Consider the following 60,948-nt stretch of genomic DNA (forward strand, 5'->3'; position numbering starts at 1 on the left):
GAATGGAGGCAGGTTGACATGATGTTTACATATGTGTCACCTGTCAGAATCGTATCTAGAAGTATAAGGGGTCCCATTTAATTCCAACTGCACACGTCCCACACCATTACAGAGCCTCCACCAGGTCGAATTGCGTGAACATAGGCTTGCAGTGCTGCAGTCTTTAGCTTGATGCAAAGATTCTGACTGCTTTTTTTATGTAGCACTGCCACATACTTGCAGCCTTCAGAATATCCCCATAACAGTAGGCCATGATTGATGTGGCTATTAAATATTGCATAATGCACTGTTATAAGGTATGGGTCAGCTAATACACCTTCTGTTCTCCTCAGAAGGTATATTACTGTACACACAAACTAAGTTGACACTCGGCGCGGTGGCTGAAGCGAGTGACAGTGGAGGCATCTCCCATTTACAGTCATTCCCATAAGCCACGGCGCCGAGTGTCAACTTACTTTCTGCAGACAGTACATCAGAGAGCTGGGAGCACACATACACTGTTTGTTCATTCATTATTAATTTGCTGTCAATCAGGAATCCCAGCAGTTTGATAGCCTCCATATTATCGGGGTATGCCACATTTGTAAGGCTGCATGTAAGATTTTGTTGTGTTATTTCTTCATTTGTTTTCATTTTATTGTTGAAGAACCATTGTTTGATGTTTTGTAAGATCACATTTGTTGTTTGCAGAGCTTGTGCAGCAGTTTTTGTTTTCGCAGATATTAACAGTGCACTGGCAAAAAATAAGTTAAAATCTATGTGAATGATCATTGCTCCGGTATGTCTGTACAAACAAAACACAGAAGGAAACATATACTGGAGACTGCCCAACCGAATGAACTGCTGGACAAGGAAATATGCATGTGTGGTTGGACATTTAAAAAAGTCAAATTCGTAATGTCCTGTTGGTGCCGAATTCACTGAAGCCATGATACATGCACGGATTGGAGAAGGATAGAACTGTCTCTGTTATTTTCCTTGAGTTATTTAGTGAGATTACAGAATGCATAAATCTGGCAAATGAGTCAAGGATTATACACTTCAGAAAAGTTGCAGTAACATTTTCAGGGATCAGACCACCGCTATTGTCGCAGGTTCGAATCCTGCCTCGAGCACGGGTGTGTGTGATGTCCTTAGGTTAAATAGGTTTAAGTAGTTCTAGGGGACTGATGACCTCAGAAGTTAAGTCCCATAGTGCTCAGAGCCTTTTGAACCATTTTTTTAAACTAGTAAAGAGTATAGGAAGGTGTTTTGTACTGAGTGACTAAATCGGTCAAACAACACTTCGAAAATGTGCCTCTGTTTAATGGTTTCGTTCAAATTTAAATAAGAAACTCTCGTATTACAACGAGCCAATAATAGCAACCAAAGCATTAAGCCGTAAAAATCATATGCAAAACTTACGATAAAGATAGTGACATTTATAATAAGTATCCTTTACTTCCAAAGCAATTCGTATTTTCTCCTTGAGTTTCATTCTTCTACACATTTTTCTAACGCACACTGTGGACATTTTTATAAGCGGAGGTAAGTTTCTGGAAATTTCTTGTTTAGTTATTAGTGTAAGATCTACGATCTCTATTGGATTGGATTGGCTTTGTCAATAATGATTTTTAATTCTGTCATCAAATGCCCCCACTTTCGAAGTCAGTACTTTAATCTAAAAAGCCATGGATTCATGTCAGCAAATAACAAAACATTTTAAATTAATCAAATAAACTGGCTTGTTCTAGTGCGTAGTTCAGTTGCTTTGTTGTCTTTGGTTGTCGGTATTATTAAAATCCACTGCTCCGGTATGTCTTCATTTATTAAAATACAATCTCTGAAAAGCAGTTTGTTTGGAGGCGTACGAAAACCGGTGCTGTGTTCATCTAGGTTTGTTATTTTGAGTATGCGTATGGTGTCCATTGTCATGTAATCGTATCGTGTTAAGAAGTTATTTGTGTGTTCGAAGTTTGGTTGCGCGATTACTTGCTAGTTGCAAGCAGTTATTTTTATCGGTGTACTGCTACAAATTATTCGATTGTTGTAAAAGACGTCTCCAGGGCTATTACGAGTCATAACGTCTCAAAATTGATGAAAATACGTCCTCAAATAATCTCCCTTCATTGTCTCATACCATTATTATATATACTGTCTGATGTTTTGGATTCCGGGGGAGAAAAACCGGTAAATTAAATTTGTAATCATTTATTTGATGGTTGCAGGTGCATTAGTAACATCCAGTACCAGTATGTAATTTCACTGATAAAATAAAACCATTACCGTCACACCCCTCCAGTTCTGTAGGACTACGGTTTTGTTGAATACACATTTTTAATATTGAACTGTATTAATCATCCCTTTTATGTGTAATCATGCTTATTTCTAGACCTCGGTATATTTATTTTATTACGCATTTTATCGCAGTCATGTTTTACGTGAAGTTTCATTGCTCACATCGAAATAATTGTGACGCATTGGCATTATTTCACCTAAACCAAGTACGTAAAGATCTGTATTTACGAAAACCGGTACATGAAATGTGTAGCTATTGTAATTGGAATTGTGAATAAGTTTTGTTTTAATTGTAGCGTAAATCATTGGTAAGGTTGAAATATGGCATCCCGGCTAAGACACAAGTTGAAAATATGATCACTATTTTTTATTTACTTAAATTTGCCATATTTCGTGACAGTGCCTTTTCCGTTAGACATTTGCAAGGCGAAATTAGTCTTGGCTTCAGTTGTCTAAGTATGATTCTACAATGCATCATTGTCGGCTGCAGAAAAGACGTGGTTCAACGTGTTTCTCTCATTTTGGTGTTTCAAATACAGTTTCTTCAAATGTAGTTTCTTCTTTTTAGTTAATACAAAAATAATAGTAACATAATTCAAAATTATTTATGACGGCGACCTTCACATTGTTCTTCCGTCAACATACACCAAGAGTTAGCTGCCGACTAACTATAGTCAAAGACGACTCCAATGTCAAAGATATTTTACACAATTCACAAGTTTCCACTTGTAATCAGTCTCTTTGCTATTCTTCGATACATTTTCTAATAGTAATCAATATGCTTTTACTCTCAAAAACAGAAGTAAATTAACATACAATAAGACAAATTATAATAAATTCTGACAAAAATATAAGAAAACATTTACAATTCGGTATCAACAAATACGGTAAAAAAATAACATCTCCCAGATCCATTAAACTGCTCCCCAGGGCTTTTGTTGTTATGGACATATACAACAAAATCCCGACAACACTCAGTGATGGATCTGTATTACACAATTAGGACATTAATGATGCAGTCTGATAGCCTCTTCCAAATTTGGACTCTTTGAATCTGTGGACTTATTACTGGCTGTTGTTGCAATGATACTTCCCCATCAATCCCATACACAAAATTTTCAAGTAAAGAAATTATTTAACATGACAAATATACATGGTATAAAACATACATGAGAAATATTCTAACATACAGCATGCAGATTGAAAATAATAGAAAGGTAAAACTCATTTCCTAGAATAAGTTTTAATTTTTTTTTAAATATTAATGTTAATTTCATTATGCTTACATATTGTACAGTAAAAATGATATTGGACATATATAGTGTAATGTGTTTTTCTCTATATTTCCCTTTTATATATATATATTTTTTTAACATCTGATTTTTTTTTAATTTTTATATTTTTTTTATTAGTCATGGATTTTTTTGTTTTTTGTATATTTTTTTTGCTTATGATTTTCTTTTTAAATTTTTTTACTTAGGTTTTTTTTATTTTGTATTTTTTTATGATTTTCTTCTTTTAGTACAGCTAAAGATACATCAGTATTATCTAAATTTTTTGCAATTATTTATGTACACTTTCCTCTCTACTACAATATTACTACAAGTTACATTCTTGTGAAGAGTACTTTTGCTCCCCACAACATCAGTATAAACAACAATAAACTGCTCATATATCATGAGGCTTTATCTAAAATTGGTTTTGAAACTTATACCTTTGCATGCATGTCCTCACATGCATGCCTTCACCCACAGGGAAGACTTAACTTCCAAAAATTAGAAAAATTCAGAAATTCTCACTATGGAGACTTTTTTTTGTAAAAAAGTAAAAATAAATCTTTCTCTCATTCTTTGTTAGAACAGTGTTTTTCATCAGTTTCAATTAATATGTGACTTCAAATTATTAATTTATACATGCAAATATACACACTTCGTTGTACAGGCAGTTTTGTTCTAACAAGCGTATTGCAGTGGAGAACTTTTGTTTTAGATGATAATAGGTTATTTAAATTTTGAAATTATGATTTCTGTTTATACAGTTTTTAAGAGACAACATTCCTGAGACCAAATAATTTCTTTGACTTAGGATACACCAAAAGATAAGCATTAGGGTGTGGATTTTCTATGACTTCAACAGGCCCAATACAGATATCAACGAATTTTTTAATTTCTGAAGTTAACATTTTTGATTTTTCATGAGATTTGACCAGAACAAGATCCCCAATTTTAAAAGTGGTTAATCTTACCCTATTGTTATATCTTTTATTCCTCTTTTCCCCTTGTTTCCTCATAGTTCCCCTGACAATATCTTCTCTCTCTTGCATAGTTAAAGGTGGACATTTAGGAAATTCAATAAGTTCTGATATAAGATTTGGAGGTCTAATATTAAACATAATCTCATATGGTGAAAATCCTGTGGAACTATGTTGTAGGCTATTCATAATATCTTCAAAATTTCGAATGTGCTCAAACCAGGTTGGATGCTTATGGCTACAATAGTTTCTACAAAGTCTCCCAATTTCCCTCATATATCTTTCTGCAGGATTGGTGGACGGAGAATAAACAGATATAAGTATATGCTTCAATTTTTATCTTTCAATAAACTTTTTCCAAATTTTAGAGGTGAACTGTGAACCATTATCTGATAATATAGCTTTTGGTTTACCCACCTGTTCGAAATAATCTCTTTCAATTTTTATTATAATTTCATGGCTAGTAGCTTTTTTCACTGGATATAGTTTAATTAATTTTGAAAATACATCTACCATAACAAATATGTAACAGTAACCACCTTTACTCTTTGGTAACATTCCATATACGTCCACTGCAATAAGATCTAAAGGTTTTTCCGGAATAATGTTTTGCATCTCTCCACCACATCTTTGATTGCTCACTTTAACTCTCTGCCATTTGTCACAGGTTGCCAATTCTTTTCTTACCTTCTTTCCAATATTGTAAAAATAAACATTTTCTTGTATCTTTTGAATTGACTTCTGTATCCCACAATGACCGAAACTTTCATGTATGTAAATGATCAGCTTATCAGCATCTGCCTCTGACCAACACAGTTTCCAATTATCAGAATCTACATCTGTTCTCCGAAACAAAATCCCCTTATGCAATTTGTAAAATTTATCAAGTTTCTCATACCCCTTCTTGCCTAAACATTCTTTGATTAATTTCCAACTCTGATCTAAATTTTGATTTTTTCTAATTTTGTTACACATAGCTCTAATTGTTTTTTCATTTTCCACCCCTTTCAAGTATCTAATTTTAAATTGCTTTTCCTCCTCTTGTTCAAAAATCTCCTTTTCTCCCCCAATTGGTAAACTTGAAAGTGAATCAGCTACTACATTCTCAGAACCTTTTATGTGTTTGATTTCAAAGTCAAACTGTTGCAGTAAAATTGCCCATCTGGTCAATCTACTGTGGTATAATTTGCACTCTTGTAAGTAACTCAAAGCTTTGTGATCCGAAAATACTATGGTTTTATGTCCAACAAGGTAAATTCTAAATTTTGTAAAAGCCCAATGAATTGCCAAAAGTTCCTTCTCTGTGACTGTATAATTTTTCTCATGCTTGAGCAACATTCTGCTTGAAAATGCTATGGTACAATGTATCTTAACTCCATTCTTTACTCTTTCTTGAAATAACTCTGCTCCAAGCCCATAATTACTGCTATCCGTGTTCAAACAAAATGGAAAACTAAAATCAGGTCTGTGTAATAAGTGTTGCTTTCTCAACTCTTGGTTAATTTTATCAAACTCTTCCTGACAACTTTTATCCCAAACCCAAACAGTGTTTTTCTTAAGTAATTGGCTTAAACATGGTGCATTCAGACTCTGATCACTTATATGTTTTCGGTAATAACCGCATAACCCAAAGAACGACTTTAATTGTTTTTTAGTCTTACGAATAGGAATTTCTGAAATTGCTTTAATTTTTTCTGGATCTGCCAAAATTCCCTTGTCTGTGACAACATGACCCAAAAATTTCAATTCAGAAACTGCAAATTTACATTTCTCTAATTTCAATGTCATCCCCCCTTTTCTAAGTTTTTCACAAACTGACTTCAAAATCAAAAAATGTTCCTCCCAATTTTGCCCTGTAACCAAAATGTCATCTACATAAATTATCAGTTTAGACGCAAGTTCTTGCCCCAGTACATGATCCAAAGCTCTTATAAATTCAGAAACAGAAGAATTTAACCCAAATGGCACAACACAATATTGGTAACGGTAACTCTTACCATTGTACAAGAAAGCAGTATATTTTCTAGGATTAACCGAAAGTGGTACCTGATGAAAACCCGAAGTTAGATCCAAACTTGACATATATTTTAAATCCGTAAATTTATAGAGTAACTCATCAATATTTTCAGGATGGTCTATCTGTCTGAACAAAATTTTGTTTAAGTGTGTAGAGTCCAAAACCAATGTTACTCCACCATCTTTTTTCGAAACTACTACTAGAGGATTATTATATGCACTGATACTCCTTTCTATTATGTTACATCCTTCCATCTTTTTCAGCTCTTTCTCAACACCAGGTCTTTTTGATATTGCAATACTGTATGGTTTTATGAAAAATGGTTCATGAGGTTTTACCTGAAGCTCACACTGACAACCCTTTACCCTTCCAGGTATGTCACTGAAAACATCACTGTATTCCCACAGCAGATTTTCTAACTGTTGTTTTCGCTCCCCAGATAAATTTTGTGTTTCTGAAATTTTCAAATTTACTAAATTCCCAAATTCAACTTCATTGGTATCAAATCTATGAGTTTCAATATTCTCCAATCTTTTTTCTTTTAGTAAATTGATACTGTCAAAATTTCCATTACTCTGATCACCAAGTGTGTTCGCAAAATTTGTCTGAATGTACTCCCTTTCACTAGTTTCTACAAAAGTTTTTTTCCAACCCAATCAAATGCTGTATTTGCTTCTACTATCCAATTCATACCCAAAAGAAAATCCTCATTAAATTCCTGAATTACGAAACATCCATGTGTGAACAACTTGCCTCCAATTAAAAATGTCACTAAAGCCTGGCTTTTTACCAATTTACTGCTCTTCCCAGTAGCACCTTTTATCTTTACCCCAACAACTGGCATTTCAACATAATCTTTCCCCACTTTCAATTTCTTGCTTAACCTTTCAGATATTCCCGAGATCTCACTTCCTGTATCAATTAAACATTTACCAATCCATGACCCAATTTGAACTTTTATATAGGGACTGCAAAATTGATCACTTTTCTCAGAACCTGTATCCTCATGTAATAAATCACTTTCAATTTCCCCAAACCTATACTTATCAGAATCATATGGCATATCATTACATGTATTATTTGTCACAGTTATAAAATTTGCACAAGACACAAAATTGTCATGAGTACTCTCTATTATCTCAAATAGCCAAGAATTTTCATCCAAATCACATTGTATACTATTGAAGTACTTATCCTTCAGCTTTTCAAAAATAAAATATCTCATCTTTTTCCACCACTCAGGACATACAGTTTCACATACATTAATAAGCATCTTTCTAAAGTTCTTGTCAAAAGAAATAGTTTCACTGTTGAGCCATATATTCATAAGAAATGTGTGTGTATCATTAGTATCTGTAAAAGTTTCACTTAGGTTAAAGTTATACATGTGTCATTGTCATTTGTGTAGTCAGATTCTTTATCAACAACATCAAAATTCACACTTTCACATACATCCAGCTTGTGAGCTTTATTCATCCTGGTAACATCCCTGGGAATTTCTATAATATTCTCACTATTTAATCCATTTTCAACCATGTATATACCCAATTCCCTATTTAAACTAATGAAATACCTTTCCTCAACATCATCATCAATACCATTACCATCATTATCAACTTTATCAACAACATCATTATCATTACACATATTCAGGTCATACACATTCAAATTATTCCCCAAAATATTATTTCCCCTTTCTAAAGTTACCAGATCCCTTTCACCAACATTTTCATTCTCACAGCATGCATTCTCTCTTTCATTCACACACATCTCTGAACTACTACAAATTACATCATCTGACAAAGTGTTGTTCTTTTCTGCCCGAGTGTAAAACTCTGTTAAATTAAATGAATCACAATTACTTTTATCTACTGTATGTTCTTGTGTACTGAAAATTTTATCTTTATCAATATTATTTTCCTCTTGAAATTTTTTCAATAAGTAACAACTAATAACCTCATGTGATAGCTTAGGTTTGGAACTGTCATGTTTGGGTTTATGATAGTCACATCCATTGGTCCTTTCATCATGCTCACCTTCTGCCTCAACCTTGCGGACCTTCAAGGGGGCGTCTACTCGTTTTTTATTTCCGGTTCCTGTATGAACTGGTGATTGTGGTTCTGCCAATGTCTCTGATCAACATTTCTGGTTGGTTGGTTTCGGGGAAGGGGACCAGCCAGCGAGGTCAACGGTCTCATCGGATTAGGGAAGGATGGGGAAGGAATTCGGCCGTGCCCTTTCAGAGGAACCATTCCGGCATTTGCCTGGAGTGATTTAGGGAAATCACGGAAAACCTAAATCAGGATGGCCGGACGCGGGATTGAACCGTCGTCCTCCCGAATGCGAGTCCAGTGTCTAACCACTGCGCCACCTCGCTCGGTTCAACATTTCTGATCCCATTCCTATGCCAAACATTACCTGATTGTTGGTAGTTCCTATTGTACGGACCTCTATCAAAATTTCTGTGATTTTGATCCCTAAAGTGTTCTCTATTTTGTTGATTATTAATGTGAAAATGTTGTTCTTGTTTTGGATAAAATTTATGGTCCTTCTTTTCAAAATTGTTATATCCCCCTGAATTTTGACTGACGCCATGATAATTGTTTTGTTCCCTTTTTTGAAAGTTGTCATTTCCCCAATTTTGACCTTTACCTTTCTGAGTAAACCCATCAGGACAATGAACTAAACTCAACTGCATTGCTGATGGCAATCTTCTCTTTAAGGTATCAATTTTGATCAAGTCATCCAAAGGTTTTGTTAAATGAATAAGTTTTTGAAGTTCACTTTTGCAAAATTGTTTCATGCTCCCATCTGATTCTCTATAGTTTCGCCCATTCAAAAATTCACTTTTGATTCTAGTTTGTTTAAGATCATCCCAAAATTTTTCCAGAGTTACAATCTGGTTTGCCCAAGTCAAAGCTTCCCCTTCTAAGAATTTTTTCACAAATTTAATTTTTATTTCATCTGGTGAGTGAGGTAAAAAACAATCCTTACAATACAGCATAAAATCAACAGGATGTAAGGGTCCATCTACCGAAAAGTGCTTCAGTGGAATATTAGATACAAGATTACATGTGTTGACATTGTAATTTTTGCTTTGAAATTCAATGTTAAAACTTTCAATTTTTTCGCTAAGTTCTTTGACAGATTTTTTTGTTTTCTAAATCATTGCATTCTACTTTTTCTTCTAGAGTAACCAAACGATTGTCAAACTTTTTGTATTCTCATCCAAATTTTTTATATCCCCTTTTATCTCATTAAAATACATTAAATTTCGTTCCCTATCTACCAGTAAGTCATTTTTTACAGTATTAATTTCACCGCTCAATTTAGCATCAATTTCATTTACTTTTGCTTCCACAGATTCAATTTTTTCCTCAACACTGCCAACTCTGTTCGAAAGCTCACCCACTTGGGTATTGACTGCTTGGACTTGCAACAAAATGTTATCAATTTTTTCATCCCGGTAAGTCTTATTGTCGTCAACTGATTGTTTAATTTCTCTCGTGAAATTTACAAGAAAACTTTTTAAATCAAATTGATCGGTTCTTTCTCTTTGATTTGACCTGTCCTGATGTTCGAAGTCTATTAAATTACTACTTTCTACTTTAGGCACAATACTCTCGAAAAACTCGTAAGTCATTGTGAAGAACAAAAATTTATACACAACAATATAAAACAAGATAAAAATATTGTATTAACAAAATACGAGGTTTTCGTGACTTATCTGGAACACTCTTCTACTGTTGCAAAACCACGTTTTCCATCCATGTGATTGTTGACCAAAATTCTTGAAGTATTTTCTTCTGTCGAAAATTATATTTTTTGCCGAAACATTTCTTCTCCAAAACTTTTACTTCCCGATGAACACAAACACTGTAACACACATTCTGAAGAAACAGGTATTAACACACAAATCTGTTCTTCCTCGTAGCACTGTTGAAAATCTCGTGAACACAATATCCCGGCTACAGTCCCCAGTTGAAATATGGCATCCCGGCTAAGACACAAGTTGAAAATATGATCACTATTTTTTATTTACTTAAATTTGCCATATTTCGTGATTGTACCTTTTCCGTTAGACGTTTGCAAGGCGATATTAGTCTAGGCTTCAGTTGTCTAAGTATGATTCCACAATGCATCGTTGTCGGCTGCAGAAAAGACGTGGTTCAACGTGTTTCTCTCATTTTGGTGTTTCAAATACAGTTTCTTCAAATGTAGTTTCTTCTTTTTAGTTAATACAAAAATAATAGTAATATAATTCAAAATTATTTATGACGGCGACCTTCACATTGTTCTTCCGTCAACACACACCAAAACAATAGTCAAAGACGACTCCAACGTCAAAGATATTTTACACAATTCACAAGTTTCCACTCGTAATCAGTCTCTTTGCTATTCTTCGATACATCATAACAGTAGCGACACTTCTCCTCGATTTTGTTGCCTACAGCGCCAGCAGCGCCCCAAGAGGCTGCTGCGTTACACTGTGAATTCGCCGCGATCGTGAAAGAGAATAGTGGTTGTTTATTTCGATTTATACAATGGCTTTTACTGGCGGGAGCGTTTGTAGCGCAATAAATTGCACTAACAACAGGAAGAAGACACCACAGCTGTCTTTTTTTAGGTTTCCTAAGGATCCTGAGAGGTATATACCATCATGTTACTAAACTGTATCGTCAGGATTCACTTGCAAACTATATGTGTATAAATGATGAATGTTTCGTTTTAGGAGCAGAAAATGGCTTGTTAATAGCAGGCGAGAAGGCCTCATTAAGAAAGAACCAGTGTACCTGTATAATAATATTAGGTTTTGTTCGCCACATTTCGAACAAAACCAGTTCATGAACGCAGACAACAACAGACTCGTGTGGAATGCAGTACCCACACTGTTTGACATTCCAAATAAGCCACCTCAGCTGACGATGAAGAGGAAACTGCCACAAAGATTCGACAGTCAATCTAAAGCAGTAAAACAGTCCTATGACACAGAAGCAGCCGGTTCAACTCTGCATGTATCAGTGCCAGATTCGTGTGAATCGTCAACACAATTTGCTTTGACGATGAAGTGGTTAGATTAAGTGCAGCTGTTCGTGTCTTACAAAAGCGTGTGAAGTGTCAGAATGTGCAAATCGCTAGACTTTGAGCGAAACTATTACGGGACAAGGAAAGTGCCTACAGACAGCGACAGAAACTGTATCAGAAGGAGCAAGTGAACAAGGACAAACGAATGTTAAAGACTGTAGGACCCCGATATTTAAAAAAAGTGCCCTTGACTTGTTGGTAAGCCAGATTACCATGCCATTGAGAGAAAAACGTGCTGCAAGATGGAAAGACGAAAATAATCTGTTTCCTCTAAATTTATTATATTACAGCACTCAGGCATACAGGTTTTTGTCAGAATGTTTTATGCTTCCATCAGTGCGTACATTACAAAGGTATGTGGAAGGCATACAAATAAAATGTGGGATAAGTGACTATATATTCCATCTTTTAAAGCAAAAGGTGCAACATTTTTCTTATATTGATAAACTTGTGAATATGTCATTGGATGAAATGTCTCTAATGGCAAATTTGACATATGAGGCACAGTTAAAATTGCGAACAGTGTGTTGGTGATAATGATTAGTGGCATTTTTTTCATGTTTCAAACAACCATTGCTGTACTGTTTTTGTAAAGGAACAGTGGGAGCTATGCATTTGACTGCTATATTTTATGAAGTACTCAAGACACTTAAGGAAATTGGCTTGGTTGTAAAGACCTGTGTGACTGATCAGGGTTCAAATTTTGTGGGCTGTAGAAAGAGACTGGGAATTACACAAGACAATCCAAGTTTGGTATATGAGGAGCAGAAGATCTATTTCTTCTATGATACCCCACGTTTGTTTAAGAGCATCAGAAACAACCTATTTAGGTATGGCATAATTCATACATCAAATGATGGTTTGGTTGGTACTGCTTCTTGGAAGGACATTTCTCAGCTCTATTCAAATGACTTGCACAGGAAATACAAGTTAGCTCCGAAGCTGACTAAAAAAGCTGTCAAACTGCCAGCTTTTTCAAAAATGAAAGTGGGTGCTGCAGTTCGTGTGTTAAGCCACACAGTGGCAGCTGGTATTGACACACTTGTATTTTGTGGTAGTATGCCATTATCTGCAACTGGCACTTCAGACTTTTGTCAGAAAGTTAATGACATTTTTGATTTCTTTAATACATACAGTGTGAAAGGGCCTGTGCATCTAAGAAACTGTATTAGGAGTGATTCAGAGCATCTGGATGTTCTACATGTGATGAAGCCATGGATTCACTCTTGGAAATTTGTAGGCTCTGATGGAAAAGATTACTCCCTGAGGATAAAATGTGTAAAGGGGCTTCTAAGCAATATATGTGCTTTGGAAATGCTTGCTTTCGAGGTACTGACTGGAACAAAACTGTACTTATTCTCACGTAAAATTAACCAAGACACATTGGAAAACTTTTTTTCAACTATGAGGCAGAGAGGTGGTTTTTGCAGCAACCCATTTCCAAGGCAGTTTTGTGCTGCATTTAACAGCTGTACACTAAGCAAACTGATAAATTCCTCTAATGTGGCAAGCAGTAATTGTGAAGGAATTGACTGGGGTCAGGCAATACTGGACATGAAATCTGCTCAAACATTAAAGGTCTCTCAGTTGTTATGCAGTAGTGATACACGTTCTGCAACAAAGCTACCAAATGTGGAAGTTCCAGCAGACCTTGAAGAACAAAACAGTATGAGATATGTGTTTGGTTACATGTTGAAGAAACTTTTTTCTTTACATAATTGTGTCAAGTGCAGGAATCTACTTGTAGACAACAGCCAGGACTTAGATGCAAATGACAAATTTTATTGCCATTTCAAAAGTTACGAAGACAATTTTGAAGCTTGGTTATTTGCAGTGAAAATATTTGTTTATTTTTCAGGGATTGTGAAAATCAGATGGCATCAGTTTTTGATGAACATTCTCACAAGAAAAACTGTGGTGAATTATATGTAAACTTGTTGCTGGCTGTCCCAAGTTTTCCCCCTGGATGTTGTGAAGAAACTAAGCTGCTGTTAATCAAGATATTTGTTAAAGTGAGACTTGTTTACCGGCTCAAATATTGGAATCAAGACTTAGTTTCTAACAACAAGAAAGCAAATAAGAAACTGAAGTAGTTGGCTCATTTGGGCTGCTGATTTCTTTGGTATGTATTTCGTTCACTTCTGTTGTTAGTCACCTAATTTTCCTTGCTTCTTTCGTGTGATGACATTATTTTGTCAGCACCTTGTGCACTGACTGATTGATTGAAAATTATTCAAATATTTGGTTTTTCTTGAAATGTAGTGTAATCAGCTCATTATAATGTTTTTAGCATATTTCTCCCGCTATTTTGCAGTTGCTTGTGTCACTTAGAATAATATAAAGATGAAGGTCGTACTTGTGGCAACGGGCGAAAATGACAAACGCAGTAGGCCTACAGTACGATAAACGAGCTGTCGGTCGTTTTTGCATGTAGAGGTACATGTATGTGCTTCCTACATGTGAATCTGTGTGTTTATAATCTTTTGATATCAATGTGGTAAGCTGCAATTCTGTCCAATGTCAAAAGTGTTTCTTCACGAATGTGTTGTAGCTTGCCACTCTATTCATGATTTTTGTCCTTACTTGCGCTTTTTTTAGAATCATTTTTAGTAACATATATGCCTTCTGGTACCACACAAACCCTTGGAGCCAAGAAAATAACTCAAATAATTCGGAAATGAAGAAGGAAATGGATGCAAACAAACATTATGCTTACGACGCGTCTGACGTTCACCTTACCTGCCACTTGGAGCGCTAGTGTCGCTCCATCTGTCAAACGGCAACAATTTTTACAGCAGTGAGTGTCGCGACTGTTATATTAGACTGTGGATACATTTTCTAATAGTAATCAATATGCTTTTACTCTCAAAAACAGAAGTAAATTAACATATAATAAGACAAATTATAATAAATTCTGACAAAAATATAAGAAAACATTTACAATTCGGTATCGACAAATACGGTAAGAAAATAACATCTCCCAGATCCATTACAAGGTCTTGGTAGCATAACTATGACTGTGTAGCTAATATCTAAACCCCAGAAAGCACCAAGCTGGTATTCCGAAGGGGGTGTGGAATCTGAGAAACAACCAGTATTCAAGAATATTGCTATCAAAAATATGTTTTTGGGAGTTAATTTGACAAACTTAACCACGATAGCCTCATGATACTTATTCAGGAAACTGGACTAAGCAATAAATGCTTGTGTGTGAAAAAATAAACGTGTTTGGAGTCCAGTGAACAACATGAGCCATAGGTAGCCTATATGAAATGTGATGTGATATGGCATCTAGGATATTTCGTTTGTTTCAGTGAAATATTTTGAGTGTGTGTTTTGATCATAATATGTTTATTTTTTGTGGCTGGTAGCTTAGACTGTATTGTTTGCTAGGTGTACTTTAAGTCTAGGCCTACTGGAGATTGTGTTCGACTGGGGGAATGCTTGTGACATACAAGATGTATATATGTGTTCATTTACATTGACAGGCTGATCTGTAGACTGGTGTAAACATATATCTAGGATAGGTTGGGTTGGTAGGTCATTCCATAGATACATTTAAGTACCTATGTGTGGCTCCATTTTCGAATTGGGGTCTGGTATTTTCAAGTTTTTAATATATTTGAAGGACTAATAGAAAGAACATCCTGGGCCCAAAACTACCTTTTCTCACAGAGATCCTGTTAGTCCCTAGCATTTTATTTCGCTAACATTTACGTGTTATTAGTTAGGTGAGCAGTTGATCAGTTCTGTGTCTTATATCTCCACCACGTTAAGGGTGTTGTCGTTCATAAGCTTGGTATCACATTTTTAACTAATCCTGTTTTTGGCATTTCAAAGATTGATTTGGACACAACAGTTCATAACCAGTTCTTTGTCTTGCCTTTCTCCAACCAGTCAGTTATAGAGAGGTCTGTGGTTTAACATGAACCCTAAAAACAGTGCAGTTTTTATATTAACAGATTGTTGCCAGAGGTTAAAGAGTGATAAATGACAGAAGAAAGGGGTTGTGACATTTTGAAAACTTAAAGTAAGTGCAATTTTAGGGTATGCCTTCTTGGTCACTGTCCACGTTCTCAGACTAACATGTAAAAATCATTTTATGTACTGTGATATCATGTCTTAGAGTTCAAGTTTGTTGTCTAGATAACAATAGGGGGAACAATCTTACACGTGAGGTGACATCAGTGCAAGAATCCAAATATTAAACAATGAAGTTATTAAGGAATTGTTTTATAAAGAAACAGTATGGCTGGTCACTACTGATAGTCAAGTAAGCAAGATCCCAGGAGGCCCTACTGCTGATTAACACTTTTAAAAGTGAAACACTAATCTTATTTTTCAGAACTATTCATTCTTGTCTTCACATCCTGTCTGTCTGCGTGAGGTAGGAACTAAGTTAAGGGGCCATTGGAAGTGTTCTATTCCACCTGTCTCCTTTGACCCATGACATAATGGTGGTGTGTGTGTGTTTTTGAATTGGTTTGTGTTTGTTGAGTTTAACATGTGATATTGGGTTCATTATCACTATGGTAACATGGGTTTATTTGAGTCTGGGTAGCCAGTGCTGCAATGTGGGTTTGGAAATCTTCATTTTTCAGTGATGGTTTTTTATGTGTGTGGCATTTTGTTAGGTTTGATTAGTTTTGTGTGTGTGTGTGTGTGTGTGTGTGTGTGTGTGTGTGTGTGTGTGTGTGTGTGTGTGTGTGTGTGTGTGTGTGTACTGGTAGCGGCGGTCAACCTAGGTGATTTTGTTGCATGCTTTTGTTGGTAATAAACTTTTATTTTGGTTTTAATCTGTAGTAATTCTGATGTTCTGTCTGTTTTACATTTATCGTACTTTGGTTGGTTTTAATTGATCTGGTGTATATACAGGTTTTTGCGTTTTCGAGTTGTTGAAGGTTTTGGTTTTTGTGGTGTTTTTTGAGTTATGTTGGTGTGTGAAGTTTACATTGTTTTCATTATTATTATTATTATTATTATTATTATTATTATTATTGCTGGTAGGTATTGAGAGCTGCATTTGAGCTACATAGGTCAAGGGAAATGTCTGATTCCACTCTTCAGGTTGTAGCTATTGGTTCCTTGGTATCTGGGCTTCCTTTCAGCTGTATTGGTTCCTTGCTATCTGGGCTTCCTTTCAGCTGTAGAGGTCGAGGGAAACATCTGATTCTGCTTTTCGTGGCACTTAGGCAGTCTAGGGAGTACATGCGCTGATCATGAGAAAAGTACCTATTTTTGAAGGAAACACGTATTTCTGAAGATATAAGCATATATATGCGCTGAATGCCAAAAATTTTTTTATTTCAAAACTTGAGTGTTACAGTCATATCTGACGCGCTCTTCACCAAAAAAGTACTTATTTTTCATTTGGATGCAAAGAAAAAAATCTGTTAACTGTCTCAAAAAATTTTTTTGTATCAAAAATGACATATTGCATATGTATGCACGGAATTTAATTTTTTTTTTTTTCTCCTCTCTCTCTCTCTCTCTCTCTCTCTCTCTCTCTCTCTCTCTCTCTCTCTCTCTCTCTTCTAGAAAGGTGGAATTAATAACAAAATTGTGGAATGGGTTTTCCCCAAAACGTTGACACCAGAGAAATTCCGCCAGGTAGTTATTCAGCATAGCACAGTGAGTTCTGAAAGGCCTTATAGGATTTTTTTCTTTAGCTTTTTGCCAGACTGACTCCATGTGATTTGTGGTTGCGTTTGTAAAGGGATCGAGAAAATAGAAACAGTGAAAGTAATCTTACTTCAATGATAAAATGAAACTACATAACAACCGCGGGAAATAGGGGGTCTAGCGCAAGGACAACCTAATTTTAACAATACAAAACATCACATCACATCACCCCTAAAAAAAGTCTCACCCTACGACATAATGCTACAGCCACAAAGCCAGCAGGAATCGTACAGTTCACTCGACCTATATAGCTCAAACCAAGCCCACAATACCAAAAAACGAACATCTGCAATAACGAAAATGGCACTTACGCAGTTTGGGGGGGTACATGCACTGATCATGAGAAAAATACCTATTTTTGAAGCAAACACATATTCTTAAGATATAAGCATATATATGCACAGAATACCAAAAAAGTACTTATTTTCATATGGTGGTGGGGGGGGGGGGGGGGGGGGAGGGAAAGATTAATTAACTGTCTGCTTTCACCAGCTTATTCATGTTGCTATGCCAATATGCTGCAGACATTTTAATATATTTCTTCACAGAGTTCTTTAGCCATAGGTAATGCTGACAGTTTCATACATCCTTACCATGATAGCTATTGTTGGCTTTGCATATTGTTGCATATGGTATTTGTCCCTGTTGCTCACAGTTATGCATCTTGATCAGTGCGCCCAACAACCTATATTTTCCTGTTGAGGCTGTCCGTTTTGAAGTATCGTATATTACTGCGTGTGCCAAAATGGCGAGAAATTTTCCAGATTTGAGCAATTTGGTAATGGAAGATTTATACCATGTTATGGAGAACACCCGAAGCTCAATACAATGGGCTAGGCAACAAGGTCTTATGAAGAACGATATGGTGTGTGAAAATAGGTATTGTGTTGGATACAACGAGATGAAGCTGGAGAAAACTACAGGGAAAGATGGCGAAATTTGGAGCTGCTCCATTGGCAGGGACTGTAGAAAGAAATGTTCAGTCAGGAAAATATCATTTTTTGCTGGCAGTCATTTAGACATTTCTAAAATTGTGCAACTGTCTTACATGTGGGTTTTCGAACTCAGTAGGCAAAAGTTTTTAATAAGGGAGCTCAAAATTGGCAGTGAGCACACTGTGTTCGATTGGTGCCAATTTTGTAGAAATATCTGCCATGAATATTTCTTAATTGAGCCAATAGTTTTGGGCGGCCCTGGCCATACTGTTGAAATAGACGAGAGCTGCTTCGTCAGCACCATCGAAGTCATAGGTGCGAGAGCAATGGGTCTTTGGTGGTTATGACGTTGAGACAAAGCAAAGCTTTATGGTTGCTGTGCCACAACGTGATGCTACCCATTTGCTGCCAATTTTGCAACAGTATGTTTTGCTACTGGAAACACAGCAGTTTCTGATTTGTGGCAACTTACAACACCATAGGTAACTTGGGCTACTTGTCGTTGCAGTGTGTGGCTGATTTCGATGAGTGATTTATGTCCAGCATTTTGATGATGTGATAGGTGAAAGCAGACAGTTGGTATTGATAAAAATCAAAATTTCTGTTATGTAAGCTAGGACTAGTGGGCCAGGGAAAAAAGTAACCAGTCGCTCGGTCATTTCAGAAAAAAATTGATATTTGCTGGATGAATTCCCGAATGTTTAATGGGTTTAAAGACATTTTTTAAAAAAATTTATTCTCAACATTTAGAAACAGTGGCTATTTTTTGCTTTTACAGGCATCTGTTTTTATATAAATTATTCAGTACTGAGTTGCCCCAGAAATTTCAAATAAGAATCATTAACTGGACTATAAATTAAAAACCATGATAACCATGCTGAATGTATTCCTTAATATAGGCCCTACTTTTAATGGCTCAAACTTGTTGATTGCAAGCTAAAAAAGCTCATTCTTTAAACTATTTAATTGAATAGATAAAAATTCTACTCGTCAAGCAGCGGCAGAACACATACATAAAAGACAGCTGTAATTAGCAATCTTTTGGAGCCAGTGGCTCCTTCTTCAGGCAGAAGGGTGGAAGGGGAAGTAATCGAGTGAAGGAGAAAGACTGGAGAGGTCTAGGAAAAGGGGTAGATATTGGTTAAGTCACCCAGAACCGCGGGTCAGAGGAGACTTACCGTACGGGATGAGAAGGAAAGACATTACTTACGGTAAGTCTCCTCTGACCCGCTGTTCTGGGTGACTTTCCCGATATCTACCAATTTTCCTAGACGTCTCCAGTTCTCTTCCTTCACCCCTCTTCCGTCTTTTATGTGCGAGTTCTGCTGCCACTTGGTGAGTAGATTTTTTATCTACCCTAATTGTATTTTTCCAAAGTAAGAGTAATTTCTCAGCCTTAATATTTATTGTGCTATTTCACTATACAGTATAACTACTTCTTATAGTGAGAAGCTTACACAAAATGTACACTATTTTAAAAAATTGATTTTTTGAATTTTTTCATTCTTTGACCTACAATATCTTTGTAAGGAGAGCAGATAAAAGTCTGAAAATTACACACTTAATGGATCTTCATGATATCAAACTTAAATTGGAAGTAACAAACAGAAAATATTGTGGGGAAGTGTAATCAAAGACTGCAATTTATTGGCAGTACGAAGGAGATTGCCTACACTACGCTTGTCCGTCCTCTTTTAGAATTCTGCTGCGCGGTGTGGGATCCTTGCCACATAGGACTGACAGAGTACATTGAAAAAGTTCAAAGAAGGGCAGCACATTTTGTATTATTGTGAAATATGAGAGAGAGTGTCACAGAAATGATAATGGATTTGGGCTGGACATAATTAAAAGAAAGGCATTTTTTGTTGCAACAGAATCTTCTCATAAAATTCCAATCACCAACTTTCTCCTCTGAATGTGAAAATATTTTGTTGACACTGACCTACATAGGAAGAAACGATCACCACGATAGAATAAGGGAAATCAGAGCTCGAACGGAAAGATATAGGTGTTCCTTCTTTCTGCGCTCTATACGAGATTGGAATAATAGAGAACTGCGAAGGTGGTTCGATGAACCCTCTGCTAGGCACTTAAATGTGATTTGCAGAGTATCCATGTAGATGTAGACAAGCCTGTACAAATCTGTGTGTTGTCATCCCCCTTCCACCAACATCTGTTCACTCACACTTAGTTAATAATGAGCCCTTGAAGTGTGCAGTTGAACAATCGAGTCTCAAAATAATGAGAATAGTTTTTCTAAGTGTTGGTTACTAACCTTGAAAACTCAATAGTGTGTCATTTAATTGCCAAAGTCAGGATAAATTTCTGAAGGACAAAAGCAAACCTTGGCAGTTGATGAATGTATAGTTCTTGCTGACTTTTCTGAAAACTATTCCTTTGTTGTTCAAGTGAAATACAAGGGCACCACTGGGTAAACAAACAGGCCACAGTTTGTCCATTTATGTTCTGTTATAAAGATCCAGATAAACTAGAGTCATAGTTTTTGTGTTGCAAATGATTACTTTGAGCACAAAGCTACAGCAGTGCATGCTTTTCACCTGCAGTTAACAAACTACGTAAAACAGCACGACAGTTCCATAAACAAACTGATGAACTTCTCTGATGGTGCTGCAAGCCAATATAAAAGCAAACAAATATTAATATCTCCTTTCTCCGAGAAAAAAAGACCGTTGGCTTGGTGCAGAATAGCACTTTTTTGCATCATGCCCTGGGAAGAGTGAGTGTGATGGCATAAAGGGTACAACAAAGTGAGCTGTCACAAAAGCTAGTCTGCAACGGACCTATGAGAACCAAATCTGGACACGTCAAGAAATGTTCACATTCTGTATAAAGAATAGGTAAAAGGGATTACGTATGTTTCATTAAATGTGAGGAAATACGAGAACTCTATGCCAATGTCTTGGAGGAAAGATTCAAAACTTGTCAGAAGGTTAAAGGCACCTGATCTTTTCATTGTTTTATACCTTAGTCATACAACTTGCTCAACTGTATCACTGTGGAAAACTTGTACCACTGACACTTCAAAGTAAGGACATAGTGGCTTGTGTCTATGACGAACAGTGGTGGATTGCCAAAGTTGGTAACATTGCTCGTCAAAACCAAGATGTGGATGTTACATTTTACCAGCACCAAGAACCCCGTTTAAAAAATTTGAAAAGGATGAATTCGAGAGGCCCGTTAAAAATCATTAAAGGAGTTGTCTTCTCCCCTGGAATTTATGACTGTGACTAGGCGAACATTTAACCCTGTGCCCAACATGAGTGAAGAAATATCTCTGTTGTTCAATAAACAACATAGTAAAAACAAATAAGTTGAGAACGGGATAATGTAATGAATTGTCTCATTTTTTAAAGAGTTATCCTAGATATTTTTAAATTATGTAATTTATACACTGTTTCCATCAGCCCAGATATTGCAAACAGTAAGAAACATATTTTTGACTCGTATTTGAAATTTTTTTGTCCATGGAATCTCAAGGTTGAAATTTATACAGAAGTTTGATATCATAAAGGTCTATTAAATGTGTAATTTTCAGATTTATATCTGGTCCATTAACAAAGATTTGCAGACCAAAGAATGAAAAAATTCAAAACATTTGTTTTTAAAGTGTTTTTAAGTATAAGCTTGTCATAATTGTTTCTCTAAAAAAAAAAAAAAAAAAAAAAAAAAAAAGGTATCTATACTGAGTAGTGTAATACCACAAAATGTATTAAGGCTAAGAAACTACTCTTTGGAAAGATAGTATTAAAAATGGTTTTTTTAAATTTACAACCAACAACTTTGAGACATTAAAAGTGTATTCCCTAATACATTCAGCAGGGTGATCATGGTTTTAATTTATGGTCCAGTGTCTGCTGAAATAAATACCTCTTATATGAAAGGTCTGGCGCAATCCATTACCGAATAATTTAAAAAACCACAGACGCTTATAAAAGTGTAAGAATGCTTGCAGCCTGAAACAAAAATGGCTGCTCTTTCTAAACGATAACCAATAAATGTTTTTAAAAAATATTTTTGAGTCCACCAAACATGAAGGAATTCACCCAGCGAATTCTTTCTACGCGAATGCAATTGTCTCTCTTTGTAATTTTATTGCTTTCTCAAGTATGTTTCCCTTTGGATACAATTAATTGATAGTTTTATGGTTTGGATGGTGTACGATCTTCCACAGAATGCTTGTATTTACTTAATAGGCACACGTTTCAAAATCCAAATATTAGATCATTATTTCTCTGAAGGAAACATTTTTTCCAGTATAAATCCTAGAGGCAGAATTGTATTGTTTACATTGTGACTGCAGCACTACTCTTCTCTCACCTGTTGTATATAAATATTTCTGGAATAATTTTATCACCTGTTTAACAGGACACTAATGACAGCAGCGGAGAAGCTTGCCGCTGTTCCTGATGTGGATATCGACCCAGAAGGAACATTTAAGTATGTTCTAATAGGTGTCTTTGGTCCAGAGGGTCCTGATGGCAAAGAACCGAGCAAATTAGTGGTCAGTAACTGGTAAACTAATATTTGGTCAACTTTGTGATACATTATTATTTGAGAGACAGTCGTTAGCATCATTTTTCAATTTTCTCAGTTGAATTTTTTCTTTTGATGTCGGTGACTTCCAATGGGGAATTGTAGCCTAAGGTTGGTTGTTATCTGCATAACATAGTGTTTCAGTGTTTACTGTTAAATTGGAAGGGAGATGGTGGATGGTGATACAACTGAAAACACACAAAAAATTTTCACTGAAACACTGTTGAACTACAGTTATGGCCCTGTGTGCTATGGTATCTTTGTCAGATAGTGTTGACAGAGGACATGAAAAAGCATTCAAAGAAGAGCAACTTATGTTGTTTTATTGCTAAGAAGGGGGAGTGCGCCATGGACATGCAGGGTGTGTACGACCCGGAAGAGCTGGGGAAAAACCCGGGAAATTTTTCATTGTTTTTGTTTTCAGTTAAATTTGTGTAATTTTGATTGGTAAGAACCAATACTCTAACAAAGGATATTTCTGTGTCTCAATACTGCAGCAATAAAACATGAACAAGAGAAAAAACGAAAATAAAACTTAAATTTCAAGGGAAATGCACCATATACAGCAACAAAACGGGGCTCATACAAGTGTCCGCCAACAGTAAAATGCGTCAAAGGCCTTAGGAAGACTGTGCAATGCTTTGTAACAGCAAATTGCCTCTGCTGAGCGTGACGTCACAACTGTTTACATTAAATTCATTTTAACAGTTACGAGCTCGATCATGCACATGCACAGTTGAGTAGTACCTTCTCCCGCTTCTGGCTACAGAAATTGTTGGTTGTGTAAGCAGTCGCAGCAAGCAGCTAGATGCTACTGGGAAAAATTTTACTGGAGCGCCCAAGCTGCCAGATTTATACATGCGCAGGAGGTCCAAATCTAGGGAGGGGGGGCAAATTCATATTCTTGAGGGGGGGGGGGGGAGGAAACCTTGTTTCACAAAGCGACTCGCATCCAGCGCACGTTAGTTTGTTAGTTTATCGATTATTCATATTACGTTGAAACTCATCCCTGTCGGTTTTTGAACATTTTTAACACATTCTAAGTTGATTTTGAATGAATCGTAAGTTGATTTGTGAATGCGTGCGTAGTGTACATGTTTCCTCTGTCAGTGGAATCTGACAGAGCTGAGCGAAGTAAGGCAGAACGGATGAATGCCAACCGCTGTCTGATTGTGTGGTTGATTGTGTTTGCGAATGATGAGCGTTGTTGTAATTACTAGCGGAATCCATAGATTCAGATTACAGGAGTGGAAATAAACGAATAACAGGTAAGAATGATTACGTATTACGTTCTCGGTGTATACAAGAAAATGAAATTTTGACAAAAAATTTTTGGGCAGATCGCTATACTAGTAAGGGCGAGTTGTACAGTCCACAGCTAGCAGCTACTTTAAGTTTCTAGTTCACCTTTATCTCTCCCCATATTTTTTTATCTTTCATTTTCATTTCAACCTCATGTTACACTTTCCACCTTCTAATACCATGTCACCCTCACAACACCCCCACAAAAAAATGGTCTTTAAATATGTCTGCTTGTGTCTGTATATGTGGTCTTTAAATATGTCTGCTTGTGTCTGTATATGTGTGGATGGATATGTGTGTGTGCGCGAGTGTATACCCGTCCTTTTTTCCCCCTGAGGTAAGTCTTTCCGCTCCCGGGATATATATATATATATATACACACACTTCCCAACTGTAATTCAGACTGTTCTGCGCATCGGTCCCGGATCTCTAATATTTCCGAACCGGGGCAATACCCCGCCATCCCCTCGAGCGTTTGAGATAGGACGTTAAAAAAAATTTTTATATATATATATATATATAAATTCCCCTCGAGCGTTTGAGATAGGACGTTAAAAAAAAAATTATAGATATATATATATATATATATATATATATATATATATATATATATATATATATTTTTTAACGTCCTATCTCAAACGCTCGAGGGGATGGCGGGGTATTGCCCCGGTTCGGAAATATTAGAGATCCGGGACCGATGCGCAGAACAGTCTGAATTACAGTTGGGAAGTGTGTAGTCTCCACGTGACCCATTTTTACATTTAGTGTTTTTGCTGCTTCCTCTTCATTTACTGCTCCCACGTCAAATGAAGACAAAACAGATTTCTGTGGCCGGGAGCTATCAAGTGAATTAAAATACATTCACATAATTATGGAAGGCTAAACTGTGTTATTAGTAGCAGATTTTATTTTATTTCCATCTTTCTGACAGTCAAGCGTTAATTGCCTTTTAGAACAATGAAGTTATTTTTGTTGGTTTGCCAAAGTTATTTTCTTTCATTGATCTTTTCCACTAAGGCAGACAATATAATTTAGACAAAGTGTTTAATTCCACACACTGTGTTTGCTGCATTTCAAGTGCACATTTTCAACTTCTAGCTTATTTGGCGTTACGCCATAATAAAGAACCAAATATGAGACAGGACAGTACTGGTACTCCAAGAAAATTTACATCCCAAAAACCACATAGAAAAGCTTAATAACAGGTCGTGGGATTCTGGACATACAAATTTGCACTTTAAATGTGAACATTTTAGTATGGGTCATGAAATTCTGATTCTCTTGGAGTATCCTCTGATGTCTTGTTTCTTACATAATGTAATATCTTTTATTGTTTCACACGTACGAACATGCGGGCTCCCTACGACATCGTAGCTGCGCTTGCGCAGTGATGCCTGTCATCTGGCGCTCTCTGGCAACTGCAGAAACGAACCTATTTCTAACAGGTCGTGGGAAAATATTTCGAATGGTGGGTTGAAAATCGTTACCATCAAAGTACCATTCTAGCAGTTACACCAGAACTATGTGAGATAATATACGATGAATTTCTTAAATCACAAAGTATTTGACTCTCATTTAAAAATCAACTCTTTGATGATGAGCCATTTAGATGAATTTTGAGCCTGGAAGATCAGACATTAATGTCGTTATTAAAAATTTTACTGGCACCTTTGTGTGATACATCTTAAATTGTAATACGCGCATAAAAGACCAACATTTTATGTGAAAGCTTAGCTTCTCTTGCAGCGTATTAATCTGATAGACCAATATTATATGTGAAGGCTTTGCGTTTCGTTTAGCAACACTATTTACATTAATTTGAACCATTAACTTTTTCTGTTTGTGTGTTCACGCTACTTAACAGTGATGTTGCTGTTGGTTGACTACATCACGTGTCCTAAGCTCTGAATACCTGCTGTGATCGGCTGGCGAAATCGCATGAAATGAGCTATGACTAACTTACAAAAGCGCATCCCAATCTCAATTTCAATGCTTTGGAAAGTAACATGCGGTGTTTGGTGGAATTCGAGTTCATACTTTCCTGATACAAAAATATACAGCATACATGTTGCTGCACATCAAAGATCTTTCCAAAATGCGTGTTTTTTTTATTTTTTTCCCTAAAGCGCCAGGACATTCTACGCCCGTGTATAAAACCATAATCAAAGGACTTATAAGTTATACAGTTCCAAGAGAAAATATACCGTCAGTTAACAGGGAAAAAGTATGTTTTCACTTGGGAGAAAGTGTATTTTTGACTGAGAAAACTGGGAATTTTTTTTCCTTGTCCGCGTATACCCTGACATGATATACAAGTTGGGGTGACAGTCATTAAAACAAAGGTGTTTTTTGTTATGATGAGATGTTTTCAGGAAATTTCCTCTGAATGGCAAAATATTTTGTTGGCACCCACCTACATAGGGAGAAATTATTATCATGATAAAGTAAGAGAAATCAGAGCTCCCACAGAAAGATTTAAATGATATTTTTCCCCAGTGCTGTTGAAGAGTGGAATGTTACAGAAATAGTCTGAAGGCTTTTCGATGAATCCTCTGCCGAACACTTAAGGATACAGGATACTTATAAATGGTGGAAAAATCAAAATTTTTTAAATGACTTTATTAAATTCTATAGTCTTTCCTGATTACATTGATATATACACTGTAGGGTTTGAAATGAAAAAAGACCTATACATACCAAATTTTAAAGTTACGGTCATGTACGAGGTGCGACAATAAAGTAATGAGACTGATTTTCTTTGCAAGGTGTGGCACCCCTGCAGGCTTGCGTAGGCACAATATCTGTGACCTTGGTCTATAAGCCGCTTCTAGTCCAAGCGGCATGTTGAAGCAACTGCTCAGTCACGAGTTGTGCTGTAATAAGTTAACACGTGTTAGTGTCTCTCATCACAGAAATGGAACTGCATAATATTGCGCAACAGTATGCCATTTCTTTTTGCGTTAAATTGAGTGAAAACGCGACGACAACTTACGGTAAGCTTAAGAAGGCTTTTGGAGAGGAGGTTATGTCAAAAGCTCAAGTTTCTGATTGGCATAAAATGTTTAGTGAAGGCAGAACAAATGTTGAAGATGAAGACTGCAGTGGACGACTGTCAACCTCACGGATGGGTGCATGAACTCGTAAAATCTGATAGAAGTTTATCCATGAAAATGATTGCAGGAGAACTGCACATCAATCGAGGAACGGTTCGTCTAATAATAACATTGCTGATAATTGGATTCTGCATCACGATAATGCACTATCCCATACTGCTCTGTCAGTACAGTAATTTCTAACCTCAAAACAAATTTCGGTACTACCAGAGCCACCTTATTCACCAAATATTACTCCGTGCAACTTTTTTCTCTGTGAAAGAGTCAAAATGGCGGTCAAGGACACCATTTTCAAATAACACAAGATGTCCCAAGAGCTGTGACGAAGGTCTTGGAGGATATTACAGAAGATTAGTTCCAGAAATGTTACCATCAATGGCAGAAGTGCTAAAGAAAGTGTGTGCAATCAGAAGGGAACTTTGAAGGAGACAACACGAAAATTGACTAAAACTGTAAGCAACATTTTTTTTCACATCAGTGTCATTACTTTACATTCGCACCTTGTATACTGCCATGCCCCCTTTATTTCTGTTACAGAAACCAGTATTATTTTGAAAAGAACTGTGCACTTTCTTTCTGTTTCCAGCGATTATATGTATGATACATTGTATATGTTGGTAACAGTGCAGGTTTCTAGCGTCTGTAAATGATTATCTTTGCAAGTATTTACTTTTGTGTTCTGAAGCAGTTTGTTCACATGTTAATAAACGTTTGTTTCCCAAGTGCTACATATATTTGTGGAAATACATATTTTTTAGTGTGCCACACATCAAGAAATTCAATAAAAGGAAATTCTGTGGTAACCAGTTGACAAACAAAACAAGCCACACTGTTGAAAGTAACCTACGTGTCAGTTCTTCAGTGAAGAAATTCACATGTGGCACGCCTCCTGGTGATTCAAATTTTTGTGTTAAAAATGACGCTGTTTGTAGTGGATTTGTTGTTGTTGGTGTGGGTATCTTATCTTCTTTGATAAAGGAAGTGGAAAAATGTAAACAATGTGATGGTGTAGGCTGTCTGGAACTAACTGAACAACAAAGTAGCAGGAAGGGTTTAGCGCCAAAATTAGTTGGTCTGTGTAGATCCTGTAATAAATCTACCTCGAAAATGACTTCGAACATTGTGCATAATTCATATGATGTGAATTTGAAGTTAGTGTACGCAATGCGTGCAATAGGAAAAGGAAAAAAAGGCTGCACAAACGTTCTGTCATTTGATTGATCTTCCTCCTCCCAGTAGGTTCAGCAAGTACATAAGAATACTTTTAGGTGCCTTGACGGTTGTGTCTAAAGCATCTATGAAATGTGCAGTAGAAAAAACTGTTAATATTAGTGAAACAAGGGACATTGCTGTTGCACTTGATGGGACATGGCAACATCGAGGACATCGTTCCTTGAATGGTGTTTTAAGTGCTACTTCTGTGGAGAATGGAAAAGTTTTTGATGTTGAGTGCTTATCTAATTATTGCCACACCTGCCATAGTAACACTGAAGGACATATTGAACATCAGTGTTATAATAATTATGATGGTTACAGTAGAGGTATGGAGAGTGATGGAGCTCTAAAATTATTTCAGAGGTCAGTGCCCGTTCATAACCTTAGATATACAAAGTACCTAGGTGATGGGGAATCTAAAGCTTTCAATAAAATTAATGAGTTCAATGTTTATGGTGATAGCTTCGTAACAAAACTGGAGTGTTGTGGACATGTGCAAAAGAGGATGGGTGCTAGATTGAGGAAGCTAAGAAGAGAAATGAAAGGAAAATTGCTATCTGATGGAAAATCTCTGTCTGGCTGAGACAGATTGACAAAAACTGAAATAGACCTCCTTCAGAGGTATTAAGGACTGGCCATTAGACAAACTGCACCTCTGAATGATGATACAGCAATGAGGAAAGCTGTATGGGCCACCTACTTTCATAAGTTGTCCACAGATGACCACACTGTTCATGGACTTTGCCCTAAAGGAGTAGATTCTTAGGTGTGCTTACCAAAAAGCAAAAGAAAGTGGTCAAATATACTATCAAAATATCATAAGCATTTTCTTCTTGAGCCTGTTATGAATGAAATAAAACCAATTTTTAGAGACCTGAGTGGACCCTGTTTTGCTTAGTACCACATTTACTAGAATCTAAGACGCACCTGAAAAATGAGACTCGAAATCCAGGAAAAAAAATTTTCCCGAATCTAAGCCGCACCTGAAATTTGAGACTTGAAATTCAAGGGGAGAGAAAAGTTTTAGGCCGCACCTCCAAATCGAAACAAAGTTGGTCCATTGTAATATGAGACACAATTTAGGTCAAATGAATGACGATACAGCTACAGTAGTTTGGTTCGAGTCGTAAGCTCAGTAGTTAAGCTTTACCAGGTAGCCATTACTATGCGTCAGGCGCTCCGTCCATATTATACGGGTACCCTTCCTCTTTCGCGTACTTCGTTAGCGAAACAATGGCAAGAGACTGCTATTTACTGTTACCTACACTCCTGCTTTCTTGGAGAATGATCAACAAGAACCAAATAATAGACAGCGTACGATAGAAGATATTCTGAACGGGAGTTTAGCGAAAATTTTTCTCCGTTTGAAAATCTTTGCAGGCACCTCGTTAGTACATTACATTCTGCACTGAAATTAGTCATCTTCGATTTAAAAATCTAGTCAATTGCCGTGCTTCATTTCTGACTGTATCACTATTAGGCATAAGAATAATACAAATATAAATATGGGATGATATCTATATTTTTCCGTGTTTGCTGTTGTCTCACTCTAGTTTCGTAGTTTATTAGGCAGACAGGATTTAAATGAGTTAGCAGCAAACACGAAAGAATACATGGCAAAATGTTTATATTCTAATTATTCTTATGTGAAGAGAATACTGCATGCTATTCACAATTCATAAAAGTTCCTATAAGGAACCATCTCTTCTCACAGTTAGGAAAAAATTCAGAACGTAGAGTTGGCCATATTGACAAACATCCCAAACAGTCTTGCCAGTCGGATTTTCGTAGTGCATTGAAATGCTGCTACATTCAAAGGTGCACAATACGGAATTTGTATTTACTTCGTTGGATAATGTATGAAAATGCAGTGGTCGAAACTCAAGGCGGAGGAAAAACTTGTCTGCCACCCCTTTTTCTTTTTCTTTTTTTTTTTTTTTTAATACACTCATGCAGAGGGTTTGGCGCCAGTATTTATCTTTGTGCCTGCAAAGCATGCCTGTGTAGCGCTACATATATTCGACAGCAGAAGTTAGTTGTGGCGGCACCTACCAACATTTTCCAGAACTTCCGCTTACTTTGCACTCAATTCTAAGCCGCAGGCGGTTTTTTGGATTACAAAAACTGGAAAAGAAGTGCGGCTCAGATTCGAGTAAATACGGTAAATGTCTTCATGGGGGCACTCAGAATACAAATGAAAGTTTCAACCATTCCATACGGGAAAGATTACTCAAGAATGTTTTTGTAGGAATAAATACATTAATAGTTGGTGTACTAGATGGTGTGCTATGTTTCAATGATGGAGTGATAGGAAGGTAGGAAGTCCTGAGAAATTTAGGCATAAAATGTGGCTCTAATATGAAAGATCAATTTCTTCTGTGTGACAGACAACGGGTGCATGAAGCTGAGAGATTCGCTCTTCAAGTTACCAAAGAAGCAAGAAGTGCTAAAAGGAATGCCAAGAGGAAGCTTGAAGATGAAGAAAGGCTGCAGGATGTAGACTATGCTTCAGGAATGTTCTGAGGCACAGTTTAATTGGACTCATATGTTCATTCGCAATTTCCCGCTAGTTGTTTTCTTCAGAATTCAGGTACAAATATTTCCTAAAGTTTATAAAGCATTGCTCTCATTTTTTCTGTAACTTTCGGTAGTCCATACTTATGTAGTAGACCTAAGCTTTATTGCAGAATCAGCTAAATCATAAAAAAAATAACATTTTTATTAGGAAAAAATTATAAATATTAAATGTAAGATGTGATACTTTTTTATCCTTGTAATATACGTAATAGGTGGAATTAAATAGGTCTAGTACCTCAGCCATGTCATGCATGTCTGGTAAAAATTTGGTCTCCTTCAAATGTATAACATTGGATCAAATGGTACCTCAGTTTGAGGAAGAATTTCCTTGTTACTTTTTTTAAATAACTCTAAGCAGGTTCAAAAATATTCAAAATACTTCTAATTTGTTTAGAAAGTGTGATCTATTACCTGATATCAACAAAAAATCTTAAAACATATACATTATAAACAGTGCCTGAAAGAAATAGGTGTTGATTTTTACATAATATTGAGCTGGAAAAATGCCGTGTATCCTTAAGTGTGAACTGCCAGATAGCTGTGTAGATTTACACGAGAAATATCGTCTGGTTTGCACTGATGATGTAATGATGTGAGGGGGCTGAATGCATTTTTTTTTCCAAATTTAATGTGCCATTATCAACAGAATGATTGCATGCAGATCATTATATTGGCGTGTGAGGTTTTGGGATTAACATTTATTTTTTTATCGCGTATCTTGAGACTTTGAGCCAAAGCTCATGGGATGAGGTGGTACCTAGTTTACAGAAAGCTGAATATATAATTTATAAACAAAAAATTACAGAATTAATAAAATATGAAATTAAGAGAAATTAGGATAAATTACATGTTGCATAGAGAAGTTTTCATGTATTGTGAGGGTCTCCTGTGTGGAATTCTAGCATACCACAAGGTAACCTTTGTGTGTGGATTTGAATACTTAGGTGTATCACTCTTTTTTTCTGCCCTGCTGGGAAATTTGGAAAACAAACCCTGGAGAAATCTTGTTTTTTGTCTCAGTAGATGAAACAGTTTGTTTACTGGGATTTCCTGCATCGTCGCTGGCTGGGTGCAGCTTAATACATGCACCGCTTCCCTACTCCCTCATTCTTACTGCTTCTCCACTTCCTACCACTCCCCTCAGCTTGCAGTCAGTGCTGCCACCACTTCTTGCCACTAGCCTAGTAGCTGCCGATGGGTGGCGTGAGGGGTGGTTTGTTTTGATATGATTCTTGGAGATTGTTGACCCAGTGGCTGGAGACAACGGTCATATGTGCACGAGTTGTGTCTGAGTGATTGTGTGAATATGTGTGTGTGTGTGTGTGTGTTATTTTCCAAGAAAGGTTATGGCCACAAAAATTTAGTTGTGAGAGTGTGATTGTCTTTTCTACGTGTCTGTCCATGGTTCAGCTATCATCTTTACGTTGAGTTGCTACCTATCTTCATTAGCATTAATTCTCAGAGTATTTGCACAAATTGATGGATTTATCACCACCATCTCATTTTGTCAACATAATGTCAGTGACTTGTGTAAAGCTGGCCACATGAATGGACTTCCATGATGGGCCAAAACCACAGGCCATTTCTGTGGGTCTCTCTAACGGATTGGGTCTGCCGATTTGAAGCCCATAGTTTCCCAATAATGTGCAAGCCCTGCCCATCGGATCTAGTCTCGCCGATCTGCTCCCAGGCCGGCTCTGTTTGTGTGTGGTATAATGCAGTGGGTTTTCGTGATTTATATGAGGACTCAGGACTGTGGTGCTCCTCGGCAGGCCAGAGGCCACGGGCGATGGAGTTCAGGAATTGTGACTTTCTCACTGCAAGTACAGTGTGCGGTACATTTTTTTATAAACATTTTATTTATTCTAGTACTTTTTGGGGCTTAGAAAATAATTTATACAGGATGTACATATCTTTTTTTTTTTTTTTACAAACATTCAGTACGCGAATCATGAGTGACCCGGCAGACATCAATACAATAATCGAATTCGTGCCATACCTGTCCCAGCATGGCATCGTCGATTGTGATATTTGTTTCTCGTATTCTCTCCCGGAGCTCCGCTACATCACGTGGTAGAGACCATACATACACCGGATCTTAAATGTGTCCCCACAGAAAAAAAGTCACACAGAGTGAGGTCTGGTGATCAGGGAGGCCATTTCATGAAACAGCTGTTCCCTTCTGTAGCACGGCCAGTTCATCGATGCGGCAGCTCCGTATTCAGGTACCCGCAAACTTCACGATGAAAATGGGGGGGAGCCCCATCCTGCTGAAAGATGAACGGAGAGCCCAATTGCATCTGAAGCATCAGCCGTTGCTGCAACAAATCCGAGTAGGAATATCCAGTGACAGTTCTCTTGGCGAAGAAGAATGGCCCGTACAGTTTTCGACACAACAAAGCACAAAAAACATTTACATTTAGCGAATCACACCCAAATTCAATGCATTCGTGTGGATGCTTTGCACCCCAGATTCGACAATTATGCCTGTACACTTTCCCATTAGTGTGAAAAGTGGCTTCATTGCTAAAACTTAAGCGATCAAAAATTCCATCCCCGTCCTTATTCAATTGTTGCAACTGTGAACAAAACTCAAAACACTTGTCTTTGTCGTTGTTATTGACCTTCTACCCTAGCTCCAATCTGAATGGTTTCATAGACAACTTCTGTCGCATGACTTGCCACAGTCAGTGGAGCCATTTCGAGTTCATGGGATGCACGACGCACCAATTTCTTTGGACTCCTTATGAATGTCTCTCATATGCAATCCAAATTCACTTCACTCACACTGGGATGTCTGCTTCTCTGTGCTGGGCACAAGCAACCCGTCATAATAAATTTGTTGTGCCTTCCTTATTGGTGGTTTCTTACCGTACTTTGTTCTAAACATCCATTGAACAGCTGTAGCAAACACTTTGTTTGTCGAACTCCAACACGCAGAAAGCTCGCTCCGCACCTGAACTTGCAATGTTTATGACTGGTGTTATCGGCAAATCACCAAAGTATGCTGCGGTGGTATACATGAAAAAGAACTTTCAGGGTTTCCTTCAAAAAGACATATGTGTGATATCTGTGCTATGTTTGGTTCTTGTGCAATAAATAATTGAAAGTGTTCCCAGATGTAATGTACACCCTGTATATTAGAAAGTATGAGCGATAGGAAGAACAACTTGTGGCAGTCACAGGCGGTTTGTATGCTATGTACCTGTATATTTTGGCCTGCCTTATATACTACTTTCAATAGGCCTACTTTTTTCTGAGGTTATTTCTGAAATCAGTGTAGGTATTTTAAATCTGTCTTGCGACTCCAAGGAAATGCGTATTTGTGTCACCAAATATGTTTAGTTTTATTGAAATAAAATAATATCAGTGCTCTTCATGGAATATTATATACCATTGTCTTTCTTTCTCCATCTAAAAACTGTTCATTACAAAAGATGCTGACATTAGTACTTAAGATTTTTGCTCATGAGGGGAAGAAAGACAGAAGTCCTTACATTTTTTTTGTGAACTTATGTCTTTACTTGCCCTTGAGACCTCGAAATTTGTCAGGGAAAAATGCTAAAACTTGCTGGAAATCAGGGAACGTCACTTGGGGAAACTTGCGGCAACCCTGAATGTTCACAAGCTGGCACTGCAGACCTTGCTGACTGCATTTTTCAGGGATGAGAATATTCTTGCCAAGTGCACAGAATTGCCCCAAACTATAACACCATATGAGATAACAGAGCAAAAGTAAACAAGCTTTTGTGTTTGTGTCCAAGACATAGTGTATAGTGAAGACAGAAGTGTTCATTTTCTGCTTAAGGTGTTGAACATGATACTTCTGAGAGAGCTTTTCATCTATCTTCAGTCTTAAGAATTTAAAATGTCTGTTCGACCAGCTCAGGACAAGACTATTTCTATTTTACAAGAGTTCCGTTGTTGGCAGTGAAGTATTAATCCATTCTCCAAAAGCCATGTGCTGATGTTGCCAACTACCTTGTCAGCTAGATGATTTACGTTATGTTCAGTGTTTTCCGAGAGAACACATGTCCGAATATACAAAAGCTTTCGTTTGCATTTGCAGTAGGTATGGAATAAAAATAAAAAAAAAAAAAAAAAAAAAAAACAGAAGCCCCTGTTTGTGTTTCCTATAGATAGTGGATATAACAACAGCTCCTTTAAGTTATGTTTTCAGATTATTTTTGATGCCACAATTTCCACTCACGTTGCTACTTTTGTGTTTTCTTCTTGCTTAGTACTCTTGATACATTTTGTTGAAAGTTTGACTATGGTTCCTGCTACTAGGTGCGAGGATACAAGTGAGTTGGCTTCCATTCGGACGTCTACGATGAGACGATGGACAGGGTGAAAGGCCTCGGCGTTGATACCGAGTGCACTGGTGGTGGTAGAATACCGCACGACCCCAGTGCCAACGTCATCAAAGCGTACAGCTACTCACAGGTGATACCAAAAGCAGTGAGTTGTAGAAATGACAGTATGTGTCATCTTGAGCTGTTATTCAACTTAATTTTTTACTGTGTGACTGGTTTCAGTTGAAGACCATTTTCAGGCACCTGTTGTATATACATCGTGGATACGGGAAAATTTGGGATGAAAAGAATGTTTGAAAATTATAGTAACAATACAAGCAACACTTACAGAATTTGATTACCAGCAAAAACTATATATATCAAAAGAATACAATGTCAGAAATATAAATTAAATATCCACAAGCATTGTATGTATTGTTACTACAATTTTGAAGTATCCATTTTGCCTGAATTTTTCCTGTTTCCATGCTGTGGGTACAACAGGTCCTCAAAAATGGTCTTTGACCAAAACTGGTTGCATCATAAAAAAAAATATCAACAGCTTAAGATTAAAAGAATCGATTTCTGTGATTTTATCCTTGCTCAAATGGAAACAGATGAATCTTTCATTTCAAAGATTGTGTTTAGTGATGAAGCAACTTTCCACACTAACGGGAAAGTCAACCGTCACAATGTCTGTGTATGGGGCACTGAGAATCCGCGGGAAACAACTCAGTATGAACATGACTCGCCTAAGGTGAACGTTTTCTGTGCCATTTGAGCCAATAAAGATTTTGGTCCCTTTTTCTTCGAAGGTGCTACTGTAACTGGACTACAGTATCTGGAGATCTTAGAGAATTGGCTGTTCCCTCAGCTCGAACAAGAAGCACAATAATTCGTATTTCAGCAGGATGGAGCGCCACCACATTGGCACTTATCTGTCTGTAACTACCTGAACGTCAACTACCCCAGGCGATGGATCGGCCGCCAGGCAGCCCGTGACAGAGCACTTCGTCACTGGCCTCCAAGAAGCCCTGATCTTACCCCCTGCGATTTTTTCTTATGGGGGTATGTTAAGGATATGGTGTTTCGGCCACCTCTCCCAGCCACCATTGATGATTTGAAATGAGAAATAACAGCAGCTATCCAAACTGTTACGCCTGATATGCTACAGAGAGTGTGGAACGAGTTGGAGTATCGGGTTGATATTGCTCGAGTGTCTGGAGGGGGCCATATTGAACATCTCTGAACTTGTTTTTGAGTGAAAAAAACCTTTTTAAATACTCTTTGTAATGATGTATAACAGAAGGTTATATTATGTTTCTTTCATTAAATACACATTTTTAAAGTTGTGGTATTCTTTTTGAATCACCCTGTACAGTTAGTTCTGGCCCAAAAAGTCATTTTAAATGTTTTTAAAGTACAACAAACAGTAGCATTTCTACTGTAATTTGTAAGCCATGATGAACAGTAGCACATAGTGTGAGTTTGCTGCCTTTTTATTTCTGTGGGACCTCGCTATGTGTGTAAACCGAAAAATGGCTTTTCGAGCTGAAACTAGTTGCTTAATTAAAAATATTTTTAGTAACTCTATTATCTTAAGCTGAAAAATATCATTTTCATCCAATGACATTAATAATTTTTGTGTCCTCTTTTTCACTTTTGCCATATGGGTGTGTTCTGAGAAGGTCTATCACATGTTTGTTTCTAAGATTGGTACAGTTGTTTTCTGTCATTAGTTATTGTATGCTGCTTTTGACCACTGAGAATCAAATTTTTCAACTGTTTAATATCAGGATTTAGCAGCAAGTTTTTTTACTCAAGTGTTAAAAGGTGTTGTATCTAACAACTATTTTTCTGATCTTCACAACTATTTTTCTGATCTGAAGATTGCCATGCAGGAACTCAACAAACTAGTTCTGATCTGATTCAAAGACTGCATTCATTTTGTTGGTAGAGACAGTGGGGAGCTGTCCTCTTCAGTCATCATTATCCAGAGGTGAAGCTAGTTTCTTTCAGTAGTGGCTGTCATTATTGACTTCAGTCTTCAAGAGTGTGTCTCAGAAATCATTAAATCAGCAGCAGACTGTTGGTTTATTGCATGAAGAGATTCCAAATACTGCTTTAAATTCACTTCTATCTTAAATTCAGTGCCATGTATGAATGTTTGCTTTTAAACTCCATTGCTACCTCAGTCTAACTGATGTGTGTACAAAAGGAGTGAACAAGTGGCCCGTGTAATATGCCTAGTGTGTTAACAGTGTACACCACTACACATTGTCTATTTTAAAAAATGAATCACTCTGCAGCAACCCAGAATGTCTCAGAATTCCCACACTATGCAGTACAGTATCCAAAGATTGTTATTCTGTGAACAGATATCCATTGGTGTTAATTAGATGTGTACTGTACTCTCCATTTAATGTACAAAAGCAGTTGTCCAGTAGCAATTCATTGCAAGAGGAGGGACAATTTCCAGTTTTGTTATTTATTTTATTTGCCCATTTAAATAAAGCTGACTTAGGAATTTTCCCTTATGTGGGGACTGTTTGTACTAGATAATGTGTCTGTTTGAAGTTCTATATTTGTATATTTTGCTGTTCATGTCACTTCTGCGTAATTTTTCATTGATTGTATCGATACTTGTTTGAATTCTGATATGTTGTGAAATTTCAAACATTTGGGAATCCCGTGATAAACCAGTACTATTACCGTCAATTGTAGGCTTAAACTAAACTGTGTTCTTTCAAAAATTTTTAGAACAGTATGCCTATCATCCTCATTCAAAATATTCTGTCTCTTATTTTGTTGTCCAATTATGTGAGAAATAGTTTAGTTTCAGAATTTTGAGATGCCTGCAAAACTATACTTTGTAAGTTAGTGCTACCAGTGTTTTGTATACGTAATTTACGTAGCAAATCAATGCTTTGTGGTTCACAGCTCAGCCAAAGTATACATCACCCCTGAATTTCATTGTATATCAATGCAAATAAATGTGTATTTTTGAGAATTTTCGGAAGTTACCATTGTCCTTTGCATAATCTGTGAGCAGTCGGGGTTTGTGATGTAGTTCCTGTAGCAGATTTTCTGCCAGACATTTTGTGTTACATCTGGTTTTCCCTTAACCCTTTACTGGCCAAAACTCTATTGGATCTTTTTTTTTTGCAAACTTTTATACATAAATATGTTACATTGAGTGATAAATTGAATAAAAAGTTGTTTTGAAAAGTTTCAGTTTATTAGAACAAAAACTACAGAAGTCCTCATTTTTGGGACATTGGCCAAATGCGCTATCCAAATTCACAATCTTATTCTCCATGCATAATATTGTAAGAAGCAACACAAACATTAAATAAAGAATATTGTAATGTTATGGAATGTATATTGTACTGGTTGTTACCTATCTCGTTTCTTGATAACTGAATGATGTGGACTCTTACGCGGTATATTGTGGTAGGACCACATTCGCACCACGTGTTTGTAATTGATAATAATATGAGTAGTTCCAGCACAATTTCAGCAAGGCTTATTTATTAGTAGCTGCTGAAAGATTACACACTGCAGATCTCGTTTGTCTAGGGGTTTTGTCTGCAAAACATTACTCTAACGAGCCTGGCCTGGGTTTTCTTCTTGTTTGAAATAAACACTACCGGGTTTGAATTACTTTCGGCTAAAACTAATATTTATTCGTACTCTTTGTTTAGTAACTACAATATTTTCACTTCGAACATTGATACCCTAAAAATGCATTATACTGTACTGGTCACTTAAACACGTCCATCTCCCTCCAATACCGACAAAGAATTGGCGTGCAAGCCAACATGTGCCCGGAAGTTGCAGACATTCCTGCATTCCAGATTCTTTGGTCTTCTGACCTTAATACACTCCAAAGACACATATAAATAAATACATATAAATATACCACATTTATCATCTCAAACAAATCCATTATTTATCATAAAAGAAAATATTCATAAATAAATAAATTAAACACATTGTATGGCAACATAATGAAGTTACCTTAACTCTCTACTGTGGGCATCGTACTTTTCGCATGAGATAAACTTTATCTCTGACAGTTAATTACATTACAATAGCCCACCAGGACTTGCAAGTGTACCTTGGTCCACTTGTCAGTCCGATACAGAAATTGCATCATTGTCTTAGCTTGTATACAACTTTTTATCACAACTGTAGTAAACTGTTTATTCTTTCATCAACCATTGACTTCCTCCTTTGTCTCACAACATAAATACATATGTCGATTTGTTGCCCAGAAATTTACTATAAAATAATACTAAAGTTAAAACATTTTCTCATATTAGAACAAACATAGTACTAACTCCTATATCATCAGTGAGTTTGCAAAAGTATTTCAATTCAACAACACTATTCTCTCATGAGCCTTGTGAATTATGTTATATCAAAATTAAGAGGCAAAATAAGCCAACAAAGTATCTTTATGGGGTTATAAACAGAGCTGAATAAAACCAGTTATGGTGAGCATGATGTAAAACAAAGGCACACTTGCATATACAAGAAAATATATTCTATTAACTATTCAATTTTTTTTTTTTTTTAGCATTATGGTCTATTTAAGTGAATGAACAAATTTCAAAATTTATGAGATTTGCTATTCTCAAACTGTGAGGGTGGGTGACATGTCTTGTCTCCTAGCATCATCAATAAAATAAAATCCCTTATTTATCAAGTTTACATATTTTGCAATTCATTAAATACTGTAAAATTACTTTAAAAAACACATAGGAATCATGAAATCTAATCTTATAATATAAGTACGTGACAATCAGTCTAGATACAACATCGTTTTGCATGAGATGTGTTACATGGCATAGTATGGTGACTGCATTTTTTTTCTTTCTTTCTTTACTTCCAGTAAAATTCTTTCCAGATAAAGGCATGTTTTTAGGCTCAGTTTGCTCTTTTCTCAATATACGGCTTCAAAGAAACATTCCTAAGACCAAACAGCTTTCTCGACTTGGGATATACTAATCGGTACGCATTTGGATGGGGTTCTCAATAATCTCAAATGGCCCAATGTAAATGTCAAAGAACTTCTTGAGTTCTGCTGTTAGTAACTTTGATCGTTCGTGGGATTTCACTAAGACATGGTCACCTACTCTGAATGTGGTAGCCTTTATTTTCCTATTACGTCTGTTTTTCCTAGCTTCACCTAGTTTCTTCATGGTTTTCTTTACAATCTCTTCACGTTCTTTCATTGATATTAAGCTACATTGTGGAAAGTCTATTAATTCAGAAATAAGATTTGCTGGTCTGAGGTGAAACATAATTTCATATGGTGAAAACCCAGTAGAGCTATGCTGCAAGCTGTTCATGATATCCTCAAAGTTGTTTACATGGTCGGACCAACTAGGATGTTTGTGACTACAATATGTCCTACAAAGTCTCCCTATTTCTCTCATGTACCTTTCTGCTGGGTTTGAAGATGGGTTGTACACGGATATCAAGATATGTTTTGTGTTAGTTTTTTTCCATGAATGCTTTCCAGTTTTTTGAAACAAATTGTGAACCATTATCAGATAGTATAGCTTTAGGTTTCCCTACACTCTTGAAGTAATCTCTCTCAATTTTTGCAATGATCTCTTTACTTGTAGCTTTTTGCACAGAATAAAGTTTAATTAGTTTGGAAAATACATCAACCATGACGAATATAAAACAATGGCCACCTTTGCTTTTAGGTAAAGGTCCATAAAAGTCTACAGCTACTAAATCTAATGGTTTATCTGGAATGATGTTCTGCATTTCTCCCTGACATGTTCTGTTGCTTACTTTTACTCTTTGACATTTGTCACATGTTGATATTTCGTTCCTCACCTTCTTTACCATGTTATAAAAGTAGATATTTTCTTGTAACTTTTTTTACACATTTCTGTATTCCACAGTGACCATAACTCTCATGGGTGTACTTCATTAATTTGTCTGCCTCACACTCTGGCCAACGTAGCTTCCAATTGTCAGAGTCCACATCTGTTCTTCTAAAGAGTGTTCCCTTAAAGACCTTATAGTACTTGTCAAGTTTATCATACCCTCTTTTGCCTAAACAGTCCTTAACCAATTTCCAATTAGGATCGTTATTCTGTCCCCTCCTGATGTTATTGCAAAGTGTCTTTATGAGCTTTTCATCCTGGATTCCCTTCATGTATCTTATTTTAAATTCCTTTTCTTCCTCTTGATCAAACATTTCCTGATCTCCTCCTACTGGTGACCTGGATAAAGCATCAGCTACTACGTTTTCTGATCCCTTAATATACACAATTTCGTAATCAAACTGTTGCATGAACATTGCCCACCTGGTTAATCTACTGTGATATAATCTACACTCCTGCAAGTAACTTAAAGCTTTGTGGTCTGAATAGACTTTTATCTTGTGTCCTAACAGGTATGTTTTAAATTTTGTAAACGCCCAGTGTACTGCGAGTAATTCTTTTTCTGTGACAGTGTACGTTCTCTCATGTTTAAGTAACATTCTGCTGGCAAATGCAATTGTACAATGAAGATTTTTTTCATTCACAATTTTCTCCTGAAATAGTTCTGCTCCTAGTCCATAATCACTACTGTCAGTGTGAAGACAAAATGGCAAACTAAAATCTGGTCTGTGTAAAAGACTGTTCTTACAAAGTTCATTCTTAATTTTATCAAATGCTTTCTGGCACTCTTCAGACCAATTCCATGGAGTATTTTTTCTAAGTAAGTTGCTTAAACATGTTATATTAAGGCATTGTCCATTTACATATTTTCGATAGAATCCACAGAGTCCGTAGAAAGACTTTAATTGTTTCCGGTTTCTAGGAGATGGAAAGTTTACGATAGATTTTATTTTCTCCGGATCTGCACTTATCCCTTCCTTAGTAATGACATGACCTAAAAATTTTAGTTCTGACACACCAAATTTACATTTTTCCAGTTTTAATGTCATACCACCTCTTCTGAGTTTCTCACACACCTTCTTCAATAACTTCAAATGATCCTCCCAACTTTGATTTGAAACTAATATATCGTCTACATAAATTGTTAATTCTGACACAACTTCTTGGCCAAGTACATAGTCTAGTGCCCTTATAAATTCGGCGACTGATGAGTTTAATCCGAAAGGCACTACACAATACTGGTAACATCTCCCATTGTATAAGAAAGCAGTGTACTTTCTAGAACTAATTGCAAGAGGTACTTGATGAAAACCTGAAGTTAGGTCAAGGCTTGACATAATTTGGATATTTTTAAATTTATATAACAACTCATCGATGTTCTCTGGGTGGTCAGTTTCTCTGTATAAACATTTGTTTAACTGTCTGGAATCTAGTACTAATCTGACTTGTCCATTAGGTTTATTTACAGTGACTAAGGGATTATTATAAGGGCTTATACTCCTCTCAATGATTTCACACACTTCCATCTTTTGCAATTCTTTCTCCACTGCTACCCTTTTCGAGATTGGAATACTGTATGGTTTTGTAAAGAAAGGTTCATGTGGCTTCAACTGTAAAGTACATTGGTATCCAATTACTTTACCTGGTATATTGCTAAATACATCACTATATTCCCACAAAAATAATTTCAAATCTTGTTTTTGGTTCTCAGTTAGTTCTCTAGCCTCGACTACTTTTTCATTTACTAACTTTTCAAACTCTATCTCATCTGTATCGAAATCTGTGACATGGCTTTCAATGTACTCACCTTCTTTTGTAAATTCAATACTGTTCACAGTCTTATTCATACAAAACACATTTGATTGAAGAAGTTTCGTAGTGATGACTTCACCACTTGGTAGAGTCATCATTAATTTCTGCCCTGCCCAATCAAATGCTGCACTTACTTTTGTTATCCAAGACATGCCTAGGATAAAATCCTCTGTGAGATCAGGAATGACGAGACACCCATGTGACCATGATACTCCTTCAATTTCAAAAGTAATAAAAGCCTGACTCCTTATTGATTTACTGTGCTTCCCGGTAGCACCTCTTATTTTAATTCCTACCACAGGTAACTCGACATAATCCTTATTAGTTTTCAGTTTTTTACTTAATGATTCTGATATCCCAGATACTTGACTTCCTGTGTCTACTAAACACTTTCCTTTCCATGATCCTATCTGCACATCAATAAACGGACTGCTTACATCAAAGTCAAATTTTTTGTTAATATTCTCATGTAATAAGTCATCTTCAATTTCACTGAATCCATATCCCTTTCCAGTATCCTTACCTGTATCATTACTACCAGAGTTATATGCTGTTATTACCCTAATTGCATTTTCTTTGGCCTGATTACTATTTCTGAATATTTCATTAAGCCAACTACATTCATTTGTGCTATTGTGTGTCTCTCCTTTATATTTCTGTCTTAACATTTGTGCAATGTGATACTTAATTCTATGCCACCAGTCTGGATACAAAGTTTCACATATATCAAGTGTTACCTTTCTGAAATTTTCATCATCCTTAATGGCACTACTGTTAACCCATAAGTTAAACAAAAATTGCTCACTATCTGACATTTCATCATCTACTCCCCTAATGCTGTTAAGATTACCTGCTGTCAATTCCTTCTCATTTTTCTTCCATGTATTAAGATCAAATAACTCATTGGCTGAAATTCTGGCATCCTTATCATTGAAATTGTCAACTGTGTTCATGTGTACCTCGCTAATTTCATTACTATCCTCTTTTATATTAGTAATCCCTAAAGCTTCCAACTCCTCACTTACACCAATAAAACATCTATCTTCACTACTATCCTCAATTTCCTTTTCTTCCCAATCAACATCACAAAAATTATCATCTTTATCCTCTGCACTCTTACCTTCAGTATGCAGATACACATTTAAATCATCCTTACTAGGTGCTCTTTTCATTCCTAGCCCACCAGACTCTTCCATAAGTTCTCTAATTCCTAATACACTTTGATCATTTGAACAACTATTTTCCAGCAAGGTGCTCCTCTCAGCCCACTCATAGAATGAATCTAAGTTTAAGTCTTCACAGTTTTCTAAGCAATCAGTGTCTTTAAATAACTTACCTTTTGTTTCAGGTTTATTTGTATGTCATATATTATTTGTAACAGATACTACATTAATGGGATAACACTCCTCTTTGAAATAATTACTCATTATGTCACAGGTATCTTTCTGTTTAGTTAGACAGTTTGGGTTGGCCCTTTCCATTTGTGTATAAGTAGCTCCTACCTTGCGGACCGCCAATGGAGCCTCATTCAGTTTTTTAACTCCTGTTCAGTTCTCCCCATACCATTATGACTATTCCACTCCTTTGGTTTATTTCCAAAGTGTCTGTTACCAGATTGGTTATGATTATTTCCATACTGACCTTTGTAATGGAAATTGTGTCCTTGTGATCCCTTGAAGTTGTACTGGTGATTTCTCTGATGAGAATCACTACTTCCAAAATTGTGTGTTTCCTTTTTATCATGTTGTGTGTTTCCCCAATTTGTATGCCCTGTCCTTTGAAAATGGTTTTGACTATGGTGTGGTGGTTTACCCGTTTTCTCAATAATTCTGTCTAGTTTGTCAACATATTTCAAAAACTGATCTATTGTGTCATCTGGACCATAAGCTAACTCCCACTGTAGTTCACATGGTAGCCTCCTTTTGAGTGCATCAATTTGAGTGAGTTCATCAAAAGGTTTGCTTAGGCGAGTGAGTTTCCTTAACTGATTTCTGCAAAATTGCTTCATGCTACGAAATTCATGTTTATAAACAGGTCCATTCAAGAATTCGCTTTTTATTCTTGCCTGTTCTGTCTCTGACCAGAATTTACTTAAGAACCTCTCCTCGAACTCTGCAAAAGACATTCCCTCAGTACAATAATGATTAGTCCATGACAATGCTTCACCTTCTAGAAATCTTTTCACAAATTTAATTTTCAAATTATCATTCATATTTGGAAAAAAGATATCCTTGCAATGCTGCGGGAAATCTACCGGATGCATACTGCTCTCATCTGAAAAGTTTTGTACTGGAATATTGTACCACAAAGTGCCAATATTGTTCGGCAAACTATTGCTGACCATATTGCTACTAACACTTTCAAGTTTCTTAGTGATGTCATTAATACTACTTTCTAAACTCTTGACTTCATTTTTGTTTATCTGATTATTTACATCTATTTTTTCAGTAATAATTCCTATCTTTTGTTCAAATTTGCTTTCTACTTTAACAATTTTATCGTCTACAAGAGAAATACGCTCAGATACTGTTTCTTCTACATGTTTGATATCTGAATGCACAACTTTAAACGCATTATGGATTTTCTCTCTACCTGTACTTGCTTCAGTTTTCAGATTTTTTACTTTTGCATCTACATTTTTAACTTTTCTCCCGACATAATTGACCTTACCCGTGATCTTAACCATATTACGACTCAAACTGGAAATTTTTGCTTCTACTTTTTGAAAGTGATTGTCATTTTTCTTTTCATATTCTTTGAATTGTTTTTCAAATTTATCACTCATGAGCTTGAGAGTCTGGTCTAACTGAGCAGCATTGTTTTGCTCCATTTGATCCAAACGAATCTCATTAGCATCGAGTCTGTCTTTAATATTTCCTAACCACTGTCCGTTTTGTCTGTTAGTGTCATCAATTGCCTTATATTTTCCCTCCATATAATTCATTATTTTTGATAGCATGTCTTTAACTTCATTCTGTCTTTCCGTATGAGTTTCAACTTTGTCTACAGGATTCGGACTATTACTGTTGCATTCACTTTCGTATGATAAATTCACATCTGTACTAGCGTTGGCGACACCGTCGTCAATACCTTCCTCTTTTACAATAGTCATCTTTTTACACAGGAATAAACAAAACACAACAAATTTATCTTTTCTAAAGGAAACTAAACTATTTTACTCACAGTTTACTTATTTTCTTATAAGGTCTTCTTTGTTGATTGGTGCGTGATGGAATTCACAACACTGAAACACTACACTTATATGAATATTGCTTTTTTGGTTGCACAACACTTTACACTTTTTTCTTCTTTCGTGACTTATTGCGCCGTTATTCTTGCTCCAGTAACTGCATCCCGTTGTCTTGAAGGTATCAGCATTCGACTTCCTTTGTCTTGAAGGTATCAGCATTTGACTTCCTTTAACATTTTCAGCCAGGATGTACGAATTCTGTCGTTTTCTTCGCAATCTCGGTGGTAGTTCATTTCGGTAACATTTTCAATAATCCCGGACGACGCCACCATATTGTACTGGTTGTTACCTATCTCGTTTCTTGATAACTGAATGATGTGGAATCTTACGCGGTATATTGTGGTAGGACCACTTTCGCACAACGTGTTTGTAATTGATAATAATACGAGTAGTTCCAGCACAATTTCAGCAAGGCTTATTTATTAGTAGCTGCCGATAGATTACACACTGCAGATCTCGTTTGTCTAGGGGTTTTGTCTGCAAAACATTACTCTAACAAGCCTGGCCTGGGTTTTCTTCTTGTTTGAAATAAACACTACCGGGTTCGAATTACTTTCGGCTAAAAATAATATTTATTCGTACTCTTTGTTTAGTAACTACAATATATTCTCTTCGAACATTGATACCCTAAAAATGCATTATACTGTACTGGTCACTTAAACACGTCCATCTCCCTCCAATACCGACAAAGAAGTGGCGTGCAAGCCAACATGTGCCCGGAAGTTGCAGACATTCCTGCATTCCAGATTCTTTGGTCTTCTGACCTTAATACACTCCAAAGACACATATAAATAAATACCTATAAATATACCACATTTATCATCTCAAACAAATCCATTATTTATCATAAAAGAAAATATTCATAAATAAATAAATTAAACACATTGTATGGCAACATAATGAAGTTACCTTAACTCTCTACTGTGGGCATCGTACTTTTCGCATGAGATAAACTTTATCTCTGACAGTTAATTACATTACAATATTCAGTATGAAATGAAGCAAAACACTTGTCATGTCCACCAACATTGCACCTATCACAAATTTTTGTTGTTTTTTTGTTGCAGTAAGCACATTTCTTCTGTGTTTTACTTGGCACAAAGAAATGATTTCCTGGATCTAGTCGTACATCTGTGCTCACCCATCCTCCCATCAATTTGCTTCCTTGTGCTCCTCTTTGTTTTGGTACTGATCCTTTTTCCTTTGATAGAAAAAACATCACTATTCTCTGTCGGACATCCAAAAGTAAGAGCTTCTCATTAGAGTTAGCAATTTGGTATGCACGCCATGTGTTTACTATGCAGATATATATCATCTGTGTGAATAATGGCCACCACCATTTCTTTGACCTTATCCTCGTCCTATAAAGTGATATCTGCTTGTCCAGTAGATATATGGCACCCATGTGGGCATTGTATTCTTCAATGATATGTGGCAGTGTAACAGATATTTCCTTTTTTTTGCCCGTGAATATATTTTAGTAGAACTCAAGGAATAATAGTACTGTTATTTGTCACTACACATACTGGTTTGTTGTCACTCCATTTCACAACCAGAACTTCATTCTCTTTGTCAAATATGTAGTCATAGAATCCTCGTTCCTTCCTTTTGCCATTCTTTTCGAGTCAATCAAAGGACATGCATTAGTTCGGATCTCTGTTATTGTTCCTGCAGCTTTCATTTTACTCTTTCCGAGTGTGATCAGTGTGTCAACACTGGTGAAAAAGTTGTCAAAGAAAAGCTTATAATTCGGATACTCTGATTCTGGAATAATGGTTTTTAGTTCATTTATTACCCTTGCACCTAAAGGCTCCTGTTTGTTGTCAGTCTTGCTACAGTATGGTGAAAAATTATAAAGAAAGCCATTGGAACTTGTAAGACACCAAATTTTATATCCAAATTTGATAGGCTTTTCCCTCAGAAACATTTTAGCTGAATGTTTGCCATAATAATGTACCATTATTTCATCAGTTGAGAGTTCTGAATGAAATACGCCAAATTTACCAAATTCCTATTTCAGCATTTCAAATTATAACCTCAGTTTGTACATCTTGTCGTTTCTGTCTATTTTGGAGTTGTCATTGAGATGAATGAATCTCTTTATTTCCCAAAACCTATTTCTTGACACGGAGTTGAAGACTAAAGGAACACCGACGTCAGGAGCCTGTTCCCAGTACTTATTCTTGTGGGGAAGCTTATGATAACCACTCAGAAGTAGTACGCCAATAAATAATTTTAGTTCTTCTTTGGTTAGCAGAAAATTTATTCTGTTATGTTGGCAAGCATAAATTTCGCTTTGTTCAATAATAGTATCCATTAGTTTCTTAGAAAAAGAAATCCTCAAACACCTGGGGCACTGTGTTATTTGCTAGACATTCCGCATCATAATGTTTGTTGCTCTTCCCTGGTTCACTATTGTTTGTGTACGTTGGTTGACATTTATACCACTTACATATATATTTTTTTGTAGATAACATACCACTTTCTCCTCCACCTCCCAACGCTTTCCTTCTTTTGGCTTCTGGATGTACAACTGTAGCATTAACTTCATCTCAGCTGGTTGTGAGCTCTAAAGTACCGGCGTCATCTTGTACAACAGTACATTTTCGTCAGTGTCTTCTTCATCTGTTATTACATCTGCATTGGGTGGAATAATTGCCAATTCTGTATATCATCTTCATCGTCACTCTCTTGATGGTTCTCTAGTTCTGCTAGAATTTCTTCAAATGTAAGTTCACGTGGCATGTTTTTGTCCTGTTGGAATCGTAAAATTCGAATAGAATATGAAAAAAGCAGATATAAAGAACATAAAATGCAATTCTTCTCTGTATATTATGTGTATACAAGAATAGGGCACATCAACAATAAATAAATGATTTTATATATATATATATATATATATATATATATATATATATATATATATATATATATACAGACACACACACACACACACGAAAGGATGTGCGTTTTAAGGGAGAGGGTAAGGAGTCATTCCAATCCCCGGAGCGGAAAGACTTACCTTAGGGGGAAAAAAGAACAGGTATACACTTGCACACACACCCATATCGAACCACACGTACACAGACACAAGCAGACATTTGTAAAGGCAAAGAGATTCGGCAGAGATGTCAGTCAAGGCAGAAGTACAGAGGCAAAAATGATGTTGAAAGACAGGTGAGGTACGAGTGGCGGCAACTTGAAATTAGCGGAGGTTGAGGCCTGGCGGATAACAAGAAGAGAGGATATACTGAAGGGCAAGTTCCCATCTCCGGAGTTCTGACAGGTTGGTGTTAGTGGGAAGTATCCAGATAACCCGGACGGTGTAACACTGTGCCAAGATGTGCTGGCCGTGCACCAAGGCAAGTTTAGCCACAGGGTGATCCTCATTACCAACAAACACTGTCTGCCTGTGTCCATTTCCCCCCTGCGGGTTCGGGGGTTAGAATAGGCCCGCGGTATTCCTGCCTGTCGTAAGAGGCGACTAATAGGAGTCTCAACTGTTTCGGCCTTTAATGTGATGGTCCCCATTAGGGTTTGACCTCCATTTTTCCAAATTCAACAGAAGTAAGAGCCTTTTGGGGAAGGACCCCTTACGTGGTGCACCATCAGTCCTCTGTGCCCTAAGACCTTGGCACTCTTTATTGTCTGGGTGTCGTAACTGCACCCTCCATCCCTCATTTTGGGCATACACACCTGATGGATTGTGTAAGTTACGCCCTTAGTGCATCATCATCTGCACCCACGATCACTATGGACTACCCATGGCACCCAAAATCCAGCACGGTAGCCAGCCCGTTGTGGTGGGGTCGTCATGTACCCTCTAGGTTGTAGCCCCCTGACAACACAGGGATCGTACTGCCGATGCCTGAACTGCCGCCTCCCTACGTAAGCCTAGGAGTAGATGCCCGTCTCTCCGGGGCATCAGGACTCCCGGCAACGGCCATCCTGCTAGGTGGCCTTTGCTGTGGCTGGGTGCCACCCGTGGGGAGAGCCCCTGGTCGGAGTGGGTGGCATCGGGGCGGATACCCCGCAATGAAATGGGTACAATCTCAATCCGGTGGTCGCACGACCACCAACGTCTCTAAGCGCAATAAAGTAGACTTTAACGCTGTGGCATATAACCCCAAATCGTCCCCTTCCCTAGCCACGCCCTGGGAGGGACGCAGGGCTGCGGACAGACAGGAGCCATATTCACCGCGATATCTTGTGTGCAGCAGAACTGATGGGGATTCATTTTTGGGGACTAAGCCTCTGTTCTTTGTGACCCATCTTGAATATAAGTTTGGGGAAGTGGCCCCTCTTTCCAAAATGCGGAGCGGGGCCATTTTGATACAAGCACCTTCCTCTGCACAGTCAAGGGCGTTGCTCGCCTGTGAGAAGCTTGGTGACATACCTGTTAACGTCACTCCCCATAAGTCACTAAATTTGGTCCAGGGGATTATCTTTCATAAAGATCTTCTGCTACCGTCTGATGACGAGCTACGGGAGAACCTGGCACGAAGAGGTGCACACTTCGTTCGTCGTGTCTTTAGGGGACCCAAGGATAATAGGATCGCTTCCGGTGCTTTCATCCTGGCCTTTGAGGGCAACTGCTTGCCTGAGAAGGTCAAGGTCATGATCTACCGGTGCGATTTCAAGCCCTATGTCCCACCCCCTATGCGATGCTTCCAGTGCTGGAAATTCGGGCACGTGTCCTCCAGATGCACTGCCAGCCCCACATGTCGCGATTGTGGACGACCTTCGCATCCAAATGCTCCGTGTGCTCCACCTCCCACCTGCGTTAACTGTGGGGAGCATCATTCTCCCTGCTCGCCAGATTGTGCAGTCTACCAACGAGAGCGGAAGATACAAGTAATTAAGACCCTGGACCGTTTAACTTACCAAGAGGCGAGGAAGAAATTAGAATGGCTCAACCCCACACCTATGTTGAGGAGTTATGCTGCTGTAACACTGCAGCCGCCAGTTCCTGCAAAGACTCCTTTGACAGTTGGCCCACCGAACAGTCATGTTTCGCCTGCCCCACCACCGGTGGGGGCCACTCTCTCTTCCACTGCTCCCAAAACACACAGTTCGGGAGCAGTGCGCCCCAAGCAACCGAGGACGTCGGTCCCCACCTCTCAGCCGGAGCGGCGACAGCCCTCTCTGGCTCCTCAGCCGGGGAAGCGACAGCTCTCTCCGGCTGCTCAGCCGGAGACGCAACAGCCTCCTCTGGCCTCACTTGTTCGGAAGGGATCCCTTGGGGGAGTCCCTTCCAAGGACTTCCCCAGTGTCTCACAAGACACTAGCCAGTGGCTGAAGAAGCCACCAGCTGCTGGTCGAAGGGCTTCACGCTCTTCCTCTGTTCCTGATAATGCGTCAGGAAAGCCCTCCCAGCATGCCAACCCTCCTCCGAAAGACAAGAGAGAGAAGAGGAAGCTCTCCAAGAAGGATAAGGACCCAGTGGTTCCCGCACCAACGCTTCCTGTCAGCTCAGCCTCTGAGGATGAGGTCGAGCTCTTTGCGTCCCCTGATGACCTGGATCTCGCCGTCTCCTCAGAAACGATGGCCGTAGCGATGTCCGTCACTCAGTCGGTGGCAGCATGTGACCCTGCCCAGTAATTTGCCTTTTCAGTGCCTGAATGCCTCTACAGGACACGCTTTGTACAATCCTCCAGTGGAATTGTGGCGGTTATTTTAGCCATCTACCTGAGCTGCGTCAGCTTGTAAGCTTGACACCTGCTTTATGCATTGCTCTCCAGGAAACCTGGTTCCCGGCAATGCGGACCCCTGTCCTCCGTGGATACAGGGGTTATTACTGCAACCGAAGCACTTACAATAGTGTGTCAGGTGGAGCCTGCGTGTATGTCCTTACCTCTGTATATAGTGCTCCTGTGCCCCTTCAAACATCTTTGGAAGCTGTGGCTGTCCGCGTAAGGACTACCCAGGACATAAACGTCTGCAGTGTCTATCTCCCTCCAGGTGGTACAGTCTCTCTGACCGAATTGGCTGCACTTGTCGCCCAACTTGCCACGCCTTTTCTTCTCCTTGGGGATTTTAACGCCCACAATCCCCTGTCGGGTGGATCGAAGATTACTGGCCAAGGCAGAGATGGCGAGAATCTCATCTCCCAACTTGATCTCTGCCTCTTAAACACTGGCGCTGCCACGCATTTCAGTGTGGCGCATGGCACGTTCTCGGCCATAGATCTGTTGTTGTGCAGCCCAGGGCTTTTACCATCGGTCCACTGGAGAGTCCATGATGACTTGTGTGGTAGTGACCATTTTCCCATCTTCCTTTCACTACCCCAGCGTCGATCCCATGAACGCCTGCCTAGGTGGGCATTTAGCAAGGCAAACTGGGAAACATTCTCCTCTGCTGCCACTGTTGCATCTCTCCCCCACAGTACCATCGATGTGGTGGTTGAGACACTGACTGCAGCGATTGTTTCCGCTGCAGAACGTACCATTCCTCGTTCGTTAGGGTGCCCCCGGCGAAAGGCAGTGCCTTGGTGGTCTCCGGAGGTCGCTGAATCCATTAAAGAACGTCGGCGGGCTCTTCAGCGACATAAGTGGCACCCGTCTTTGGAGAACCTCATTTTCTTCAAATGTCTCCGTGCTCAGGCACGGCGGCTCATCAAGAGTCGGAAACAGGAGCGCTGGGAGAGGTACGTTTCCACCATTGGTTCCCGTACTTCACCCTCCCAGGTGTGGATGAAGATTCGGCGCATCTTTGGAGTGCAGCACTCTACAGGTGTCCCAGGGCTTACCATCAACGGGGCGGTATCCACCGATGCTGATGCAATCGCCAAGCATTTCGCACAGCAGTATGTTCGGGCCTCTGCGTCGGGGAATTACCCGCCTGCGATTCGCGCGCTTAAACGCCAGGAGGAAGGCAAACGGCTTTCTTTTGCTTCTCGCCACCCTGAGACGTATAACGCCCCATTTAGTTTGTGGGAACTCCAAAGCGCCCTGGCACAGTGCCCCGATACGGCCTCTGGGCCAGATGGCATCAACAATCAGATGCTCAAACACCTGTCCCCGGTCTGTCAGCGATGTGTTCTTGCCGTCTTCAACCGCATATGGGGTGATGGTGTCTTTCCGTCGCAGTGGCGAGAAAGTACCATCATTCCGGTGCTGAAGCCTGGTAAGGACCCGCTTACTGTGGATAGCTATCGACCCATCAGCTTGATAAATACTCTGTGCAAGCTACTGGAACGTATGGTGAGTCGACGGCTGTGTTGGCTGCTCGAGTCTCGGGGTCTTCTGGCTCAGTGCCAGAGCGGCTTCCGTCAGGGCCGTTCCACCGCCTATACTTTGGTCTTTCTTGAGTCTGCAATCCGCACTGCTTTTTCCAGGCGCCAACACCTTGTCTCCCTCTTTTTCGACCTCTCCAGAGCATATGACACGACGTGGCGGCACCATATACTCGCCACGTTGCACGGATGGGGTCTCCGGGGCTCTCTCCCCATTTTTATTCAGAATTTTTTATCTGTTTGGACATTCCGCGTTTTAATTGGCACATCCCATAGTTCACTTCATATCCAGGAGAATGGCGTTCCACAGGGCTCAGTATTGAGTGTGCCCCTTTTCCTTGTGGCCATAAATGGCCTTGCAGCAGCAGTTGGGTCGTCTGTCTCACCCACGTTATATGCTGACGATTTCTGCATCTTGTTCAGCTCCTCCACCATTAGTGTTGCAGAACGTGGGTTGCAGGGAGCCATACGCAAGGCGCAGGCATGGGCCCTATCTCATGGGTTTCAATTTTATCCTGCAAAGACTTTTTTTATGCACTTTTGTCGGTGCCGAACTGTCCATCCCCACCCTGAGCTCTATCTTCAGGATGCCATTCTCAAGGTTGTTGACACTTACCGTTTTCTGGGATTGCTGTTCGATGCCCGGCTTACTTGGCTTCGACATATTCATCAGCTCAAGCGTCAGTGCTGGCAGCATCTGAATGCCCTTCGCTGCCTCAGCAACACAACTTGGGGTGCCAATCGTAATACGCTGCTGCAGCTCTACAAAGCCCTTGTGCTGTCCCGGCTTGATTATGGGAGTGTGGCGTATGGCTCAGCGTCGCCCTCAGCATTGCAACTGCTGCACCCCGTTCACCACTGTGGGGTTCGACAGGTGACAGGAGCATTCCGCACCAGCCCTGTGGACAGCATACTTGTGGAGGCAGGTGTACCTCCAGTGCGATTGAGGCTCCAACATTTACTGGCCGCTTATGCTGCCCATGTTTTTAGCTTGCCTGGGCATCCAAACTATTGTCTCCTGTTCCCACAATCGGTCGTCCATCTTCCTGAACGTCGGCCCCGGTCAGGTTGTACGATCGCGGTCCGCGTCAAAGAGCTTCTCTCTGGGCTTACGGTTTTTACAGTTCCACCTCCTTTCCGGGCCACTTTGCGGACACCCCCATTGTGTGTTCCTCACCCTTGCCTTCGGCTCGACATGGCACAGGGCCCGAAGGACTCCGTCCCTCCAGAGGCCTTCCGCTGCCGTTTTTATTCCATCTTGACCACGTATCAGGGCTCTGGCATTGTATACACTGACGGTTCAATGGTTGCTGGTCGTGTCGGATATGCGCTTACTCTAGGGGACCATTCTGAACAACGTTCCTTGCTGGATGGCTGCAGCGTTTACACAGCTGAGCTGGTCGCCATCTTTTGTGCCCTAGAGTATATCCGCTTCTGCTCAGGTGAGTCCTTTGTTATCTGTAGCAATTCCCTGAGCAGTTTACGAGCTCTCGACCAGTATTTCCCTCGTTCTCGTCTGGTGATGGCTGTCCATGAGTCCCTGCATACTCTTGCACGTAACGGCCACTCTGTGGTCTTTGTGTGGACCCCAGGCCATGTTGGGATCCCCGGCAATGAGAATGTTGACCGCCTGGTGAAAGAGGCCATCAGTAAACCACCTCTGGAGATTGGCCTCCCGGCGACTGATTCGCGGGCACTATTACGCCGCAAAGTTTTCGAATTCTGGGACACTGAATGGCGCAACCTGCCCGTGCCAAACAAACTCCGTCGTATCAAGGAGATGACGACTGTTTGGCGGTCATCCCTGCGAGCCACCCGCAGGGACTCAGTCGTCGTTTGTCGGCTCCACATTGGCCACACCCGACTGACGCACAGTTATTTACTGTGTCGTGAGGATCCTCTTATTATGCGTTCAGTTAACTAAGTAGAAATTAGTAATATCTTATCTCAGTGAGGAACTTGAAACTTTCAGGACAGGTCAGGAGCATGTAGAGGTGCTCTTCCTCTACTTGAAAAGAACAGTTGACCACACACTGAGTAGATAGGTTCCTAGTAGAACAGTTCATAATGGGATGGAACCTCCGTGGTATACAGTCACTGTAAAGAAAACGTCTAAAGGAACAGAGATTACTGCATAATAGGTGTAAAACAAAGTGTAGGATTATAGATTGAGAGACGCTGGATGAAACATGTTTGGCTGTCAAGAGAGCAATGCATGAAGCCTTCAATGGCTACTGTAGCAGAATATTGTCAAATGACATTTCACAAAATCCAAATAAATTCTGGTCGTATGTAAGGGCTGTTAGTGGCACAAAAGTTAGTGTCCAGTCCCTAGCAAGTGAGACAGGAACTGAAATTGAGGGTAGCAAAGTAAAAGCTGAAATTCTGAACTCGATTTTCAAATGTTCCTTTGCAAATAAAAACCCAGGAGAACTGCTCCAATTCAATCCTTGTACACTGAAAAAATGAACAAAATAGGTATTAGTGTCAGTTGTGTTGAGAAACAGTTGAAATCATTAAACAAAGCTCCAGACCCCGATGGAATCGCAGTCAGATTCTATATTGAATTTGTGGCTGAGCTATCCTCTCTTCTCACTGTAATCTATCCAAAAAACCTTACCCAGTTTTTGGAAAAAGTTACAGATCACACCCGTCTACAAGAAGGGTTGTAGGCGTGACAAAACTACCATCCAGTAGCCTTGACATCGATTTGTTGTAGATTCTTAGAAAATATTTTGAGCTCAAACATAATGAGGTATCTCGAACGGAACTACCTTCTCAATATCAACCAGCATGGTTTTCAAAAACATAGATGATATGAAATCCAACTCTCACTTTTCTCACATAACTTGCTGAAAGCATTGGATCAAGGCAACAGGTAGATAGTGTTTTTTGATTTCCTAACAGTATTTGACTCTGTTCCACACCTACACTGACTGTGAAAAGTACGATCATATGGGGTATCAAGTGAAATTCATAACTGGATTGAGGACTTTTTGATAGGAAGGACACAGCATGTTACCTTGGATGGAGAGTCATCATCAGATGTAGAAGTAACTTCAGGTGTGCCCCAGGGAAGTGTGTTGGGGCCCTTGCAGTTCTTGTCCATTAATGACCTTGCTGTAAATCAGGATTTTTGCAGATGATGCAGTTATCTGTAATGAAGTGCTATTTCAGAGAAGCTGCATAAATATTCAGTCAGATCTTGATGAGATTTCAACATAGTGCAGTGATTGGCAACTTGCTCTGAATGTTTAGAAATGTATAAACTTAGTATCCTGTGACCATAATATTGGTGAGTCACTGTCGGAATCTGCCAACTCGTACAAATACCTGTGTGTAACACTTTGTAGGAATATGAAATGGCATGATCACATAGGTTCAGTTGTGGGTAAAGCAGGTTGTAGACCTTGCCCTAGACTATTGCTACAGTGTGTGGGACTTGTACCAGATAAGACTAGCAGGAGACATTGAATGTATACAAAGAAAGGCAGCATGGTCACAGGTTTGCTTAATCCATGGGAGAGTGTCACAGAGATACTGAAGGAACTGAAATGGCAGACTGTTGAAGACAGGTGTAAACTATCCCAAGAAAGTGTATTAGCAAAGTTTCAAGAACTGTCTTTAAATGATTACTCTAGGGATATACCACAACCCCCCCCCCCCACACATATTGCTCTCACAGGGGTCGTGAAGATAAGATTAGGATGATTACTGCTCACACAGAGGCATTCAGACAAATTCAGACAATCATTCTTCCACGCTCCATACATGAATGAAACAGCAAGAAACCCTGATAACTGGTACAATGGGACTTACCCTGTACCATGCACCTCCTGGTGGATTGCAGATTACAAACGTAGATGTGAACTGACAGTCTCTTACATGTGCATGAGGGAAACATCTAATCACCTTTATTTTACCAAGACAAAAATTATGATTTACTAAAGTTTCAAACCTTGACAGGAAATAATGGATTAGGCTGTCCATAAATTATAAACTAACATTATTGTGATGATGGAAAGTCTCATATAAAGACGTGAAACAAATACTAACAAAGAGATAGAGGGGCTGGCCAGTACAGCCAATAGATACACAAAACATAACAGAAAATTTACGTATCGTAGCTTTTGGAACTTTGTTCCTTCATCAGGGAGGAGAGAGGGGAAAGAAGGGGAAGAAGAGAAAGTGGATTCAGTTACTCACAACCCAGGTTATGAAGCAACAGGGTAGAGGTAAACAGGGAGGGTAGCAAAGATGGAGGCATGGGTGTATACTCTACAGTATGTCAACATGTTGCCTTGACCTGTTTGATCACCAGGTCTGGCTCCAATTCAGTGCACACGGGACATCATCGAACAACTCCAGTGTCTCCCAAAAACAGCATTAACCATCCCTGTTTCGATGACAATGTGAAACAGGCATGGAACTTCATCCCACAAACTCATATCCAGCACAATGCATGCATGTTTGCATGCTTACATTTGGGCAGTTACACTGGATTTCAATGTATTAGTGTATCACATTTGCAATGGTGTATCTCGCACTTATATTATCCTGTGATCTTGCAACATTAATCACTTAAATAAGTTACTTAGACATATATGTTCCTGAAATTTCATTACTCTACGTTAATTACTTTTTGGTGTTGCAATTTTTTTTTTTTTTTGCAGTGTACATGATGACTACAATAATACATTATAATGTTTCTCCAGTGGTTTCAACATTAACTTTTTAACAGAAAAGATTTTGCTTACAGTTCATTTTTTAGTTAACATTTCTAAACTTCTTAACAATCCATATTAAAGCTAGCAATAGTAACTATATTAATAATTGCTGCTGTAAACAGTTACACATATGGACATCAGTTTTGAATAATGGGTTTTGAGTGTAAATAATGTTTTATGTAAGTGTTTGTATTGATACTTAAAATTAAATGTCATGTAATGAATGTCCAGATACTCATATAAAAAGTTTTGTTGGATCAAGTTATTTACGAACGCGATGTACTGTGTTCTTCCATTAGAGAATGAGACTGTATTGTTTATCGGTTTCATTACAAAATGCTAATAAGCTTTTAGTTAGAAAACCTTCTATAACTAGAATTATTAATATGAGAAAAATAGGAACAGTGAAAGAACGGAAGATCAGTTGCAGAAACAAGAGTAGCTCTGAGTTGCAAGAGTGGTTGCTTTTCCCACACATGTAATTAACTGGCATTATCGCCACTATTAACTTACCATGGTTTCACATCTCATCTGTTCATTGTTCCCCATGTCCTGCCCTTCTGTTCCCCCTTCCTATTAGATCATATATGCCTCTGTTACTGTAATCGGTATGTAAACAATAATTATCACATGACCTTTTTTTGTTACAGGTTGTAATATTTGACATTGCAGCTTTTGAAAATGGAGCAGGATGTTGTGCCCTCTCTCCTATTGGAGTGTTTCTCTGTGATCAGAATTGGAGGCAGACAATTCACTTGAACGTCTCGACGCGCAGGTCACCGAAGTGGCGTCAAATCGAAAGACCTGCACCAGGCGAACGGTCTACCCGACGGGAGGCCCTAGCCACACGACATTTCCATTTTTACTTGAACGTCCATTGCTGTTGTTGATGTCTTTGAATCATGTTGGTTCTTTGTGATTAATAAAAAAATTATACAATCCAATGGTTTCTTCGCCTTGTCTTTAAAAATTCCAGACCTATTGTGCAAACACATATTTTGAGAGTTATACATCTGAGCCTTTTTGTGGAAAGTGCGTTTCACACATACTTTCAAGATAAATTGAATAATGACCCCCATTTTGTGTGTTGGGGAAGATAATTTGATACAGCTAAATGCATATACGGGTACACACATTTGCTCGCGCCTGAGACAAAGTGAGAGTGATTCAAAGGAAGAATTCACTACTTTTTACCTACTTTCTGAATAACTCGTACTTTCGTCAGAAATGTCACACTGCAAAGTTGATTAGGTAAAGGGACAAAAATGAGAGTAAAATATAATTTGAATATCAGAAAAAATAACCACTTAGTTTCCAGAATGAGATTTTCACTCACCACCTAGTGTTTGTGTAATACTTTACGGCAAGCGTAAAATTAATTTTTAAACATTGGGAAATCTGGGATGGAATAACAATAATATGAAATAGGATAGCTTTCTGCTCCCCACCTAGAGAAGACACTGAGTGGCAGACTGGCACATTGAAGGAAGATTTTTAGATATTAGAAAGTATGGGACAGCCCTCATCAAGCAGGTGTGGTGGTGTGAGGCTGGGGTGGGAGCAGGTAAAGGACAGGTGAGACAGAGAGACTAGCAAAGGTTTACATAACGGGGTTTACAGGAGTGAAGAATATGCCGCAGCTAAAGTTTCTAGGTTTCGTTCCTGTGGCCCCACACCTCAATGCCCTCCCCTGCTCCCATTCCAATCTCACACACTGTTACTGTCCCCCTAGTACACTTCTCTCTGTCTGTCCACCTCCACACTCCCAACCAGCAGAGACTCCCTATGCTGAGGTGGGCTCTGTCCATTAAATTACACTCGTAAGATAAAAATAAACATTATGCAGCATGAAAGAATTATCTGTGTGGGATGGAAATATGTAGATGTGATGTACGTGCACAGACAAAAAAAAAAAAATAAAATAAAATAAAATAAAATAAAAATTACAATGTCAGAAAAATTGATTGATTAATTCAAGATAAAGAGCTTCACAAATTGAGCAAGTTGGTTCACCTCTGACTCTTGAGCAAGCTTGGCATTGATAGATTTGTTGGATGTCCTACTGAGGGACATCAAGCCAAATTCTATCCAAGTGGCGCATTGTATTGTCTAAATCATGAGCTGGTTGGGTGGCCCTGCCCATAATGCCCCAGACATACTCAGTTGGGGAGAGATCCCGTGACCTTGCTGGCAAAGATAAGGTGTGGCAAGTATGAAGACGAATTGTGTGTGGGCAGGCATTATCTTGCTGAAATGTAAGCAAATGATGGCTTGTCATGAAGAGAAACAAAATGGGGTTTATAATATCGTCAACAGATGTCTGTGTTGTAATGGTGACACAGATGACAACCAAAGGGGTCCTGTTATGAAAAGAAATGGCACAGTAGACCATCAGTCCTCGTTTGGCTGTATGGCAGCCAGCAGCCAGGTTGGTATCGCACTGCTATCTGGTGTGCCCCCAGGCACGTCCCTGGTCTGGAATTGCATTGACTGGAATATAATTGGCTTCAGTGATGAATCCCACTATGAACTGAGCCCCAATGATCAGCACAGATGTGTCTGAAGACGCCCCAGACGGTGGGATGCCACCGTGAATGTCACATCCCATATGGTCCAACTACCAGGACTGATGATCTGGGGTGCGATTTCTTTTCCTAACAGATCCCTTTTGGTCAACAGACGACTATGCTGTAGGGGTGACATGGATGCC

General features: G+C 38.4%; 1 long non-coding RNA gene across 1 annotated transcript; it reads left to right on the forward strand.

The window, feature by feature from the left end:
- The first annotated feature begins 30,962 nt into the window (after positions 1 to 30,962).
- LOC124556673 lies at positions 30,963 to 58,950 on the forward strand. Its single transcript, XR_006968656.1, has 3 exons — positions 30,963 to 31,024; positions 35,302 to 35,457; positions 58,889 to 58,950. It is a non-coding gene; the product is annotated as an uncharacterized LOC124556673 (long non-coding RNA).
- The last annotated feature ends 1,998 nt before the right edge of the window (positions 58,951 to 60,948 follow it).

The sequence above is a fragment of the Schistocerca americana genome, chromosome X, assembly GCF_021461395.2.
Source record: "Schistocerca americana isolate TAMUIC-IGC-003095 chromosome X, iqSchAmer2.1, whole genome shotgun sequence".
NCBI lineage: Eukaryota > Metazoa > Arthropoda > Insecta > Orthoptera > Acrididae > Schistocerca > Schistocerca americana.